This window comes from Colius striatus, chromosome 4 (assembly GCF_028858725.1).
Source record: "Colius striatus isolate bColStr4 chromosome 4, bColStr4.1.hap1, whole genome shotgun sequence".
NCBI lineage: Eukaryota > Metazoa > Chordata > Aves > Coliiformes > Coliidae > Colius > Colius striatus.
Genome location: NC_084762.1, coordinates 79019604 through 79091692, shown reverse-complemented (window position 1 = coordinate 79091692; position 72089 = coordinate 79019604). Strand labels below are relative to the sequence as shown.

Here is a 72089-nt window from a genome sequence, read left to right as displayed (position 1 = left end):
GCTGGAGGTGTTATTTACCACTTTGGAGTAAAAAGTTGTGTTTATCATTTTAGGCATCTTTTAAAGTGAGTAGTTTACGATACAGAATTCCAGAACAGAAAGTAATTACAGAATCACAGACAGTAAGGGTTGGAAGGGACCTCTAGATATCATTTAGTCCAACCCTCCTATTAAAGCAGGTCCACTTAGATCAGGTTAATTGCATGTAACATGTTCATCTAGATGAGGAATTTTGCAGTACTCGTAACTAAGGAGAGTGACATCATGCTAAGTACTAGCTGATCTCTGGCAGGGAAGCCTGCTCCTGGAACTTGGGAAACCCAGTGGTGATCCATCTCCTATGCTCTTTTACAACAATAAGAGAAAGGCTTTAACTTTTCCACATTCTTGTTATGAAATATCACACTAAAAAAACGTTTCCTGCAGCACGAACTTCACGAATAAAAATCATATTTTTCAGTGCTTCAGAATAGGAATTAGCACTACAATGACCAGAAGGAAAGTATTTGAGTATGCAAAAAAATTGTGTTTGCATAAAATACCAAGGAAAAAAGTGATTTTCAGAAATACTAAAGATTGACCTAAATATTCTCTTCTAGGAGCAAAAAGAAATGCTTTGGAGGACTTCATCAAAACTGCCTCATGGCAGGCTGGCTTTGACTGAGAAATTCTAATTCATGGAGAACAGATTCAATTCTTATTAAGCTGAACTGAGCCATAGTTTGACCTGACTGGTCTTGGGGTTCAGCTGGTCATTTGCACAATGACTTGTTGGGTTGTAGTCCTGAAAGTGGAACCCTCATTCACTCTGCACACAACAAATGTGCTCCTCAGCCTGAGGCAAGTAGTGGATAAAACTCTAAAGTATAACCATAGAAAGATGGAATCATAGAATGGTAGGGGATGGAAGGGACTTCTAAAGATCATCTAGTCCAACCCTTTCACTCAAGCAGATCTGCCCAGATCAGGTCACTCAGGAACGCGTCCAGGTTGGTTTTGAAAATAACCAGAGAAGGAGACTTCACAGCCTCCCTGGGCAGCCTGTGCCAGGACTCCCTCACCCTTACAGTGAAGAGGTTTTTCCTTAAGTTTAAGTGGAACTTTTTGTGTTCCAGCTTTTGTCCATTACCCCTTGTCCTATAACTGGACACTACAGGAAAAAAAGTGCTGCTCCATCCCCTTGACATATATCTTTCAAATTCTTGTAAGTATTAATTAGGTCCCCCCTCAGTCTCCTCCAGGCTGAACAGCCTTTCCCACAGCTTTTCCTTGTAGGAAAGATGTTCCAGTCCCCTGATCATCTTGGTGGCCCTGTGCTGGACCCTAGAAGTTCAACCATTGTGTTTGTTAGATGTTTTGCTGTCTGTGAAGACTGTAAATGACATGATATGCAACAATATAAATGTGTCTGACACCCCAGGCAGCTCTTGTTCAGACAATATCTAAGCACAATGTGGGGGTAATCTGCACCAAGGGCTTTTCCCCGTAGGATCAGCCTGGGTGATGAAAAGCGCTGAGCTACATGGGCACAACATGGCCCATGGTGCCTGCCCCATATTGTTTGATTTACAGGTGTCAGCTGAGAATGCAAGCACATTGTGGGATGGGAGTGCAATGTGCAGGGCACACTAGTGAGAGACAAAGCGTTACAGCCCCGCAATCCTCCCGCCTCTGGCCTCTGAGCCTCTTGTGAATCCAGTCCAAAGAAGATAAAATGCTCATCTCAACATTTACAAGGAAGCAGGAAAAATACCTTCCACTTTTAATACCCATCTTGTGCTTTAACTTGGCTTTGTTAGATGCACCATGCTGGCACAAGGCATGTTTGTACAAAGAAATGTTACTTTTTTAAAGAGCAATAATCCTATCCTAACTAGTCCTTTTACATTTATTAAAGCCACTTTCTGAATAAATTGCATTTTAAGCACAATAGAATGTCAGACTTCAGGGGGAAAAAGTTTAAATGAACCAAATAGCTCACAAAACTCAGTGGTGACTTTTATGACTCTGGGAATAAAAATGACTAAAATGACTTTTTTTACCCCCTGTTATAAGCCAAAGTTCAAAAATTGGAGCAAGGTCACTTTTAAACAGACACATTCCACCCTATCATCATTTAGGTGAAACAAAATGTGAAAGTCACCGCAGATTTATGCAGTAGCCACCAATGAAATTCTATTCGATATAAATCAATGAAATTGGATCTATTCAGATTGATGGGGATAGGGGTCAGGGAAGCACGCCTGTTCCTCAGCAGTCAAAGTGACAGATTGTGTAGGTTTTCTACAAATCTGACGTGGTGTCTTAATTAGAAACATAAAGGAAGCGGATATACAAATCCCACCGGTATCCGGTGGAAATGAGAGGAGAATGCCAAATGATAAACCAATATTTATAGGGGATTGTTTCCAAGAATTTATTACACTGTTTTTCCATTTAATTACCTTGAATTGGTCCTATAGAAATACTATAAAGAATATAAATGTGCTCTTCTTTTAAAGAAATAGCAAATTCCTGTTTAAAATGAGCTAATTAGTCTTACTAAATACATTTGAGATCTGCTGAGAAATCCCGAGGCTTAGTCTGCTTACAGCATAATCACCTTAGCTGACATCTCTCAGTGGAAAAGTCTAACCTTTATGGGGCACTGGGAAAGACGATCTCATATATTATTCCAACATTTACAAATCTCTAAGGCAGTTGGATCCATTTTTAGAATAAAATCATCCACATTTTATGATTTGTGGTTCATTATTTGCATTGAAAAAATTAATTGTGTGTTTGTAAAGGAAGTAAGCAGAAAGAAACCTCTTTGTCACATAAATCACCTCAACTTATATTTTTTTTTTTAGGTTACCTTTTCTAAAATAATATTTTAGGGAGAGACGAACTTTAGATATATTATTTTTTTAGCAGCATTCAAAATTAAACAGGGGCAAATACATACCCTTTCCTCTCTGTAATATGCTTGAAACAGATTCTGTTTTGATTTTAACCTAAAAAAAAAGACATCTTGGGACACTGCTGGAATCAACACTTTGAAATCAGAAATAGTACTCAGTACTCTTCCAGACCGATAAATTGTAACAGAACACGTGAAAACAGGCAAACACTGCGAGGCAGCAGCAGAGAGTGTATATTTCCTGCAGAAAGAAGTAGGGTCAAGCTTTTTTCCAAGAACTGTTATTTTTAAAAAATGCTTTATACTAGAATAACATCTAAGAACTTCATTCCTAGACCTGTCTCATTTAAAAATTATATCATCCCTCCTCCAGAAGAATTTAAAGCCACACTCACAAAAAAAACACTGAGCTTCACATGTCCTATTGTAATTCACTATCTGACAAGCTTACTCATTCTTGCAAACCTCGGCTTTTCAATCAAATCTAAACCAAAAGGCAATAGCTGGATATAGATTGTCAATGCAATATATGAGCTATCAACAGGCAGTGACACCTCATATTTGTCTAGTTTTCTACAGGCAGCAGGTTAAATGAAGGTCTGCACATGGCTATATGGAATGGGGTGTGGACAGAGGTCTTGCCCGTGCTGCAGGACAGCAAGGGAGGAAGCTTGGCTGTGTCTGAAAATTTACCAAGTAGGTAAAGGAAGCTGGAGTCAATCCCTTATACTGAATGACGGGCAGGGTACAGATAAAGTTTTGACAGATTTTAAGACCTGAGACAAGGAGCTTATTTTTTAAATGATAAAAAGGGAGCCAGGGAAGGATTACAAAGAGAAGTGTCATGGCCAAAGCATCAAGGCAGAAAGACGACACCCAGGCAGTAACACGCTCGATGGAAGCACGGGGCAAGACTGCATTTATCAAAACTGGAAAAAGTGTGTAGAGAAACCAAGATAGGAGCTGACGAAAGCAACAGGGTGAGCTTTAGCTGTGCAGTTAGACAGCAAAGACCACATTTCAGAGATGCTAGGCAGACTCCTACCCATTTTTTCTCCCCACAACATCAATCCTCTTTCCAGAGGTGAAAACTTTGAGAGACGTGGGGAGGTGATTGTCAGTTAGGTGGAGTGTCAGACACATGGTGCTGCTGTCTGCAGGAATGACAACAGAGGGGAGGGTTAGAGGCTGGGGGGCTGGTATGGCACTGCCTAGCATAAAGGGAACGAGACGTCTCAGCTACATATGGATCCTCAGTGAACAGAACTGGGTTACAACCAGAGACAATTTTTTGTCCCCTTTCACCAGATGCACATTTCCCTGTTATTGCACAAAATGTGCCGGACTTTTTTCTGGTCTGCACAGCACAGCTTGTGTCTGTGCAGCTGTATCCTGACACTCTATCCTCCAAGAAGGTGCTCTTGTCCATGCTGGCTCTTGGAACAGTCCCTTGGTCACTCTCTTCCAATCTCTTTTTGGGGATGTCCTTTCCATGGGCATCCTTCCATGGAGAAACAATAGTTGTCACAGTCCAAACCATACTAGGAAATCTGCTACCAGTTACTTCATACAACTGACTGCATGACAATGTCATGTCTTGTTTAGTTTAGTAAAAGGTACAAAAACTAGTTTACCAGACTTTGGCTGCTTTATTAGTGTCAACCTGAAAGCATCCTTATTGCTGGGAGGAGTGGAGGGTGTAGAAGGAAATGTCTAGTGGGGGGCAGTTTTCAGAATAAACCTCCTGAGAAACATCATCACTAAAAGCCTCCCCCACTGTGTATTTATTACTAGTTGGGAAAACTCTGCAAGGAGTGATCTTCTGCACTGACCTGTGGGCCTGGCTTTCCAGCCACTGCAGGTTATGGGGCTAATCAGATCCATTTTACCTGTTATATAGTACTTTATACATATTGATCAGCCACCTTAGTGCTAGGGAGACATGAGTGACCCCACCACCCATTTTACCAAGAAAATGAGGGCCAGGTTGTTTCATGAAGCCTTACGTCCATTACAAAAGTCACACTTAAATCTCTCCTCATTATTAGTATTTATTTTCTGCACCTCTATGCAGCTTATGCACCACAAGCCTCAGTGTATGAGGTGCTACGTACAAAACAGAACTGAAAGACGTTCCCATGCTCCAAGGATCTTATACCGATCCGGCTGCTTAGCAATATTGAAATATTTTGTTGAATATTAAGATTGAATATACAGACAAGGTATGTGGCTTGTACTCAAATATTTTTTAATGAAAATTTCTGACCCAAATGACCCTTGAAAGGTAGAAACTGTCACTCTGAGAAACACATAGGGGTGGGCGTCATCTTTTACGATGCAGAATCTGACACACTTGCAAAGAGCTGGCACCAAAAGTAAGAGAGACTTGGGGACAATTTTTGGCATAAACATTAAGGAAAACTGTCTGAACACTGGAAGAAACCGAAAAGTTGACACCTTTTTGAGAATTTAAACTAATCTATGGTGCTCCAGGGTATTTTCTTTTAGAGTAAGTATTCTGTCTTCTACGGTGCTTTACAGTACGTACAGCAGAGGATACTAGCTTCGAGAGAGAAAATAAGCCTCATGACACAAATCCTGCTCGCTGCACTTAAGCAAACATCCTTCATATTGAATCCAATAGGGTGACTTATGAAAAGTAGAGATGAGAATTTGGTCCATTATGTGGCTATCACATTTAAATTACACCAATAACTGAGATGCATGGGGTATCAGTGACAGGAATACCTGACCCAGAGTGTATGATTACTCAATTACTCCAATGTCTGTTGGATGCTTAAAGGCTAAAACAATTTTGGGTTCCTTCCAGTCAGCGCATATCACTGTCAGCTCTTCAGACAGTTTACCTTTCCCAAGAAGCTTTTGCTTACCTTATCACCTTCCCAGATCTGCTGCCTGCATTCTCCAATTACTGCACTTAACTGCAAGCCACGTTACATATACTTTACACTTCATTTTTATCTGTTCCATTTCGGTGATGTGATATTAGGCAAACATCTTAAACTTACAGCACTGGGCTTTAAGTCACTGACATCTTAGATTTATTTCCCCAGTTTTAGCAGGAGCTGAAATGGAGCACTGAGAAAGTGGAGCAGGGAGCCACAGCCACAAATGTGGAGGCAGTTTGGCAAATTAAAGTGTTCTTAAAATGCAAAGCAAAAAGGAGTAAGAATCTGCAACACTCTGTGGTTCTGTCTCATGAAGGAGATCACAAAACTGAAAGTGGAAAAGAAAGCTGAATCGGATGTTAATCTAAATAAGAAAGGAGAAAAGTGTGGAGCAAGGAGTCTAGTTAACCGAAGTTATAAGAAATGCATAAACCAGAATATATTACCTGCAAATATTACTGTTGTTATTTCTATTTTAAAAAATCTTAAAGGAAAACAGCTATTCAGAGTGTGCCAGAAATGTGTATTTCCTCCATTAAACAGTTTTACCCGATTTAGGTTTGCCCTGCGGTACTGCTATTTGAAATGTAATGCATCATTCAGAGGAATAACAGTCAACCCATAGATTGCTCATAAAAAGAATGCAGTTAATACTTCATATCCAAAATCAAAGTTGGTTGTTCATTCTGATCCATCACATGGGTCTTAAACTTGCTTCCGTGTGCTGATAAAATGAACCCATAACCAAGTGGCTTCTGCTTCCATTGATTACACATTTTGAGCACCAGTCATCGCTTCTTACAAACGTTCACCAATATTTTCCTTGTTTCTGCTAACACTTTTCTGCTCCTAAACTAAGGGAACAGTTCTGTAATGCAAATAAAAAAACTCATCAAAACAACCAAGAAAAATTTATCTCAGCCAATATAGGCAGAAAACTCATATACCAATAAAGGGAAAGAGTAAGAAAACCAGCAAGGGCTACAAAATCACCAAACTACTGAACTGCTTTTCTAATGTCTTTTATATTAAAATACAGTTGTAATATGAGATAATAATGAACACATTGAAAATGCTGTCTAAAGAAGGTGAGACTCTCCACAAAACTTCAGACTATTTCTAATGCTTTCAGGGTAAGGGCTCGGGCCCTACTCAAGGAGAGCTAGAAACCTAAATACCTCTCGAGCGCCAGGCTACTGTTAGAATCATGTCTCTGAAGAAGACTTTACAGACATCAAATGCAGTGATTTAAAACCACCTCTGGGTTACTGACATCTTCTTCAGAAAACCAACTAAGCATTCACTTGATCATTAGCAAATACTTAAATACTGCTGACATATAAAATGCTTTCTTGAGAAGGTACCATTGGCAGTACTGGTTGCTTAGCAGCTCTGTAAATCATGTTCTTTCTGAGGTCAACCAAATGTAAAATTAGAGGTACGAAATTTTAAAATATCAAGCCCAAGTCACCCCCAGCACCACCACCCATCTGTACCTAAATCACATAAATTCATGGAGTTCCCAGCCCAATAAGACCATACAAACACACTCCATTACTCTCAATTTAAGAAAAAAAACCCTCTCTAGGTATTTATATTAATCACTGATTGGAACTTTTCAGACTTCAGAGCTGGTAACCCAAAACCTGCCTCAAATTATGACAAAATGGATGTGGTAGTAGTTAACGTTATGGTGGAATTCTTCTGATTGAACCATATATCTGGTAGTGTTTCAGATAATTAAACTGAGCTCTGAGTAATATGAAAGGGTATAGTTATGGTCAGTTTTTATCTTTTAGCACTGCAGGGCTGTTGGGACTTGAAAATTATATGCAGGCAGGTTTGGAATGGATCCAAGGTAGACCACACCGGACTAAGTAACATCTGGTGTATAGGGCTTAGGTTTTTTAAAAGTGTGTCTGGACAGCTGTAAAATAGAAATGACATACATCTCTGACTAAAGGCTATACGTAAAGTTGGCAGCAAGTTAATTGTATGTTATTTGGAAAGGCACTGTTCTCATCTCAAAGCTGGGTACAACCATCCTGAAATACGTGCAAAGACATTCCAGTTACACCGTAAAGGATATATTTTATATCAAGTGAATGAGAAATACTTGTAAAACCTTCCTCTGTGACTAGCATTTCTCCTGCTTCTCTTTCATGTTTAACAAGATGAAAAAACCCCACAACAAAACTGTTCTAAGACCTTGATCCAGTCCCAGTACATTACCAACACAGACAACACATAGGTGACTTCAGAAACAGTTAATAGTGCTGATATATATCCATCTAGGCAGTGCTGACTTTAAACAGGTTGGGGTTTTTTTGCTCTAATTTTTCAGATAAGAGAGACTCTTCTGTAAATTATAACGTACAAGCAACATCTACCATAATTTATCTCATACTTTTCTCCATACTAGTGTTCAAATATGACAGTGCTTTCTCCTGTGAAGCCATACAATTGCCTTCCCATAGACTAGAGCAAAACTAGGGGAAGAGGGATGCCCAGCTCCTGCCCTGGGCACGAACTGTATGGTGGGGAAGGCTGTTAGTGCTGGAAGGAAGGCAGCAGAGGCTGAAGATTATCACCATCTGTTTCTGGCTAACTCCACTGTCAAAATGCATACTGCACATTTTCTAAAAAACAGAAGCAAAACAGCTCCCAAGTGATTATAATCATGGTCAGTGCCCACTTGTGTGTTTATCACTGTTCACCTGATGTCCTTTCCTCTTTCCAAATGTTTGTTGCATTTCCCTGTTGCATGCTGTCTTAAATGGAATTGCCCATAGGACTGGTCACATTCCAAGACGCACGTTCACAGGGTGCCTGAGCAATCCAGTGCCTCTGAGCTTTACTGCAGTGACACTGTGTAGGCAGCAAAAAGCAACTGACCTGGCAGAAGGAAAATTCCTTGAAAAGGCTTCTCCATTTGGAAAGAGGTGGGGAGGAGAAGAGAGATGCATCCAAGAAATTAAAGATACAATGTGTCTGAGCACAAATCAGAGCTTGTTTTCTTTAAAAAAAACCAACTAAATGAAGTTTTCTTGATTTCAACAAAAACATCAACGTCAGTTTTCTCTAATTTTAAATGCATTTTTTGTTGAGGGAAAATAAATATTTGGGCAGAAAAGTTACTGAACTCTGCCAAAACAAGTGAAAAGTAGAAAAGCAATCATGTCACTAAAATCATTGTCTAAAATAATTTAAAGCACGTTACCTATTTGGGTAATTCCAGATGTATGTATGGCCAGTTTTACCATTCCTCAAGAAGAGCTGGTTGTTCCTGGGAGTGAGCTCAAGATGTTTGCAATGGTAAGGGATAGCCTAGACCTCAGTGTTCAAAGATAGCTTCCACCTCACAGCTACATGTGCTGAAACCTCAGAACACACAACCAGCTGTTAGGATGGCGTTTTTGTAAAGTTGAAATGTCTGTTGAACAAATCTGCCTTCTCTGCACCAGAATGGGGACCCTGGCCATTTTTGAGTGAGAGATAAATAGCTGGTGGTCTCTGATGAAGGAGCTCTTGCTTCACCAAATTTCGTGGAGAGAGGGCTCTCAGGAGGTGGAGGTAGGGCAGCATGGCTCACACTGAGGACTCTGCTTCTTCATTCGAATGGAGAGGAAAAAGGAGGATTTTCTTCTTAACTAGATAGTTGACCCAAATGCACATCCAACACAGTAAGAAAAATATATTGTTATATATAAAACAAAAAAATCTGAGACAGTAACTGTTTTGTTGGGGTTTTTTTTTTCTTTTTTTATAATTCCTGTGATATGTAAAAGATTCTGTGTTACCCATCATCTGAGAGGCCCATGAGTTCCTGCTGAGAGCAAGCCTCTCCCAGCTAACCATTAGTTTGAGTGCCCAACTAAGTTCCAGTTGTGGTAATTAGGTCCAGTCAATACTTTAGTTACGTTTGGGCTGCATAGATGAAGATGCTGAGACATCTTTAGTCCTCAAGACCATAGGAGCTGAATAATTTTTCTTCTCCTTTGCATGCAATAAAATCCATTTATTTTCAAAGGAACCACTGTGTGCTGTCCCTTGCTGCAGCCACCCAGCTAGCAAGGCAGAACACCAGGCTGGGCAGGCCAGTGACACCCCAGACACTTTATGAAGGTTTGTGACCTATTGCTTTCACAAATAAGTCATGCTGTAAGAGACACCCCAGGACAAAGCACCTGCAAAATACACTTACTCCAGAAATATTTTTTTTTCCATTTAACAGCATCTGAAACCATTAAGTTAGCAAATCACAGTGTTCCTGAAAGTGGAAAAAAAAGTCAAGCCATTTTCCTTCCAAAGTCTGAAACATAATTCCTAGGCTGCAAACACCGCCAATTGCTGTCCCACAGTTACATTTTTCCTTGTTTTAAATCAAAATCTATTGCAAACTGCATAGATTTTACAGCATATCAACTCCATATTAAAAACTCAGTCACTAATTCCAGTATGACAGATTTCTTAAAATAAGCAAAATGGACCTTTAATGGCAATGAATGATTCATATTAAAAAAGGGGCTTAAAAATGGTTAAGGAACTTTACAATAGGAAAACACATTGCAAAGGTAAGGCAGGGAAAAGTTAAAATGCAAGAGCTAGAAAAACTCATGGAAAAAAAATCATGGTCATGGAAATACACCACTGCCCAGTAAAACTTTTTAAGTGGCCAGGGTAACAGATGAGCAAAAGTTTCACTCTCAAGAGCTGTGACTCGGGAAGAGGTCCAGCAGATGCTGAAATGACAGCTGAGCTGCACTGCCTTACACCCACTGTCTGGCTGAGAGATGAAGAAATGCAGAGAAGTGAAACCACCTGAAAGGTGGAAGACAGGGCACAAAAAACTTTGTGTAATGGTGTCATTTCAAACTTTCTCTTGAAAACCCTGCTTCACTTGTATGAAGCAAAGCTCCCGCTTTATGAAACAATTGCAGTCATTTTGGTGTAGACGTTAACACCACAGCCACGAGTAGGGTGTAGTGGCATGCTGAGCCACAGGTTATTCGCTGACATTATGCTCCTGCTTCACCACCTTGCACTGGGCACTTATGCTAGGTACTCTAAATTCAGTCTCAAGTCAAATTCTTCTTTAAGCTGAGACAGTTACACCCAGAGTGCCCCAGAGCTGCCCACCTCCCTGTTTCTGCAGTGCCAGTGCCGTGAGTTGCTTCCCTCCAAGCTTCCTCGGTGATGGTGTCTCACATGGGAGGCAAAATTCACCCCTGCTTTGAGCTCTCCATACACACCATCTAAAATAAAGTCATGTTTTAAAATGCTAACAGCTTATTGTTTCACTACTTTTTCACTTGTACACAGAAAATATAATCTGTAAATCCTGGTACCTTGGCTCCTCTCACTATCTTACAAAGGAAAAACCAAGAGCAGTACAAAGGAGAGTTCTTGTCATTAAAAAATTGCTCCTTCCAAAAGGACAAGAGTGGCTTTTGTTACGCCCTACAAGAAGGATTATAACATGTAGAAAGTTACACTCACATGTAACAACTTGTCACAGCCGAACCACAGCCTCCACTCCAGTGCAGACCTCCAGTCACACCATGTGCTTAACTTAAACCTGTTTTTCAGAAAGACTCCCCTTAGACCTGAAGCCTGCTATTCAATTCCTGCTAAAACAGTATTCCCAATGAAAAAGCATTGGATAGGAAGGTACTACAGCACCAGCAATAATGAAGTTTATGGTTGCGTCATAAGTGTGCAACCTTCATGAATAAGTAATGGGAGCTTATACAAGTTTTAGCCTAAAATACATTAGGCCTTCACTACAATCCTGTTGAACCCCTCCAGTTCCCAGTGAGTCCTCTGAGATGTGGGGAACCACAGGCCCAGAGAAACACCTCCGGCCCAGTGTGCGGTGTATGGGCCACCATGTCTTCCAAGCACTACGCTGGGCTCCTCTGAGGCACATCCCTGGTTGGGTTTGCATCAAATGTGGCAGAAGGCTGGCATTCAAAAACATCCTGCCTCCCTGAGCTTCACCAGTGCATGTGGGATTTGTCCCTCAGACAAAAATCTTCTGTACAGTTTGGCTCTGGGGAGAGCTCTGGCACAAGTAACAGGCACAGCAAATTCAGATATACTATACCTCATCAAGTAGATGGTTTATCAGGACTTAAACCTGACTGTACCTCATAAACATGTCCTTTCAAAGAGCCACTCATAAACTGGAAACAACACATCCTGCAAACGGGAAAGTGTGGCCTACAGTTAACTTATTTATTCCTATCTAACATACTACAGACGTCCTGATTTTTACAGCATTACATGTTTTGAACCTTTTCAGTAAAGTGGAGGTTTCTCATTTCAGCCTAACTGCTGTTAATCTGTTCCAAATGTTAACATTGCAAATAAGGTCTGGTTACCATCTCTGCCCCAAGTCGATAATAGGAACAGAGCTGATCAGCATCTGGTTTAGTTCAGAGTACAACTTGCTGCCTAATACTGCAGAATTTGGGTTAGAAGATTGTTGCATTTCATGAACACCACCAAAAAAATTAAACTAACAACACTCACATACAGTCATGTGTCATTATTTATTGCTCTATAGACTTGCTAAAGATGGAATATCGCATTACTAATTTTGGCAAATTCCAGTTCACATAAACAGGCCAAAAGCTCTTAACATAAATTATACCAGTGCTGCCTAACGATAATTAAAAAAAAAATCCAGTCACTTCCCAGATTTGTGATGGAAAAATAGTTTAAGAGAAAATTTTAAATCAGTTTCTTATTTTGTCATGCACTTTGAACACTTGCATTGTTACACTCCTCACTCATTGCAAGGTGCTGCGCAAGACAGCACTTTCAATATGTAGAAAACTATGGTTGGAAATGAAAGGGATCTAAAATTGATTTATAAAACACAAATTAGTATTTTAAGGGAATATAATCAGTGACATAAAACTCACAACACCAAGTTCACATTTAGATCAAAAATAAAACCTCCTGCTGAGTTAAATCAGAGCTGAATCCAATTCCCAGTGTACAGAGTAATTCATCTCAGGATTAGCTGTGACCTCTCTAACATTCAGAATCATTCTTTTCCTTCAAGCACCTTTTATACTTTATTCCAAAATCTTTTACTGTGCGATTACTATCATTTTGGAGCTGATCATTCAAAAATCCTGGATACAACATATTGCAATTATTTTTCTTTTGTTAATCTATACAGCAGGTTATGCTTTATAAACTAAAGGAAAACTAGAGCATCAAAAGCCCTTGACATGTATAGAAAAGAAACCACAAATAATGAATGAAAGTTTTAGGCTAGTAACACATGCTAAGATACTCATCGGCTATTCATATTGAAGGTCAGTTTGGGAAAAAATAACCACCACCTCTAATATTAAAAAATTGTTTTAAAAACCGAATGCATAGAATGCTTACAACATCTGGAGCCTGGACAAAACGTACATGAATTCTGCCAAATTTACCCTACACTTTCCTGTCACCTGAAGCACTGACTGGGGTGAGCCACATGACATATATTTCTTGTTACCTTTGAGAAACGACTGGACACAAAAATCGCTTCTTTCCTCAGACAGATGTGGCTGGTTGATCAGTCAACAAGTAATGTAATATTTATAAAGTTAAGCAGGATAAAACTGATAAGCACTGTATTAATTTCATGGTGACACCTACGAGCAGTGACAGATTCCATTGATCCTATTTTACATTTGAAAAGTCTGAAGCAGGAAAAATCCTAAATTACTGAATTGCATCATGTTGCCGAGCCAAGCCAATAACAAAACCCACACAGAGGCAGGCTGCTTCATGCCAGTCACAAAGATACACCACTACTCATATTTTAGCAATATTTCTCTCTTTGCAACAGATTGAGTAACTCTTTTATACAACAGGGGAAAAACAATTAATCAAAGATCATTTCCAGGAAACTTACCTAGTTTCTGCATATAGATTTCACCAGAGATTTTAAGCTACTTAAGGAGGCAAAAAAGGATTAACCCCACAGACTGAGTGACTCGGGAGATAAGACACTTTACTAGTAAGACAAAGATAAGCATTTACAGGTATCTTTCTGAGAAAAATCAGCATAAAAAATAAACCTATTTACTCAACTCTGCTAAAATCATGTACAAACCTTCAAACTCACTGACCTTAAGCAGGTAAGAAAAAAGCCCTCACGTTTTAAGATCTGTCTTTGCTGAAATGGCATGAGTTTTCCTTACCAGCACATCACATCATCTGTCCTCTGAGCCAAGCAATGTATTAAGTTAATTGACTGTCAAGAAGTGAAGACACATCTCTATGTCCGAAAGAAAATTCACTTTATTCAAGCTCAGTTATCACTTCAGTAGTTTGCTGATATGTGACGTTCTCTATGAAGCATCTAAGCAAGGTTTCTCCTCCTTTCAAACCGCCAAGAAAAGCAAGCTTTAACTAGGTTGGCCCATCTCTCCAGCTCCTACTGACTTGTACAGCAGCAATGACATTTCATCTCACCTCTTGCTTCCTTTATACTCCTTAGAAGTAATTTTCCATATATTGTTTACACAACACAGAACTTTAATTATCAGAAGCAACAAAATGTCTTTCTTTTCTGTGTGTTCTTCCTTAAAAAGACATCTCTGCCAGGCCAACTTACTTCCTGGCTTCCTCTCTTTTTTTCATGGCTGTTACCTGGGCTGCAGCCTGCCCCTGCAAATGTTCAGGTTTAATGACCTTCTTGGGCCACCATCGGTGGATAAAAGCTGGGCTCTGCAGATACAGAGAGGATTTCAGACATTTCCTCACTTGTTTTATCTACACTTGAGGAGCCTGGGCTGAATCTGGTCGCTGTAGGTAGCTGAGTCCATACTGCTTTTTCCCAGCTTTTCACCTGTGACACATCTTCATTCACTCTTTGGGAGAGAACCAGCTGTGTTGAGCTTCCTCTCACAATCACCACTCTCTTCTGCCCCCACATTAACTCTGAAAAAACAAGGGATGATTCCACTCATGCCTCTTCGCAACAGCGGCCACAAGTCAGGAGGTAGCTCATCCTCCAGAGAGGAAAGCAAGATGGTCAGGAGGAGCAGCTGGCTGCTGCTTTTACAGTGCGCTAGAAAGAAGGTGGGATGCTATAGGGAACAGAACTGTCCACACATGAGCCCTAACCTTCCCCTCGCTAGATTCTGCTCAACAGAAAGCTGCACACAGAGAGGGCAGACAGGCTGCTCAGAGTAAAACAGCCTACCTTTACCCTTCCAGACACACGAAAAGCTCCATAAAGTTGCCTATCCTGTGCAGCATTGCTTGCTGTCCTGAGCTGCCTCAGAGCTCAGAGAGACCATCCACATTCACACAACACAAAGTGCATTAGCAAGTGAAGAGCAGGCATAAGCACTCACAGCAGATTCCTGAAACTGTAAAGCTCCAGACTTGTTAGCTGGAAAAGGTGCAAGTTACTTGATTATTTTTAATGCGTCTGTGTACTAAATAAATGGTAAAGTCCACATCCTGCTTGGGAAAGACTGCAATCAATAGTGCAGTCATTAGGATCCATAAAAGCCAGATGCTTTCCACAGAAAGGCACGTGGAGCTTTCACTGGAGCTTTCTCAGGGTTGGGCTCATTTTAGGGAATTTTAGTGAGAGAGAAACCCAACCTACCAAAGCAAATTGGCCAATCTCTCCTATTGAGTTCTCCTATTTTTCCAAACACCCATATGCCAGAGACTGACTCAGCAACATGATAGTCACTTGCTGGGAACACAAGAAACTCAAGTTCAAAGTCTCTCTCTTAATCAGGTAGGCAACATAAGCCTCCATCTCCTACGACACAGGGAAATGACTCAGTTGTTAGGTTACTGGTAATCCAATGTGGAGTCAACCTTGTGGGTATAGCTTTTTCAGCAGTGAAAAGGTTTCTGTTTTTTTTCTAATATGAAACAAAAGCAGAAGTCAAACCTCAGTTTTATTGTAAAACAAAATTCTTGCATTCTGTCCAGTCCTCAGTAATATAACTTCTCATTTAAACAGTCGTCTTTATTCAGGGTGTTTGTGTTCCACTCCCAGCCCTATAATGACACTGAGGTGTTGGTTCCACAGCTTTCTTCAAACCACTGGGGACCTGACAGCAGATGGACATCCTCCTGACAGCTTTGATTCCTCTATTTCAGTTACCTGAAATTACCAGAAATAAGTGAACACAGCCAGTATCTCGCAGCCTTCTGGTATTTTTTTGTTCACTGCCAAAGAACATGCTCACAGTTCTTACCCACCACTGAATATGGAACAGAACAAAAGAACAGAAAAACCACCATCCTGGCATAAGCAGACTGTCATCCCTTAGTTTTCATGCGTGCCATAGTCAGCCACAGCATACAGAGAGAAACCTTGCCCCAAAGAACCACCGCAAAGGATGCAACTGCTGGGAGGATTACAAGTGAGAGCCTGCAGGAATGGCTGGAGCATGAAGAACAAGAGCCCAGCAGAGCACAGGCTCTGCTGTATCTTCTCTATTTCAAACATACTTCTTGCCTCACTAACTTCTACAATTTCCAGCCTCTGCTGCCTTTCTTGCATTAATTTTGTTTAAAATGCTATTCTTACTGAATTAGTCAGCAGTCACTTTTGTTGCTTTCTTCCTATGATCTCACCCATAGATGGCCATCTAAGAAAAGGCACTTTTCAATTGCTTACAAAAACACAATAGGGTGATTCAGACAACTATCTATTCGAGAGAGAGAGGGAGACGGGGAGAGAGAGAGAGGGAGACGGGGAAAGAGAGAGAGGGAGGCAGGGAAAGAGAGAGAGGGAGACGGGGAGAGAGAGAGAGGGAGAGGGAGACGGGGGGAGAGAGAGAGAGGGAGAGGGAGACGGGGAGAGAGAGAGAGGGAGAGGGAGATGGGGAAAGAGAGAGAGGGAGAGGGGGAAAGAGAGAGAGGGAGAGGGAGACAGGGAGAGAGAGAGAGAGGGAGATGGGGAGAGAGAGAGGGAGATGGGGAGAGAGAGAGAGGGAGACGGGGAAAGAGAGAGAGGCAGACGGGTAAGGAGAGAGAGGCAGACAGGTAAGGAGAGAGAAGGAGATGGGGCGAGAGAGAGAAGGAGACGGGGAGAGAGAGAGGGAGACGGGAAGAGAGAGAGAGGGAGATGGGGAGAGAGAGAGAAGGAGACGGGGAGAGAGAGAGAGGGAGACGGGGAGAGAGAGAGAGGGAGACGGGGAGAGAGAGAGAGGGAGACGGGGAGAGAGAGAGAGGGAGACAGGGAGAGAGAGAGAAGGAGATGGGGAGAGAGAGAGAAGGAGATGGGGAGAGAGAGAGAGAGAAGGAGACGTGTTTTGGGCCCATCGGGGAATAAAAGACCACGATTAGCCTCAAGTACCGAAGAGGCTGAGAATTGCCAAAGGGCAGGGAGAGCTTAATTGCTGCTTAAGATCCAGGACAAAACAGACCAGGCTACTCAGCTTGGGGAAGAAAACAGAAAATAATTTAATGCAACACCAACTAAAGCATAACCATAAAATGCCCAAATTTTTACCAAAATGAAACAACACAGAGTAGTACAACAATGAAGAGTCCAACCAGCCCTTTAAGGCCACCTTCTCCCCTCTTCCTGGGCTCAGAGCCCTGATCCCAGTGTTTTTACCTCCTTCTCCCCATGAACAGCCTAGGGGTGCAGGGAGTGGGGGTTTCAGTCAGTCTATTCCTGATAGCTTCTGCTGTTTGCCTCTCCTCAGGGCAGGTGTGCTCCTCACCCATCCTCCCTGCAAGTCCGTGGGGTACCTCACACATACAGCAGCCCTGCACAGGCTGCTCCTACGTGTGTTCATCCCAAAGGCTGCAGCTCCTCTCTGCCTCTCGTGTGGGGCTGCTCTGCGGCGTGCAGGCTCTCCAACACGGCCTGGGCCATGGCCGTCTCCCCACACAGGCCCTCGCCCGTCCGGGCTCACTCACATGGAGCTGCTGGTAACTCTCGGTCCTGCCATGGACCTCCATAGATTGCAGGGGTACAGCTTGTATTCTCGCCATGGCTTGCAGAGGGGTCTCTGGTCTAGTGCTCCTCCTTCCTTCCTCCTCCTCCTCCTCCGACTGTAGGGTCCACATGGTCGTCTCCATCTTGTATCACTCTTACACCTCCTACCAGCACTTCAAATTCCTGTCCCCTAAATAGTGATCGCAGAGGCGCCAGATTGGCCCAGCCGGGCCGGAGGTGGGTGTGAACCCAGGAGCCGAGGGACAGCCCAAAAACTCTACTGGGTCTTCACTGCAACCCCCTCCCCCTGTTACCAAGCAAAAGCTGCTCCTTGCTGAACCATGGCAAAGACAGAGAGAAAGAAAGAGAGAAAGAGAGAGAGAAAGAGAGAAAGAGAGAAAGAAAGAGAGAAAGAGAGAAAGAGAGAAAGAGAGAAAGAGAGAAAGAGAGAAAGAGAGAAAGAAAGAAAGAAAGAAAGAAAGAAAGAAAGAAAGAAAGAAAGAAGTTGGTGCCTAAATTTAAGAACCAAATTCATGTCTAAGCACTTAAGCTCTTAAATATGTTGTCTAATTTTCAAAATAAATTGGAATCAAAAAAGTACCAGCAAAGCCAAATGGGAGTCGATGACTTGGAGAATTCCACCCCTTATTTTGTTGCCTAAAGAGCAATTCAGGATAGAGCCCAGGAGCTCATTTTAAACAAAATACTTGTATGCTTGCTGGCTAGAGCTGAGGGGAATAAATCAGACCATTGATCCCCTCTGAACTGGCAAATCACTGGAGCTTTTCAAAAAGCACTACTCATATTATACAGGCTTTCAGAAGACTGAATATGACTGACACTGAAAAGACAGGAGAAAGGTTGTTTTTGTCCTCAAGACAGATGTTAGAGCTGGTAACAGGCCTGAGCTCCTTGGTGTGGAAGGCCCAGGTGCTCTCAGCCTGCAGAAGACACCACTCCTTGCACTAAACTCAGCCACCCATCAGCCTCTCCAGCTCATTCCCCTAAAAATAACCTTCTGTATGGAGTTGGACAGCAGGTACCAGCAAGTCTGCATGAATCTTGTTCGCAGAAGGCTTTTTCTTCAGCAAACTTTACATAAAAAATGAGGGCTAAGGAAAAACAGACACAAATCTCTTGCTATGTGATGCTGTCATCTATGGATTTGCTCTCAAGGTTGCTCCCCAATGACCAAATCTACATCTCTGCTTCACGGAGAAGGAGGTTAGCAGGTGGAAAAGCCTTGATGAACCTTGAAACTACTCTGATAATAGGTGCAGCTGGTTTTTTTCAGGCTGAAAATTACCTGACTATGAGAGCTTCCCAAGAGGAGTAAATCATCTGTATTAGCAGAGGCTCCTTTCTCACTCTGGGCGGTGCCTACACTTAACTAAATCAAAGTTTACTTAAAAGCTTATTAAAGCTTTTGGCTCCATACAGACACACATTTCTGGGAAATTTTGATCAAAAAGCTTGGCATGGCTACAACTGCAATATTGTTACAAGTCACTAAATGTTACTGATAGGTTTGAAACAAAAATGCTGTGTTCATACACAACTTACATCAATTGCAGTCATCAAGACCAAGGTATTCATAGGTTTTTCATAATTTTCATCCTCCCTTTGAAACTCTCCAACAAATCTCCAGCTTACAATAAAGCCTGCTAATAATGCTCAAGCAGCATATACAATAAAAATTCAGTAAAAAAAAAGTGAAGGAATAACAATGTTGATTAAAGAATTAAATGGATGCAGCAGCTATCGACTTTTAATGAATCTATTAATGCTTTTTTGTCGTTTTCACTCTTGATTCTAACTTAAACAGAATAAACTACAGCATCTGTCCAGGGAAAGAGATGCTACTCTACCGGGTAGTTTTCTTATGCTGCTGCCCACACCATGATCTGTCCATGTCCTCACAATTTCCAAAGTCTAAATTGAAACAAATATTCTCAGACAACCAGTGACAGCTTTGAGTGTCGTATCTGTATTTAACAGAATCAAAAACACAAACCAACTTGTCAGACACACCACTGTGTCAAGCTCAATTACCTAAATAAACAGAGGTAATGGTTAATTTTACTTGCTGCTCACTTTTTTGAAACTTCCTCAGTGTTGTTTTTTGCAGTTTCTTCCCAAGAGGATTACATCTGCCTGGTTTAAAGTTTCATTTCCAGACATCATGTCCAAAACCTACACGTTTGCTACAAAAAAAACCCCAACCCTGTATAAATTTGGGAAATGATCCTTTATTCTTTGGGGGAAGAGAGCCTTGCTCCTAAGAGGAATCTTATTTAAGCCAACCCTGTCTGTGGGACAAGTAGTGCTTCTATTGCTGATGCAAATAGGTCATGACCTGGCATGATGGAAGCCCAGCAGGAACTTTTCCCAAGTGAGCAATCACTTTAAATGTGTCTTTCTTCGCTGGTAGCCCCAAGGCAGATGGCTATATGCTAGCCAAACAGCATGAGGAACCCTAACATCAACAAGGTCACACTGAAAGCAGTTAAAATACACAGGGTTGAGGAGAAGAAAAAAAGGTCTTTGTGCTACAATTTCAAATTTTTTTTAAAACTATGGTGGGCTGACCCTGGCCTTACACCTCTCATCATTTAGTTATGCAAAAGCACAGCACACTTGGTCATCTTCTACAGGGAAGAGAACTACTGGACCTGTGCTGACTCATGCAAGCTGACAAGATGACTCTTCCTCCCTCCAGCCACCCTGCTGATGTAGGATAAAGGGCCTCCCATCTGGAAGTGTTTTCCCTATGTTACTCACTCCACACACAAGCACACACGCACAGGCGCACACACGCACAAAAGACCCAGTGACTGTGATAACTAAATTCCAGCCACCATAATAGATCTTGCTAGACCTCTGCGCTCTGTTCAGCACAGAGAAAACCCACTCTCCCACATTCTTTGCCAAGCACCCACACAGGAGCTAAACAGACTACAGAACAGGTCAGGTCTGTTGTCTAATGTCCGTTCAGTCAGAGGCAAAGGCTTACATGCTGACCTTTAGGCGTGCACAGGTAACTGAGTGCACTGAAGCTAAGAATGTTCAAAACCTTCACAGTTCCAGGATAAATCCTGCAAATGCATCCCTCTGCACCCTCACCTCCACAGCCAGCCCCAGTGAGATGGGCAGGGGACCACAGCAGTGGCATGAATCTCCTTCGGGGTTCCTGATGTGTGGGAGAAGACCAAGGGGAAAAAACAACACAGAGGACAGTCCCTTGTAGGGGCAAAAACCTGCAGGAAGGTTCATGTTAACATACAGCCTAACCAGCTGGGCAGGGGGGACTGGCATGTTGCACTGGGCCTCCAGACACACATACCTGAGCATGATGCTGTGGGCTCTGGGCTGTGCTGGTCCAGGCCCATATAGCCCTTTTCAGTTGCAGCAGTGCCTCATCACCTCTGGGATCTTCAGTGCAGATGAATGGCATTTTGTCTCCAACCAGCAACGGAAGGCCTGCTATGGCAGACGGGCTGAATGGGCCTCTGAGCTGCTCTCCAGCCTGTCTTCCTTCTAGAGAAGCATTAATAGTATTGCACTGCTTTAAACTGTGGATTTCCTCAGAACAAAATAAATTCACCTATGCAGTGCATCACTAAAGGCTTTCCATTTCACATGGAGAAACAACTTTCTCTAGTAGAGGTGGTTTTTGGGAGGGCTGAGGTCTTTTGGTTTGGGCTTATTTTTGTAGGGCCATGCTGGGGGTTTTGAAGGTGAACTTTTTTGTTGGTTTTTTTTGTCTTGGGGCTTGTTGTTTGGTATTTTTTTTTTTGTTTTGAATTTTTTTTTTTTAATAAGCTGGTATATATTTATTAACACTGTTTTCTGGGTTCAACCAAACTTCCAGCTGGTACTTATCCAAAGGACACAGATCCATGAGAGTGCAGAGCCATTCCCCATATGACTAATTTCAAGTACTTTACTTTCCACGTAGACTCAAGTATCTGGATTTTGGTGAAAGTTAATCCTAAAACTCTATTCATGCACTGAACAATGCAAGTACTGAGCAATACTTTGAGACTTACTAAGCAGTATCAATTTTTTAGATCAAACTACATCCAGGAACTGTTCAGACACTCCTCCAGCCTGACCCCCGCTCGCAGGACGGTGGGAGAACGGTCCCTTCCCTGCATGCCAGGGTACGTGCACGTTGCATAGCACTGTCTCACTGGAATCTGTATGGTTTAGATTTTAACATCGTGTTGGTTTTAGAGCTGAATATATGGAAGCTCTTGAGTTACAAGAATTATTATTGCAAACCTGACTGCAGCTATAGTTGGTGTTCTTGGAAGATGAGGGTGCAAGTAACAAGAAGCTTACAAATTCATGCCAGTAAGTCAAGTTTAATTTGCTTTCCTTTTCCCCTCCCTTCCAAAGCTGGCTGAAATACAAGTTCCACTGTAAACGCAGTGACTAGCAAACATGGATGCCATCACAAATACAGTGCTGCCAAGAGGAAGTCCTCCGTTGACTAATAACAAAGTTTCCAATAGCAACTGCAAGATATTCTGGGCACTGAATTGAAGAGATTTAGGGATATATTCTAAACAAGATGTGCTTTTTGCAGCTTCAGAATATGAATTATATAACATTCAGACAAAAGACTTTTAAGAAGTTGCCATTTACTTGTACTACAAAGGCAGAATTTAAGATTTTGTTGGCCCCTCAATGCCCTTTACATCAACAGGTAACACCAAGCCTTCCCTATCAAGCCTATTATCAAAGTATGGCTGCAAAAAATAGACATGAACAATCACTAAGCAGTTTGGCCTTGCAAAAATCTCAAGGTTTTGCTGTCAACTGAAACAACATGAAAACATAGCCTTTTATTTTGGAATGAGGAGACCTCATGCTTCATAACACTAGTTTTGTGTAACATTTGTTACTATCAGAGCACAACAGAGAACATAATCAAGTACATTTGTTAACTAAGTAACCTATTCTTTGAAAATCTATTCTTTAACGTAAGACAATGTCAGTGACATATTACAAAATCATTTACTAGAACTGGAAAATTACTTTTATAAAGATCACATTCTATGATTGAATCATAGAATTGTTTGGTTAAAAAAGACCTTTAAGATCATCAAGTCCAACCACCAACCTAATGCTGCCAAGCCCACCACTAAACCGTGTCCTTCAGCGCCTCATCTATGCATCTTTTAAACATCTCCAGGGATGGTGAATTCACCAACTCCATGGGCAGTGTCTAACAACTCTCTCAGTTAAAAAAGTTCCTTCTAATCTCCAGTCTAAACCTCTCCTGGCACAACTTGAGGCCGTTTCCTCTTGTCTTATCTCTTCTTGGAAGAAGAGACCAACTTCCATCTTAATCCATCCTTTCAGGTACTTCTAGAGAGTGATCATGTCTCCCCTCAGTTGCCTCTTTTCAAGGCTGAACACCCTCAGTTCCCTCAACCATTCCTCCTCAGATTTGTGCTGCAGACCCTTCACCAGCTCCAGTGCCTGTCTCTGGACACACTCCAGCACCTCAGTGTCTTGTAGTGAGGGGGTCAAAACTGAACACAGTATGCGACATGTGGCCTCATCAGTGCTGAGCACAGGGGCAATATCACAGCAAGGTATTTCATACAGTCACTTCCCATGCAGACATAGGATTTTTAAACAATTTTTTAAAATTTGAATATGGAAACAACACTGAATTTCTATTGGTGCAATTCAATAGTTCTATCAAAGACTGCCCATGCACTTCCGAATGAGTAATTTGTTTTATATTTCAAGTAAATAGGAATTTGTCAGAAATATTTGCTAGGTCAATTTTTAAGCTCTACCATGTGGGAATTGTGCCAAAATACAAGCACAAATTAGCATGTTAAATAGTAAATCCTAAAAGATGCTAAGCAGTAGTGAAAACCAGAAGGCTCTAAGCAGCCAAACGTGATTAAATTTGTCATCAAATCACTGAAAAGAAGAAGTAGAACAAACTTCTTTACTCATGTCTGACATTGCTATGTTAAAAGTTGCCTCGAATAAAACATTCTATACAGCACTTTGCAACAGCACAGACGTCTGTTGCACAAGAATACTTCACTGCTGGTTTTCAATACCTCGGAGGTAAAATGTTACATGCCACAAAGTAACTCCAGTCTACAGCACAGCTGTCCATTCTCAGCTTTAGAATGCAATCAACTTATTTGAGATGTAGGCAAAGTTAAGAAAAAAAAAGACTAATGAGGGTTTAAAACTCTAGATGGCACACTCATACAGTAAAAGGCTACACATCTGCACAGAAATACACAGGCTCACCTAAGGTATTTTCTTGGTTCTCCAACCAAAGGGTACATAAAGTGTACCAAAGTGTACTCTGCAAGTACTGTTCTGAGGTCAGTTTCTGAATTACTGTTGTAAAAGGATCTGCACTATTTCCCCAAGTTAGAACTGGGTGATTTAATATAATGGTGTGCAGTATTTGTAGTTTTCTACTTCAATTGCACTGAATTAAAATTCCAGATAAAATTAATTCTCATGGCATAGCACCCATCCTGTTACACTATCACATTCTCATACTCCAATCTACTTCACAGATAACTGGAGTGAGATCTTACACATGTCTTAAAGGTACAGTCTCACTTTGAACTCACAAAGGAAGCTTTTGTTGCTGCTTTGTTTTTAAGCAGGAACTCAGCTTTGTTTTATTACATCAACTCCAGGGTCATAAAAAGGACATTTTAATACACAGCCTTTAACCTACTGATCTATATCGAGTAGGCAGTAAAAAATCTGAAACTCAGATCAGCTTGGGTGGTGGCAGCACTGATGAAAATGACACTGCAGCATTTTTATTAAAATTTGTCAAGGGTATGTTGCTGCTGTTGTGCAATCTTGCTGAAGCCATACTAAATTAAATGATAGCTGTACAACTGAATTGCCACAGTACAGATCTGAGCAACATCCAGAAGGATCAGAACTACAAAATGCGTGAATTAGGGTTTTTGACTAATTATCTGAGTAAATAAACAAGAGCCTAAAGACAAATACAATACAGATATACAGTGTGCTAGATGCTTCATGCAAATGGTATAAACAGACTTTTATCCTCCAGTAAGTGCAAGGCAGCTGAACAAGCTGTCTCATCTTTACAGTGCAGCAATACTTGGTGACTGTGGAGAAGCTAATATGCCACAGCTTACACACAGTGAAGGTTACCCATATCGTACCCACAAAATTAACACGCAGCCCTGAGTTCAGATGGTTTTCAAATTCATGATGTGGAACACCTGTGCAACAAAGGACATAGAGAAGGAATAAAAAAGTGCATATGCACTTACTGATTGGAGAACTATGTGTGTATGGAAGCATTTGCCCACAAAGCCACAGAGAAGAATGTCTTTGGCCTTAAGCCAGTATAACAGCACCTCTGAAGCAAAGCACGCAAATAAGTTTTCTCCATTTCCACAATACGGGATATCAACTGATTGATAAAACAGTTAACATATTTTTTTTCTCTAACAAAGTGTATTCATAGTCACACCTTGCTGCAAGGTAAACATTTACCAGAAAGTGGGCACCCGTAGCACGCTTTTATTCTTAAATACATAAATATGACCAAAGTTTCTAAGATACGTTACTCATCTACATCTATAAACTCATAATTTCCACTGCAAATCCAATAAATCACTGGGTTTTTTTTTTAAATCATTTAACAAGTTTATTTCTACAAATTATGGCTTAAAAGCAGGTATTGTAGATACAAAAATCTGAAGAGACTGACGTGCAACGCATGTAATTTCTTATGTTGTCTGTATGAATAAGTTATTTCAGTTACAAGTCATTTCAGTGGGTATTCATCACATTTCTCATAGCAGCAATAAAGAGGCATTTTAGTTTTCAGAAAACATTATTTTAGATAGCACATTAATCAATACAAAATTAACTTTTAACAGCACTAGAGTAACATAACCCATATGTCATTACAAGTTGATCATGGAACCGGAAAATGTGATATTGTATCTCTGTGCCAACCTAAGACTGAGTGATTTGCAGGGTCTCCAACATGTCTTCCACTGCCTTCAATGAATATTTAGTTTCTTTCTTACTGCGACCTGCAAACTAAACAACAACAACAAAATTGTCACATGAGAAATTCTGTGCAAACAATGGTTATAAACACTAAGTACCAAAAATTAACTTAACTTACTACAAACCTAAAAGCGCAGCCTCCTTTTTAGTTCACTAAACCTCAGCGTTTTTATTGCAATAGAAGCTCTAGCACTCTTCCTCTAATAAGTAATGAAAAATACAGCAAAACTCCCTAATTTCACTCATTTGCTCTGAATTTGTATATTCAGCACTAATAAATATTCCACTTCCGAATGTAACGTTTATCTGAATGGCAATCTTCCTGCTGTTTTGTTTGTTCTGTAAGCTTTAATAGAAATTTTATTTCAGGCTTAATTTTTTAATGTGATCCAAATTAGATCATATTTACAACTTAAGTAGTAGGAAGATTTGGACATATTATTGACGCTAATCTTTTTTTCTGGTTTTGTTACAGTGAGACAGATAAGGGTTTATTCATCAAAATCTCCTATAAAATAATCCAATCATCAATAATTATATTTTATAATTCAAAGTAATTATAATGACCTTATATTTGACTGTAACCTACTATTACAACAGCAATTTCAGAGAACCTTTGTAATAATGTCTGTCTTGATAACAAAGAAAAATAGAGCTCAATAAATACTACTGCTGGCTTCCGATTCCCTAAGACATACGCTTCCAAGTTTGGGAAAGGAAGGGGTAAGAAAGGTAGGAGATGTGGATCACATCGCGCTGACCTCCAAATGGTTTTTCTAACTGTACCGATGATCCCCATCACCCATCAGCCATATCTAACGCACTGGATTTACCAATTAGGTTGGTTTTCAGTCAAAGCAAGCTCTCGGTGATTTTTAATACACCTGTACTAAAATGTTTTGCACTTGGGACTGTGAGGGTTGGCAAAGAAATTACAGAAGCAGTAGCTATAACTTGCTGCTAGTAAAATAGCTTGTTCTCTACCTAAATGTTAACATCTAAACACTCAATAAATTTTCGATTTAATGGGTTTTTTTATTTCAAATACCACTGGTGTCTCGCATAGTTAGTCCTTGATTTATAATGTGTCCCTTCTCTCTTGTAATTAACTTAATTTAGCAAACTCTTTGTGACCTGTTAAGAAAGATTAAGTCATCAAACCTAGGTAATATCACACCAGCAACAAGCTGCAGAACCTGTTAACCTGCTTTTGACCCCCAGGCTACAATCTAACATTGGGATTTCAAATTAGGGCTGAGTTCTTAAAAAAATAGTTTTGGCAAAGTAAATGAGATGCTGTTTCAACTGAAACACTTAGGAGAATGAAATGTTGTTACAGCGACAACACTTCATAGTTAAGAGATATACTGAAAACGTGGTACTTTCATAGTTTGTATTTCCAGAGGAGGAACTGATGCACCACGTTTTGACTCTAGTACTATCTGTAAACTCATTCTTCAGGTTGTGCAGTTTCCATAGTGACTTGTAGTAGTCAACTTCGGAGGAAAATCGAAGATTTCTTAACACTCTCACAGGTGAGAGAAGCCACTTTTGCATGGATCAGACTTAAAACCATATCCTCTTTTTGTTCACACTAAACAGGAATACTCCCAAACAGATACTTGGGGACTCTTATGAAATCCTTTCATTTAAAAAAAAAAAAAAAAGCAAACTAAAAAATAGAACTCAGAATCCATGGCCTAAAGTTTTTTCAAATTCAAAGCACTCAGAGATTTCAATTAAAAGTACAGAAGCCTGAATATACTGTGATCAAAAAGCACACTTGGCAAGACACCCAGAAAGCACGCAGGGCACAGCTTCCAAGTAAGAATTGTATTTCTTTTACTTCTCTTTGGGGACCCTGAAAGCAAAACTGACAGAAGACATCAGTTTGGAAAAATGTTACTTGCTAATTTCAAGAGCGGTTGCTTTCATGCTACTGACGTGCACTTTAAGCTGAACAAATAAAATCAAATGTTGTGTCATAACAAACAGAAGTATACTTGGAAATGTAATCACTTCAAATTTGCCCTGACGAACAATTATTTTGTCTATTCTGCCATTATACAGCAATTTGACTGATTGAGCCGGAATCCATTTCTTAAAATCATGATTTAATTTTCTGTTTCCCAAATGGTTTGTAACAAAATCACCTCTCTCCAACCATAAATAACATGTGGATTGCTAACACAGAGGAATTTTGCAATGTACCCAAGAAACATGTACCTGGAAAATTACTACGAGTAGGATCACGTTAAAGATTTTTGTGAGCATTAATCAAACTTGCCTGCTTCTGCTGAAAAGTTTCTACTACAGGACATGCTAAACCAATTACCTAATTGAAGAGCACTAGGTAGCCATATTTTGTTTTGATGTTAAAGTAACTGTGACTCATGTCCTTAGTCAAAACAGACACATATTCTTCACAGGGTCTGCACAGACAGAATAATCCAGTTTCCCAGTGATAAGGCAAAACTAAGATTACAATAATAATAAACTTAAAATAATTCTTTGAATAATGAGTAATTCTCTAACATCTGAAATAAAAGATTAAAATTAAATTTTATGTGTGTTTTTTTTCACCAGACCAATTAAATTTAAGTGGCCTAGAGAATAATGCCCTTTTTTCCCAAAGCATGTGTTAGCAGCCAGGAATTCTAGCTCCACGCAGCAGCCCTAGCTACAAAACTTTTCTGTCTTCCTTTGAAAGTTTACATTTCTCCTAGATTAGGCACAGATGAGAAGTACTAATCAGCACAGAGGGTTACATATTTAACATAAAAATAGGTACATTAACCAGATGGAGCATGAAATATCTGTGCTTTTCAGAAAGTATTTAATTCAACTACTCTTTACCACCATATTTTCCTGCAAAGAAACTGCTGTACAGTCCAAACAACACTGGTGAAAATAAGCTTTTCTTTTCATAACCAAAGATTGTTTTCTTTAAATGACAATAAACTAAAAAGTTCCTCTGAGATCATACAGGATTGCCTAGGAAAAGCAAAAATCAACTGCAACAGCAAACTGCCTGAATGAAAGAGCAAATCGAAAAAAGGGCATCAATAAAAATATTTCAAGTAAATTGCATATAAAATTAAAATTGCAACCAGCCAGTGCTGAATTCAAATAAATAAAGGTAGTTTTCCAAAATTACTCAGCAAACTGCTGGTAATTCAAGTTCAAATCCAGATTGAAAATGAGGAAAGATTTCCCTGCAAGACAATTGCTCAAAAGCAACCTTCTGAATTAATAAATTCATATATTCAAGTAACAAATTGCTATAATTTGTCTGGGCATCCAAGTCAGGATTCAAAATTCATCTTATTCTCTAGAACATGACATGAACATGGATTTAATAGTAGGAAGTCCAACTAATAAAACAAGTCAATGACAAACTGAACAAGTTCTTAAGGCTCTGATTACACTTTGCAAAGTGCTTTGGATAATGCAAAGAAAGTAGTGAGCATTTATAAAGATATTTCAAGTATCTAGCTTAAAACCTGGCTAGACAAACCTCCAGTAATGGAGGAATACTGTAAGGACTTCCACCGGCACAAGTGACCAAGGTTTCATCCTTAGGTTCAAAAGATAACAATATCCAACCACTCAACATGGTAAGAGAGCAACAATTCCATACTGGCTCACAGGGGAAACTGCCACCTACTACATCACCAAACACTCTGTGCTGTAGCAGTTGGATGTTGTAGGACTCTGACATAATTACGCTGGAGTGGCCAAATCCTTCTGCAGTCATATAACAAGCTCAGTAGGGTTGGGCTCGGGCAGTCCTGTCCAGCTGCAGTCACTAGGGCTTCTTGTGGTAATTGTGTGAAGAGCACGGTGTTCACATCATTTGCTTGCTAAATCCTGGCCTGAGCACTGACATGTTCTGTACAGCCAAATTCCCCCTGTGGTTGCAGTCAGATATGGTGTTTGTACAAAACAGCTAAAAAGTATGCAATGTATCACAAAAGCATGAAGTCATAAGGAAGTTACGATATGGGTTTTAAGTATATGTTAGTTGTATTAACATGGTGCAAGCTTCAACCAAGAATGCTTAATATAGGATCCAAAAGATCTTCACAGAAGCAGTGGAATCGTACTTTCCAGTGAACAACAAAACCAAAACACATACACCAACACACTCCCCACCAGAAAAACCCTGGCAACACCACTTCACACAGAGAGCAAAGAAAAAGGCAAGCTTAGCTAGCTAGCTGTGACTCAGGTAATTACAAACTCTCATAATTAAACTGTCATTACACTTAGAACCAAGAGATGCCTATTTCTAGGCTTTAATCTTGAAATGTCACCATTCCACTGTCAGCACTGGTGTTACATTTCCATCCTCATGCACCCTGAAAGGAGCTGTTCCACAGAAGTGCCAGCAGGCCTACTGAAAGCGCTCTACTGGTGCTTTGAACTGGAAACTTTGGTTATTTTATTTCTTAAAACGTGTTCAAATCCCTCTAATCCAAGCAGTTTGTTTTATTAAGGTGTAAAACGTGGAATAAGAGTTTTCACTCAAAATTTACACATCTTTTAAAACTTGTTTTGTTCTATCAGTGGTGAATCCACTGTGTGCTCTGTTCTTCAAGAGGATTTGGGGGGTTTTCTTTGTTTTTGTTGTTGGACTTTTTTTTTTTCGTTGGTTGGTTGTTTTTTTTACACCTTTACACCTTGCTTGAGGTTTCCATCAATGTTATGCTTAGAGGAATGTCAGACATACTGAAATCAAAAGAAGGCCTGTTTATTTATGGGAAATGACACAATGCTGGTAATTCATACACATCTTAATGTCATGAGCAGGTAAATTTCATTAATAATAATGAAAAGCAGGAAGTCATGTAAACAGCAAAACAGATAAATGAAACTTTGGGCACACAAGTGTAAAATGTTCAATTACGTCCTCAGGGATACAATATTCTAATTGTAGAGTCAAAGGCTACAAGGCCAATCAGGGGAAATGAAAAATACTTCAAAGTTGTAATATATCAAAATCAGGTCAGTCACAAGAAGCTGCACTCTTGGTAATGAACTGACATAGAGCGTATTAAGAAATCTACACTGGCCATCAAAGAAAATCCTAATTTAATTGTGTAGTAATAGAGGAAGCTGGTCAAAAAACTGTGACACAGAAATGTTACAGAAATAAAGGACCATTGACACATATATATAAAGTTTTTGCATTTAATATCAATATTTTTTCTCAGAAAAAGTTCTGGGGAGAACTGGCCAGTGTGATGTTGATGTTCAGGATTACTCATACATAAACTTTGATTGGCAGATCGTTAAAAATAGCTGCAAGGGTGTGAAATGGACATATTGAGTTTAAGACGCAGAGACAGCAAAACCCATGAGCTAAAACCTCTTCTCATTCATAGTTACAGAAAAAAATACCGAGGCTTATAATACAAAAGCAAAAATAGATGTTAATACAAAAGTTTATTAGCAACATCATTAAATATGATTTCAAAAGGTCAGAATAAACTGAAGGAAAAGAAAATTCTAGCATTTTCACTTGTTTTCTAGTAAAATAGAAGCAGATGACCAAGTTATTCTAAGAATTGAGGTATACCAAGTTTTGTTAAAATACTTTGCCATAGAACTGAGTCTTGGAGGTCAACATTACACTACTCTACATTCAGTTAATGTTAGGAGAAAAAAAGATCTGTTTAAAGCTAATAAGAAAACAATACTAATAACTGTAAAATAGCAACCTTCTATTAATAAAAGCATCCAGGAAATCAAACAGAAGTATAACTCAAAATATCCAAGTAAATGATGTTGATTTACACACCATATCTAACATCTTGAACAGCAGTTGATAAAAGTGCAGCAAAGAACCACAAAGCATGTTAAGAGTATCATAAAACAGTGATGTACTAACCTGGTATGCTCTGTTTATTTGGTTAGCTGCCCAGCTGGCATATTTCATATTATCTTTTTTCATTTTTGCACTTGCTTTTGGATTGGAAGCAATATGGCTGGCAGACTAGGATTACAAAAATAAAAAACAACATTAACTATAAAATATATGTGCATGATATAAACTGAAAGCATTCAGCACCTTTGCATTCAGAACTCCATGCACAGTGATAGCAGATAAAATAAAAAGTTACTGTCAAATAGCATCCAGTTAAGAACTAGCTAAACAAACTTTTTAAGCAATTGTTTTAACTAAAGCTAAATTAAACTTCAGTTGCGTACAGAGTTAGAAACCAAATCTGGACATGATCAGCTAATCCAATTTGCTTTTGCTAAAGTGAGAGTTATGAATTAGTTTACCCTATTCAATTTGCTACGAGAGGTGATATAAAATAAATCACTTGTGTGTCCAAATTGCCATTAAAAACACGACATTTTTCCCTGAAGCATGAGAAAACACCTTTTAGACTGCAGGTAAGTCTTTATACATAAACTATGCTCATCTTCATCTGAAAAAAAGATGACCATGTTTCCCTGAAACTACCTGCTGAAATGGGAATGTCAAAGAAGTGGCCTCCACAAACTCACAACTGCATTCAAGTCATGCTTGTATGAATTGAATGTGTCACCTAGTATAGTTACAGAATCACAGAATCTTAAGGGTTGAAAGGGACCTCAAAAGATCATCCAGTCCAACTGCCCTGAAGGATCACCTAGAATAGGTCATACAAGAACTCATCCAGGTGGGTTTTGAATGTCTCCAGAGAAGGAGACTCCACAACCCATCCGGGTGGCCTGTGCCAGTGTTCCCTCAACCTCACAGTGAAGAAATTATCCCTTGTATTTCTTTGGAACGTCTATGTTACAGCTTGTACCCATTGTCCCTTGTCCTATCATTAGACATCATTGAGAAGAACCTGGATCCATTCTCCTGACACTCACTTTTATGTATTTGTAAACATTAATGAGGTCACCTCTCAGTCTCCTCTTCTCCAAGCTAAAGAGCCCCAGCTCCCTCAACCTTTCATCATAAGGGAGACGCCCTTCATCATCTTTATGGCCCTATGCTGAACTCTCTCCAGCAGCTCCCTGTCCTTGAGCTGAGGGGCCTGGAATTGGACATAATATCTCAGATGTGGTCTCACAAGGGCAGAGTAGAGGGGGAGGAGAACCTCTCTTGACCTATTGCCCACACCTCTTCTCATACACCCCAGGATGCCATTGGCCTTCTTGGCCACGAGGGCACATTGCTGGCTCATGCTCATCCTGCTGTACACCAGGACCCCGAGGTCCCTTTCCCCTACATGATTCTCTAAGAGTTCATTCCCTAACCTGTACTGGTATATGGGCTTATTCTTTCCCAGATGCAAGACTCTACACTTGTCATTGCTGAATTTCATTTGATTTCTCCCTGCCCAACTCTCCAGCCTGTCCAGGTCTCGTTGAATGGCAGCACAGCCTTCTGGTGTGTCTGGTGTGTCAGCCACTCCCTGCAGTAGCAAACTTGCTCACAGTGCCTCTGTTCCCTCATCAAGGTCATTAATCAATATATTGAACAGTACCAGTCCCAGCACTGACCCCTGAGGGACTCTGCTATACACAGACCTCCAACTAGATCCTGCCCCATTGATCACAACTCTCTGCCTTCTTCCCTTCAACCAGTTAACAATCCACCTCACTACCTGATCATCCAGTCCACCTTTTCTCAGTTTTGCTGTGAGGATGCTGTGGGAAATGGTGTCAAATGCTTTACTGAAATCACGATAAATCACATCCACTGCACCACCATCTATCCATCTGGTTACATCTTCATAAAGGGCTATCAAGTTGGTCAAATATCACTGCCCTTTGGTAAAATCATGTTGCTATCATTCTGTCTGGTTTCCTGAATTCAGTAAAATACTGAGTGGTTTCCTCAGCAGACACAGCTGAATGCCTTTGTGGAGAATTTTTCAGGTTTTGGACATTCTGTGGGGGACTAGAAACACTGTGCATGTTTGTCAAGTACAAAAGCAGCAGCCACAGCAAAACCAGATCCTAAAGCCTGAAAACAGCATTAAAAAGCAATTAGGAGACAAAGGCAAGATACAGAAGCAGCGATGGCAAGCTGTGCTTGGAAAAAAATACATAGTGAAATGTATTTTTTCCAAGCAGCCAGATGAGAAAAATTGAAGAACTGAAAGAGAACATATACATTTCCTTCTCAGTAATAAACTTGTGCTATGCAAATCAGAGTTTACGCTTATGTCTTTCAGGCACCATCAAAATAAAAGGTTTCTCAAATGCTTGTGTCTTATTAGCTCAAGGCTGTCAATCAGATCATCATAGATACCAGGCTCTAAACCTAATAATTTACAGATTGAAAATAGCAGGCAGGATGTAAGATCTGAGAGAGGACAAGCCAGGCCTCCCAGGCCTGTTGTAGAATCAATGCACAGCTCTGTATGTATACACACTTTAAAAATCAAATTAGGCCAATAAACAGACTTGCTACAAAACTTACTGTCAAAAAGGTAAATGACCTAAGGAACAGCAAGGAGCCAATCTTCTCTTCTTGAACATAAAATCACAAGCCAAAAAATCTCTGCAGATGGGCTAAGAAGATTAGGTCCAAGTCTCGTTGAGTCATAAAGGTGATGCCTAACAAGTCCTTGAAAGGAAGCTCCTATTGCCTGGTATTTATAGGAAGCCTCAAAGTTACCCAACTGACCTGTCTCTGTAACTTGTCTGCCTCACAAAGACAAAAGCCCTATCATTCTATGATTCTATGAGAAGTGTGGCACAGAGTTTTTAACAAAAAAACATATATGAAACCTTTCTGGTTTTGCTCCTGAAAAGGTCTTTTAAAAGATATAAGATTTGAAGGAAGATCTTCAATAGAGACCTCAGTATCTTTAGATAAACCAAAGAACTGGTAACAATAGACTCAAGTCAACAATGCTGTGCAAGATGATGACTCATTTTTTAACTGAAAGTAGAAAGATCTATTTAGAAATTGGAGAAAAAGATTAAGAAAAAAAACCCCACAGGCTGGTTAAAAAGAAAACATCCCCTAGCTATCGTACTATGCTGGTGCTCTTCAGCAGCTTACCATCCTGCAGAGAGGGATATGACTTTAAATCCTCTTTCATGAAGTTACCCTCATGTGTCAATATTCATAATTCTTTGGAAAACATGGGCAAGTCTTAAGGATTAAGAGCACTTACAGTATGGAGTACTTGCTGGCATAAAATTGTCCATACTCAGTAATTTAAAACAGTGTTAATAATCTGAGCTATTAAATTAAACTGAAATTAAAGAAAAAAAAAACCCAAATGCTAAAGGACAATATACATGCACAATAAAAACACGTGCAAAATCGTAACATGGAAAATACATAATCAGGCTTACCATGTAAAGTCCAAACAAAGCTCTCATATTTCTGTTGTTAAGCTTCAGTGCTTGCGCAAAATACTTTCTTGATAGCTCAAGGTTTTCAAGCCCCCCTTGAGTGTATTTAACCTGCACAAATTATAAGCTCATGAAACTTGCACGTCATCCATACCTCAGGCATTCACTCTTGAAGAAAAAGTATTACAAAACTTCATGTCTGTTTTTCATGATATTTCAAATCAGATGAGTCCTACCAAATACTGAATCCAAGCAAAATACTGACTTGGGAGAAATCTGAGCTCTTTTCAATATACGAACTTAAAAGTGTTTAACTACAGGAGACAAAAAGGCAGCATTAATTTAATTACTTTGTTGTTACAAGAATAAAAAGATACTATTTTGCACCTACACACAGACTTACAACCTTGGGATAGTCTCTCGCAAAAAGTGGCACAAACTTTAAACCAAAAGCTAAATTATGACTCTTATAAATCTTTACTAACTCTGTATTCCTTCATCACATCATTGCGCCAGAACACAAACCAACAACGCCTTTCATTACCTATTCAATTGCAAAACAGCTCACAAAGTTTAGAAGATTACCCCACTGTTTTTCTATTCATTTTGCTGTTATTAGATCAACAAAAAGAGGGATAAACACTAGAACACATCCTTCACAGTCTTGCCACCAGAAAGCTATTCAGACTTTCAACTTTTAATGTTAACCCAATTTTATCCACATTAACTAAACAAATTAAATACATTTTGAACAGTACAGTACAATTTAAGAAAAAAAAAAAAAAAACAAAACCCCAAACATCTGAAAAAAGAGTGCAAATGGCTAAAATCCTTGAGTCCTCTCTCCCTCCAGTGCTCTTTCAGGCAGATTGTCCTATGTGGATTCCAAGATCTGGCTCCACAATAACAAGTAGTATATCATAATCTCCTAGGCAGCGTTGTTGTGGAAAAGTTTAACTTCTCATGCAATTAATTTGTAAAGTGCATAAACACTTCAACAAGAATAGCTCATTTGAAAATTAATTTTTAGCTTCAATAATTCCTGCCCTTACTCTTATATTTAGCTCAGTCACACTGAGCAAGAAAACATAGTTTTCTTAACATGTTAAGTTCTATGATATGTTAGCATTCCTTGTGTACTCTCTTAAATCTCCAAGGGAAAAATTAAAGAAACCATTTTTTATTCCATTTTCACCACTTCAGTAACATAAAACCAGAATACGTATTCAAACATAACTGATTTTTCCTGAAAATACTTACTTCAGCATATTGTTGACAATATAAGTGGTTGTGTGGATTAGTCATCATAAGCTCTTCTAAGCAGAAGGCTGCCTTTGCATAGCTGAGGAACGTAAAAAACAGTAACAAAATGAAACAGAGGTATACATTACTTTGCTTCAGGTTTTTTTGCAGCACAATAAAAGAAGTCTTGCCTTCTTTTCTGTAATTTCACGATTCACAATTAATCAAAACGTTTTCTTTTAAAATCTTGTTTGAAATCTCAAGTTAATATTTTTACATCATAGTGCAAAAAATACCAAAATTAAGTTTAGATATATATGGAACAGCTCATGGAACACATTTAACATACTAATTTCTTACAATAACTGCTATTTCTTATCAGTAAGACTGAAAAGTAGGCACAGGCATTCAGTACTATAAGAAGTTTAACTCAGACTACAAAATGCTTCATTTTTTCTATGAGAAAATTCAGCTATTTCAGGACTCACAAATGAAGTTACAGTTCACAGCACTTACACTGTCAGTTAACTTTATTTGCTCATAGTCAACCACAGAAGAGAGACTGAAAAATCACACTAAGAAGAGTTCTAAAAATCAAACAGTTCAAATCTATACTTGAACACAATATAACAGTCCAAATGGGCAAAAACTTATCATTGCAAAAGAAAAGGCTAGTACTCCCTTTTGAAATGAAAGCTTTCAGAAAGAATTAAGAAGTCAAGCTCAAAATGTACATTTATTTAATTTATAAAAAATTCTAGCTCCATAATCTTTCAAGTAATAGGGTTTCCTGCAGAATTTGCATCTTCCACAGACATGTGATAGTACTGCAGTGTGGTGTTTATATGACAGGATTCCAAAATTCAGAGACACGATGTTTATAATGGCAGTGTGGGTAGATATTTAATATCAGAGTAAGAGCAATTTGGCAATTATGAGAGAATATTAAACCATATAACCTGCCACCTGATCAGGAAGTCAATGAGGCCTTCTACAGACAGCTGAGAGCAGCCTAATGATCACTGGCCTTGGTTCTCCTGGGGGACTTCAACCACCTTGATATCTGGCTGGCAATGTCACACAGCTAAGTACGCACAGTTCAGGAGGTTCCTTCAGTACCTTAATGACAACTTCCTGACACAGCAAGGAGGGGTGTGCTGCAGGACCTTATGCTAATAAATAAAGAAGATCTTTTGAGGATGTGAAGGTTGGAGGCAGCCTTTGGCTCCAGTGACCATGAAATGGTGGAGTTCAAGATCCTCTGTGGAAGAAGCAGGGCACAAAGCAGGACTGCGATCCAGGACTTCAGGAGAGCTAACTTTGGCCTCTTCAAAGACTTGCTTGGAGGAATTTCATAGGCTTGGGGTGCCCAGGAAAGCCATTTAATCTTCAAGTGCCACTTCCTCCAAGCCCAAGATCAGTGTATCCTCACAAGTGAAAGATCAGTTAAAACAGGTAAGAGGCCTGTGTGAATGAATGGGAAGCTTCTGAAACAACTCAAATGGAAGAAGAAAGCATACAGAATGTGGAAGAAGGGCCTGGTCTATACTTGCGAAGAGTACAGAAATGTCATCAAGAGTAAGCAGGGATGCAACAAGGAAGGCTAAAGCCCTCATGGAATTAAATCTGGCAAAGGATGTAAAGAAGAACAAGAAAGGCTTCTTCAAGTACATCCACAGCACACGGAAGACTTGGGAGAATGTGAATCCTCTGCTGAACGACATCGTGAAGAAGATGCAGAAAAGGTGGAGCTACTAAACACCTTTGACTCAGTCTTTACTTCTAAGACCAGCCCTCGATAAGTATAGTCCCTGGAGGATAGAAAGAAAATCTAGTTGAAGAGATTTGAGTTAGGGATCTACTAGGCAAGCTGGACATCCACAAATCCATGGGTCCCGATGGGATGCACCCATGAGTGCTGAGGGAGCTGGCAGATGTTACTACTAAGCTGCTCTCCATCATTTTTTAACAATCGTGGAGCTAAGGTGAGGTGTCTGAGGACTGGAGGAAGGGCAATGTCACTCCAGCAAGAAGGAGAGTGCAGGAAACTACAGGCCAATCAGCCTCATCTCCATCCCTGGAAAGGTGATGGAGCAACTCATACTGGGTGTCATTTCTAAACATGAAGGAAAAAATACTCATAAATGAGAGTCAACATGAATTCACCAAGGGGAAATCCTGCTTGACCAACCTGATACCTTCTATGAGGGCATAACTGGTTGGCTAGATGAGAGGAGAGCACTGGATGTCATCTACCTTGACTTTAGATGCTATTTACCTTTGACTCTATCTCTCCTAATATATTCATAGGAAAGCTCAGGAAGTATGAGTTGGATGAGTGAACAGTGAGGTGAATTAAGAACAGCCTGAACTACAGAATCCAGACAGTGGTGAATTAATGGTGCCTAGATGGAGGCCTGTGGCCAGGGGGATTCCTCAGGGATCGGTTCTGAGGCCAGTCTTGTTCAACATCTTTATAAGCAACCTGGATGAGAGGACAGAGTTGTACCCTCAGCAAATTGGTTGATGACACCAAACTGGGAGGACTAGCTGATTCCCCAGAAGGCTGTGCTACCATTCAGCAGGATCTCGACTGGCTTGAGAGTCGGGCAGAGAGGAACCTCATGAGGTTCAACAAGGACAAGTTCAGAGTCCTGCATCTGGGAAGGAACAACCCCATGCACCAGCAAGGGTGGGGGCGACTTACTGGAGAGGAGCTCGGCAGATACAGGGCTGGGATTTCTGGTGGGCAGTAACATGAACCTGCAATGTGCACTTGTGGCCAAGAAGGCCAATGGTACCCTGAGGTGCATTCAGAAGTGTGGCCAGTATGTTGAGCGAAGTTATCCTTCCCTTCTACTCTGCCCTGGTAAGGCCACATCTGGAGTCCTGTGTCCAGTTCTGGGCTCCCCAGTTAAAGAGAGACAGGAAGGTTCTGGAGAGTCCAGTGCAGGGCCACCAAGATGATGAGGTCACTTGAGCATCTCTCTTAACAAGAAAAAGCTGTGGGACTCAGGGCTGTTGAGCCTGGAGCAGAGAATGGGGGATCTTATCAAAGTTTATAAATACCTAAAGGGCAAGCTGTAGAGATGTTGGGGCCAGTCTTTTTTCTGTAAAGCTCAGTAACAAGACTAGGGGTAATGGACACAAGCTAGAACACAAGATGTTCCACTTGAACATGAGGAGAAACTTCTTTTCTGTGAGGGTGATGGAGCCCTGGCAGAGGCTGCCCAGAGAGACTGTGGAGTCTCCTTCCCTGGATGTTTTCAAAATCCTCCTGGGTACATTTCTGACCAACTTTCTCAGGTAATCCTGCTTTATCAGAGGGGCTGGATTAGGTGATCGCTGTAGCTCCCTTCCTACCACTACCATTCCGTGATCTATAATTTCTTAAAATGAATACATTGTGGTTTTTTGCTGTGCACATTATGATAGTTGTGTATGCATTTCAAGCATTAATTTGAAGAGAAAAAGATAGCCAGCTCATTCTCCAAAAGCAGAAGCCACAGTCCTTGTAACAGAACACAACATAGATCTAAGAACTACATAAACCTTGTACATCTAAGTGTGTTTATGAACAATGGTAACAGCATGGTAATTTCACAAGCAAGACTAAATTTGTGACAATGATAAAACAAATAATCTGCTAAAAAAGAAAATCTTTTAGTTGCTTTTTAGTTAAGGTTCCAATTTTTCCCCATTTAATCATCAAAGTAATAATAATGCTCATAAAAGTACAATGATCATAGATAATTTTTTCCACAAAGTGGAGAAAGTTCTACATTATTTTTTACTGGCATCACAGACTAAGAATAATACAAGGAAATGCAATTTCTTTCTCAGGTTTTATCACATAATTTTGTAATAAAGATTATAGCAAGTCCCTCTCCCAAAAACCAGTAATGGAATTGGCACGTTTGTACCACTCATTTGCTTTTGTATAGATAGATTTGACAAATTTAAATATCTTTCTAGCCATTAAAAAAAGCTTTTTTCTTCCAAAGGTAGCTGCTGAATTTCTGAAAACAATTGGAAAGCTGGCTATAAAAATTCTAGATTATTCCTTAAGTCAGCATTTGAAAGGGTTTAATAATTCTTTTCTTGGAGAGTAGGGTGTAAGGAAAGGTAATGAGGGGACATTTTTTTCATTACAGTGAGAATGGCTATTTCTTCCAGGAGAATTTGATTCTTTTACAACTCTCCAGAAAGGAAGGAAGGAAGGAAACAATGCGATATAATTCAGGCTGGGCTGAAGAACTAAAGAAGTGGGAAAAAAGAAAAGATACGCCTTTGGGTGGAGGTTAGAATTAATGCTGTGATATTAGAAAACTTGCACTAAGGCTCTGAGCTAATCCTTTCACACTGGGATTTCCTCCTGTCACTACAGCAATAAAAAAAAAGCTAACAAAAACATTAAATATCCAATAAGCAAGTTACTACAACATTCAGCATTCTTGATTGCCCTGGGTTTTGTACCCAGGCGACCAGATGCCTGTAACTCTGGATCCTTGCTTTGGATTGGGTGTTTTTAAAGGTTACTAAAAGTTCTTGCAGAGGTAGGCTAAAAGAAAATCAGACTACCAGTTCCTGTGATCAATTGATTTTAAAAGTAAAGAATTTAAAATCTGTAAGTTGTAAAAACATTACCTGAATTAAAAAATATGGGAAATGAGTGCTGTTCTCTGCTACACTCAAGCTACTATTAAAATAAGTTTTTTAAAATGACTAAAACATACAGGTAACTAAAGTAAACTGTTTATGTTTGAAAAACAACTGTCTTCTTATAATCCTTTGGTAGGCAAATAAGGTTGGTAGCTATTTCCCATCGATGCCTGTTATACTGGAAATAAGACAGCATACTTTCTATCACTAGCCCTTAAAAAAAATCACTGAGGTCTTTGATTTACACAGAGTAGGTTTCAATTTGACACATTTTCTGTGGACTTTGCAAACAACTTACTCATGTTCATTGATGTAAAGTTCTGCAAGTTCATGCCAAGCTTCCTGGTCTCCAACAAATCTGCACAGAGAAAACAAGAAAAGGCAAAAGGAAAAAAAAGAAAGAATGTGCAAGGGATTCCGTAAATGACCAGCATGGAAGCAAAAGCGTAAATCAAATGCAAATTCCATTTTAATTAAAAAGATTTATGAGAATGGCAAAACACAGTCTGTATTCTCGTAAGACACTCACTGTTCCAGATACTCATTCAGCTCTCGGATGGCCTCGAGATTTTTCCCCTGGGCTTTTCGAATGGCAATCTTACGCTTTCTTGCTGCCTACGGGTTGACATTAATAAAGGATTAGAGTCTCATAATTCCCGGGGTTTTTGTAAAGAAAGTAATTTGACTGTGCAAATTATTTTCTCAATATCAGCGGAATTCCACTGCAGAGCAACTGCTAGATTGAAGTTTATAAACATACCCTATGACATCCCACTGAGAGACTGAAAACCTCTTCTTACAATCACATTATGTATGCTTTTCTTTGGAGGCACAAACTGTATGCATTATTTCATTCAAATAAATGACTGTTCAGATCCTGATAATTACAAAACAGCAGGGGATGCTAATCTTCAGCCATTCCAAAGACCCCCACCTTGTCATTCACAAGATCCGTGACTATCGAGGAGAGATGGTGGCTGAGTCTTAGAGAATCCCACAGATGCATCTTGGTTGCCACTGTATAAATATGGCTTTCAGCCATGTTTAAACATTCTTGTTGGAGTGGTATGCCATCTTTAATTAATGTTGAATACATACCAATTTCACAAACAAGTCTCTCATCATTCTTGGAGCACCAAAGTAGAGGGAATACAAAACAGCCATTTCAATGGCAAGACTGAGCGGTACTTCGATATATGGGTGGAAAATGTATTTCAACATAAACAATATAAAAACAAGTTACATGAATTATAATGTATTTACATTTTGAACTCCATAAAAGTTGTTACAGACCACCAGGAGAAACATGCCTCTTGCCTTGTCTACAACCTCTGCTCTCTTGGATGATCATAAACACTCTAGTCGTAGAATCACAGAATGCTCGGAGTTGGAAGGGACCAGTAGAGATCACCTCATCCAACTCCCCTGCCCAAGAAGGTCTACCTAGATCAGGTCACACAGGAATGCATCCAGGCGGGTTTTGAAAACCTCCAAGGAAGGAGACTCCACATCCTCCCTGGGCAGCCTGTGCCAGGGCTCCATCACCCTCACAGTGAAATAGTTTTTTCTTATGTTTAATTGGAACTTTTTGTGTTCCAGTTTCTTTCCATTACCTCTTGTGCTGTCACTGAATACAACAGAAAAAAGTGATTCCCCAACCTCCTGACATCCACCATTTAGATATTTGTAAATATTAATGAGATCCCCCCTCAGTCTCCTCTTCTCTAGACTAAACAGATCTAGTTCTTGCAGCCTTTCCCTGTAAGGAAGATGCTCCAGTCCCCTGATGATCTTGGTGGTCAGACACAAGAAGACGAACGGTCTGAAACATGTAATGTCTCTCCATGTCATGTCATTGACACTTACATGTCATTTCTCTGTGAAATAATACTGATGAATAAAAAAAAACACCATATTTTTCAGGTAGCAAAGTTCTACTGCTCATTCACTTCGTAAACCCCATTCTCATTTCATATATTATAAAAAGACTCTATAGTTGGGTATTACCTTACAGAAGCTTTGAAAGTACAAGAACAGACAACTTTTCAACAAAACCTGATACGATTTTAATCTTTGCAGATAGCTCTGAAATTAGTTTCTTCATGATGCACCTTCCTAAGATCACAGTCACATATACCCTCTTGTATCTTTACAGTATTTTAAATTAACCATTATATTTAAAAAGTTCTCATCATTTGACCATCATTTGAACAAATTAATTGCTTCTGGAAGAAGAGTGCAGCATTTAAGTAAACTAGTTTAAGCTACTCAAACAGCACAGGTAGAAGTACTTTTAATACTAACTGTAGGTTTACTCTTTCCTTTCGTCACCCACAAACACATATTCAATGAAAATTCAGTGACATTTTCCCAGGTGAGGAAAAAATATTTCAATCTTCTGCTTAAATGCAAGGCACAGGCAGAGAGAAAAATCATCAGAAAAAAATGGAGTCAAATTAGGACACAGGCAGAGTGCTGGCTTTACCCACAGTCATTCTGCTTTCTGCTGCTTCTACCTGTGAAGTTATCTTATCATTCTACTTTTAGTGGGAAACATTTGGCTAGAAGTCATATAACTGACTCTGGAAATTTTAACTGCTTGTATCAGTTTTATCATTTATCACTATAACAGTAACATACTGTTTATTTTTGAGTTTTTAAAAATAAAGGTAACAACATAATTAAACTTATTTTGTAAAATATAAAAAGAATCCCACATTTATGGTCTTGCTACTATTTACTAAACAAAACAAAGCAAAAAATTAAACCCATTGTTCTTTAAGCACTTCATAAAGCAGGTCAGCAACCTTGCTATGGTGTTAAACTCAGTATCCATGGCTGATATTATACTCAGCCCAGAGAGCTGCCCTCTGACTCCAAAGCATGAAAGTGGGGATAACAGTGTGCACAAAGAAGAGTATCATGTATCTGCAAGACAGACTGTTTCTTGCACGTAACAGATAATCTACTTTAAAATGTAGCTTTTGGATTAAAAATTCTGTTGTTATTTTCAAAATGTAAAGTAAAAACAATCAAGAGACTGAACAAAACTAAACTGCTTAAGCCCTGAAATTACCTGTTTAAATACAAAATCAATCAATTAATTTGACAACTTAATTTGCAATGACAAACAGGAACTGCCTATGAAAGCCACCCTCCCATTTCTAGTGTAACTCCTTCAATTGTATGCAAGTTAGTTCTCCAAAGAGGCCAGAAACATATTTTCTCCATGGTGGCTTTATTTCTTAATCACAGCACATTCCAGTAACATAAATCACTGGAACCTCAAGACATTAATTTATTAAAAGCTGCAATTATTTCTAGTCAGAAACATAGACTGATATTTACCTATAACAAGCATGTCATCTAATGCAATGAAAGGATTACGGTAGCACTTAGGAGTTAAATGGATTACATATACATTTGACAGAATTTATTTGTTTCTAAATTGTAACAAATCCCATAATATTTCTTAAAAATGACACTTTTTTGATATTTGTTGAAAAATAGTAATTTGAACTCTCTTATCTACCTTATTATCAAAAATAAAGCACCATCTGCACTTGAAATCTACACTCTTCATCCTCAAATAAACATTCAAAAATGCTCTTTATTTACATAGAACTCTTAGTTTACAAAAAAAGAACAAAATGTTGTATAGGAGCATAGAATTTCTGTAGGTGTCTTTAAAATTGCTGAGAAGATGCCTACAAGGATGTAAGGGATTTTTGAAACAATTACTAGCATTTGTCCACCACATAAATAACACAAATATTCTGAATGCCTTGCCAAGAAACATACACATAGTTGTTCAGTAGATCTGAAGTATTCAGAGCTCTGATTCCTAGGTGTGGTAAGACAGGCTAAAAATAGTCATGAAAACAAAGTACTACTGCTTTTGTCTGTATTCACAACTATTGTTCCATCTGCCTTTCTAGTTTTAATTTGAATCACAAAGACTATCTTTTTAAAAAAAAATAAAAACTGAAATTCAATGACTCCAGTAGTCATTGGTCTGGCCCCAAGACAAGGGCCATCTTGTGTGCTGTAAACTTCTAATGCTGACTGATGTGTCCCTAAGCCTCTATCTAGCTCCCTGTGGGTGCCTGTTTCTCCCTCAGTGACCTTGGGCTCATGCTCAGTATGCTTACTGAGCATTCTGAAGAAAGAGGCATAACTAATGACAATTTACATGCATAACAATTTTTCTTTCTTTCCATCAAATTGAACAAAATGTTTTACTATGCAGAACCACTGCCAACACTAATAACCATTTTACCAGACAAAAAAACAAGTTATTTGATAAGGAAAGTCAGATTCCCACCAATTCTACGGAAGACTTACCTAGCATATATTTAATTTAACTGCTTTATTATCTGCCTTAGTATCAGCTGATAAAAGAAAACAAGGCAATAACAAATATGTTTTGTCGTGCTTCAATCTATCTTTAATAAAAATCTGCCATTTCAAAATATCATTTTTAGGGCACCTATTGCAAGATAGTAAAAGACTGTAATACACATAGTACACTAAGAATGTTCATTAGCAACTTATTTTTAACAACAAGATTTGAGATTATTTTGAAATCTACAAAGCATCAAAAAAGTTGCCAAAATTACATTTAAAGAGAAAAAATAACGCTCAAGAGTTAAATTTTGCTTCTTCATATCACAGAGTAAGATTTTTAAGAACAAGTCTGATAAAATAATTCAATCTCCTTTCTCCTTAAATGAAAAGGGAAATCTTTCAGCGTTGCAACAAGATCTGCAGTGTTTGACCAAGCAGAACTTATGACATGGAATTCCCATTATCAATTTTCCAGACTTTAAAACAAAATGCTAGAATGATTATTGGCTTATTCTCTAAATCCAGTGATCTTAATCGAAAAATATATGCCAACTTAAAGAAACATTTATACCATAATCAGTATCACATGGAGTAAGGTACTTTAGTACGTCATTTATTTGTTAAACAGTGAACCTTTCTCAGCTAATTCTTTTAAAGACTAATAAACCTCAATCTGGCACACATAACTAATCCTCCATTTGTCATTCTTTTTAATTAGCATAAAGTAGGCTCCAAGTGAAGTGAGGAGCTGAACATTTATCAACTTCTGCATTCGATTAGTAAAGCATACCAAGAGAGAGTCGAAGACTATTCTAAATGTCATAGTTGCATAGAAAGTGTTAGAAAGAGGGTTTTCGGGGACTGGTATCTCTAAGAAACAAACAATTTCAGACCTGTGTAACTACTGCAGCTTTAAAAAAGCTATTTTCTGCATCTTAAAAATAAATGTTCCAATTCTTTAAAATTAGTTTTTATCGGGGGTAACGGATACAAGCTGGAACATAAGAGGTTCCAAAGAAACTTAAGTAAAAGCTTCACTGTGAGGCTGACGAGCACTGGAACAGGTTGCCCAGGTGTGACCTACTCTAGGTGGTTCTGGTCTGGTAGGAGGGGGTGGACTAGATAATCTTTCAAGGTCCCTTCCGAGCCTTAAGTTTCTATGATTTTAGAAAAAGCGGATTTGGCCTAAGAGCTTGATACATCACAATAATTTCCTTCAACTTGCAATATGTAAATGAAAACAGAAGCATAAACAAGTGGAATAAAGGAAAATAATTCCACAGATGTAAAAAAATACCAGAATCTGAATAATACCACAATTACAAATGTACTCTTACTTGACTGAGAATTTTTCAGTTAACCATGGAACACAGTTAAATCAGGCCAAATGGATCTATGCAGGCACTGAGCTGCTGAGTTGAAGCAGCTTCTTTAGAGGTCATGACAAAGCTTAAGTAGTAAAGGTGAACGTTCTCCAGGATTCTTGTAAGAATCCAATAAACAATAGCCCATGAAGTCCAACAACAGCACATAAAACAGTCTCTGAAATTTAATCTAGATAAGGGGTTGCACAGAGCATAAAACAATACTAATTTAACACACATAGAAAAGCTGTCTGCATTTACCCAGTTAGGAAGCAGATACTGGAGTTGCAATAAACAGTTCTATAAAACATCAATTCAATGTTCAGAAGAGGTTTTTAAAAAACAAACAAAAGAAACATTCCCAAAACTAAACTCCACAGTTCTGTGATACTGGAATTATCAGAAAAGAATACAGAAGGCAATCAGAAAAGAATACAGAAGGCAATGGAACAGTGGCATCATTCTGTCATTGTATTACTCCATAATGTTCTTGCACTTTTAATAGACTGCAGTTCTGACCTCTCCTTCATCCAAATATAGAAAAAAACAAACCAGAAAGGACACTTAGAACAGCAGCAGGGTCTCAAGGCACAGAACTGCAATAAGAATTGCTCGTCAGATTAAGACTGCTCAGCTGAGAAGGAAGAAAAATATAAAAGATCCTTAAAATCATGAGCATGAATAAAGTGAAAACAACTGTTGACCATAACAGATGAATTAGGAGATTCAAATAAAATTGTTAGATTGAAGGTTTGAAAGAAACTCAGGAGAGATTTCCCAATCCATGACTGAACAACAAAATTGAACTTTTCAGTAATGTTGCAGCCACGTGCCCACCATGTGTGAACTTACACAAGTTCAAAAAGCAGTTACAAAAATTCACAAATCAATGCAGAAATTTCACGAAGAGCTATTGTTATGACTTCTGGTACAGGAAAAATATAACATGAAGGTGAAGAAACTGGTAGAACAAACCACAGCATACTGCAATTGACCCACTCTTTAGACACTTCTCCTGTATCTGCTATTGGTCACTGTCAAAAACAGGAAAAGTCAGATGGACCTTTGGCATGACTCCAGTGTAGCTGGTTTTATGTTTTCAAACTTAATTTCAAGGGTAAAAATCTCCATCACCGCTTAAAAGCGCTACACTTAAACAAGTAAAACACAGGGAAAATACCAGAATGTCACTCTGCTCTCTCACTTCAACAATCATGACTGAACAAAAAAAATCCAAACCTCTCACAAAGGTAAATCACTCTCTCTGTTAAAAGAAGAAAACATTTCTTTAAGATCCACATAGTGCATCCCCAGCTTAATCATCAGTTCCTGGGAACTATCGGTGAGCAACTTTCCTGTTTGCAACTTGAAGAGTCCTACAGATAATTGTACAAAGCTGCAAGAACTTCACAGGAGATCTGTGTTCAAAATGAATGCACAGCTACTGCAGGAGTTTTAAACAACTATCATTGTTTGGATGAAAGATATCCAGTGCTCATTATTCTCATCTTACTTAGCACAGACAAGGAACTAGGGAAAAAAGTTACCTATACAGTCAAGATGGTAGTAACACACAAGGACAGAGGGAGGTGCTGGAAAGAAGGAACTTGGATATTTGATATATAATTGCTGTCTATTTACTAAGATTTTTATCTCAATCTTTCTAGCATCTGGACTACCACACATCTTCAAACACCTCCTGTGCTTTTTCTGAAACAAGTCCAGCTTTGCTAGAAAAAGAAGCCCAAAATAAAAAAGGAAAGCATAACTTAATGTGACCATGTGCATATACTGGTTCCTGCCCACTCCTATAAACAGAGTTGTTAGTGAAGCATTTTACAAATCCTGAAAGACAAGAGCTTCACCAGAACACTATCATGTTCTAAAAATTCAGCTTTTTAATTCTTCATTCACACAATTATATTACTAGATCCATGAAGTTAATAAGTTTATCCACATGCCCTAAGCTAAGCAAGCGTATACACTTTCTTGTATTAAAAGCTTAGTTGAAAAAAAAGACAAGAAAAACAGACGCAGAATTATCCCAATAAAGACATCAGATTTTCTGTGGATTACCATTAAGGCAGAACTTTGTATGTTATCTCACTTTCCCTTGGTGTTGACCAAGTGCTCTGCAATCTTCTTGATGGCTGAATTGAAAGAATCAGAAGCAACTGTAGTTGCACAATGATGATAATGGAGTGTGTTACACACCAAGTTAAGTCTTGAACACATTAACAAAACTTCTTTTCTCATCACCCATCTCTGCATTCCTGAGTTGGCCATCTCAAGAAGGGTCTGATTAACAAAAATTATTAGGTAACTAATTAAAATAGAGTCTATATTCAAATTTCTTCCCAAAAGCAGAATCTTTGCCAGTATAAAATAATGCAAAAAGGCATACAACTTAATCCTATACAGACATACACACATAGTTTAAAAATTCCTCATTTAATATTCATTACAGAATTGAAATCAACAGCAAAATCAGATAGCTATCTGTTTGCTTAGGAACTGAGTCCTGAATAATTTTGCAGAACTGGGCTTTCATCTGCTCTCCGTATGTAACATATCAGTACTATTTCATCTTACACGGCTGCTGTGGGACAAATGTGAGGAAAAAGACATTCAAGATACTATTTCCATTTGTAAGGTTCTCATGTACGAGCTCCATTCCCAGAATGAAGGACTTACGTATCAAATAGAAAATACAGATACTTCAATTCCATGCAAATTTCCTACTGATTTTACACAAGGAATCTATCCAAAATAAAAACCTTAATGTAGTATCCAGACCACCAACAACACTGTGAAGATCAACTTGTGATTTAAAAATGCCTAGAGTTTGAATGTGGCATTACACTTCAGATTCTAATAAATATTGTATCAAAGTTTAGACACTGTATTATGTGAATTTATAAAGGATACAGCTAACCAGTAACTACTTACTTCAAAAGACCAGGCATTTTAAGAGCAAGCAGATTCTGGCATTTTTTTTAAGTAGCATAGTTGAGTATTTCACCTTATCTCCAGAAGGTATGAAGTGTAGTTGGGTTTTCTGTAGTGAAAGAACAGAAAATCCACCTCGCAGAATCACAAGTTTGGTTACTTGCAGCATACAAATGCTACATGACTTCAACTATTAGAGCTAAAGCAGTCACTGACAGAACTAATGCACACCAGGTACTACAGGGAATAAGAGACATTTCACCAGTAGGTCTCAAAGCTATTTACTGACAGCAGAAAATACAGTGCCTCAGGGCAAAATGTGATTTTTCAATTATTTTTCAGGGAAGAAAAAAAACAACCCAACACCCAAGACTTAAATGTTAATACAAATCCCTCTGCTCTGACCCACCTTCAAGCCATCTGTTCCCCTATATCTGACCTGACCTCTCCTGTTAACCAACCACCTAATCTTCCATTACTAGTCCCTCTCTCTTTTGGTCCTCACAGTTTTGCTTCTTCTCTTCAGTCTGTTCTGGATGGGATTTTTCCATTCTGCTTATCACTTGTGTGCACTTGGGAGATTCCTGACTTTCTGCCCCTTTCCCACAGCCATACCGCCATGAGGAGCAACTGCAATGAAGTCCTGCTTAGTCTCTGTAGCCTGGGATAGATCATGCTCCATACACACAGGATTTTAAGAAGATGCATTTAACAAAAATTCCAGCAGTCTCTATTGAGAACACGAAGCACAGATTTTCAAATGTGTACAACTTAGCCAGTTTGGAAGGTTTTCTCATAGTATGATAAAAGCTTCATTTCTAAACCAAGAGCTTTTTTCCTGTTGGTATCCAAGGTCTCTCACCAAAGCAAAGCAGGACCAGGATTTCTCAATGAAAGACATTAACAACAAAAACAAACAAAAAAATTCTTTCTACCAACCACACCAAAATGACAATGTCCCCCTTATTTTGTTCTGAGAAACAGACTAAGCGCTTTATCTGAATGTCTACGAACTACTCAGCCACAGTTCAGCACCAGTATAAAGATTTTCAAATGGATCCTATATTAAATTACAATTAATAGAAATGTTCCTACAATGGAAAAGGGTACAGAGCCTTAATAACAGAGTAATCTGCCAGCTACAGCTCTAATGAACCTTCATTTCAACCAAAATGGATAAGAATGAGTAAGACTGGCATTCTTATCCTATTAAAATACACACAAGTTGTGCATTGAGTCACATTTCATTCACCAAACTCTTTAAACAAGGGACAGACTCTTACTCAATGCTTACATGCTTTGAAAAATGAAACACAACCTCTGAAGTGACAACATTAACAAATGAGTCATCCTTTTCAGCAAGTTAGCTCATAGTGACATAAAATATAGAGATGATCACTTTTTATAAACAAAGAGTACTTTGAATTCTACCCTAAGAAATAAAATAATTACTGCTAATTTGATGTCAGTTTTGCATGTAACAAAACCTCAACTGAAAGTGTAAATGTTCATTATATAATTGGAGTTCAAAGTTCACTTTTCACAATAGAGAAGTCTGCTACGTGTATAAAATGAGTAATTTTTTCAAAAAACTTTTTCCATGCTTCTATTTGAATCTGTCTCTCGATGCAAAGTTTGATTATTACATGATTCATGTGAACAAACGTCTGTGTACCACTTAGAGCACTTGCCAAAACATTTAAAGTATATAAGCAACTCCATGTGTCAGCAAACTAGAGGAAACTGCTGTAAGGTAAAGTGAATGCCAAGACAAACTCAGCAACAGTTTCTTTTTTAAAACCTTGAAATACTTATTTTTCGTAAGGCAGCCACATGTATGCATGGAAATAATTAACAGGTAAGAAACATAAAGAAACTTGCACATAACAATTTATCAAAACTTTCTATTTAGCTTTCACTCCTCACACGCATGACTTAGCCAACTGACTCTATAGCTGCATAGCAAGGAACCTTTCCTTTGCATTTAGCACTCCACTTCTCAGATCTTAAGAAATCCAAATGATCATGCAGCTGTTCCAATATTTACATCTTATGCTTCTAAGTATTGCCATTTTATTGATCCTTATAATTTTGTTCAGGAGGAAATCCAAATTATAAAATAGCCATGCATATTAAGGTATATCATTTTGTTCTGTCCAGCAAATCACTCAGGTGACGTTAGCCATGCTGAGACAGCTGAAGAGCATAACTGCCAAAAATGTGTATTTCAAAGATCTGTGGTTCACTGGCTTCAGCAAAAGGTCATAAAATATCCACCTAAGTGACTCATTTTTGTGGCTTCACTGAAAATGGATTCCATCTCATTTTAACATGAGTCTGAAGACTTAATGGCTCTGAAATTCTTCGGGCCATACACTAAAATTCATCAACATTTACTGCAGACAGCTATGGACCTTGAGCTCAAACTTTTACTCAAAACCACTACAGATTTCCAAGGGACAACTTCAGATCACCTACATTTGTCTCATAGAATACAGTTCAAGGAGGACCACTCTAGTGAGACCAAAAAATGAGTGAAGAACTGAAAGAGTTCTTTTTTACCCTGCACAGAAGCTGTATGTTCCATCACTGCTAAAAGGCACCTACCACTGCTGTCCAAGTGCTTGGTATTAACATTTTCAGATGTGTCACCTTAAAAGTAACTGGATTGGTGTTTTTAGATAGTAATTTGGTTGTTGAGTTGTTGGTTTTCAATTTTTCTGGGTGGTTTTTAATGGTTTACTTCGTTGAAGTGACGGCACTTTATCTATATCCAGCTTTGATATACCCTAATTAGCCCCAGTTATCTGTCCTTCTGTGGGTTTTCCCCTCTTTAACAGATCGTATCAAACAAGCTGACTGAAAAAAGGCAGAGATTCAAAATACATCAAAGAACATTTACATGAGGCTGCCGAAACATCTGTAATAGCCTAAGTACTCCATTTACACTGAAGTTTACCCAGTAAAGAGAATGAGTTCCTAAAAACCAGGTAACAAAGATAAACATATACCCTAAAACTGACAATAATTAATAACAATTAATTGACTTTGCAACACTTGATATCAAAATTTAGAACTCCATAGTTTCTTTGTGTTTCTCATTTAATCTTTGTGGAAAGAAATGCATGGAAATGTACTGCTACAAGTTTCCCTAGACTTTGATTTTGCCATCTAATAGCTCAAAGTGGTTTATACAACAAGTATTCAAAAAATGCTTATAAGTACAGTACAGTCTGTCTCAGATATTGTTTTATACAATTGGCAAGCTTTATAGAATTTTGACTCAAAAGCTAGTAAAATGTCCCAGATAATAAATCAAAACAACTGCTATTCAAGCACTACCTGAGTGTATTCATACTTAATCTTTAAGTAAGATTAAGTATTAGGAAGACAGAAGACACATGGCATACTACATTGGTCTTTTAGATACCAAATATCCAGGACAAATGGAAAAGCAGAATGTCCCTGTCTAAACCCTTCTAAGAATGCTGGAAAGGTTGCTAGTTATAATCCTGTCATCTAAATTAATTGTTTAAGCAGTTATTACATCATACCTTCTCACCACGAAATGAATCTCATTTGTTCTAATGAAGGTAACACAGGTTATTACACCAGGAAATCGAAGGAACAAAGATAGACATACATTTTTCCATAGTGAAATCAACAAAGTTTTATCACAATTTCAAACCACAAACCACTGCAGTTCAGAAAAAATCTTTTAAACTTACCGTGTTAGTAGAATCCTCTTGTAAAATTCTATCATATAACTGAATAGCATCATCATACCTGTTCAAAGAAATGATTCACACTTATTTCTAAGACAGAACTACTGACTTTTTGACTGTTCTTGCAACAGTTAATAACCCTTCTGCACTTTTTACCCTGAATATATTTAAGCAAACTGTATTCATACAAAACTCCTGTGAGTGCTAAATATGAATGGCAGTACTTTTATGTTACTGAGATAAAAACTGCTTCATAGACTACTGTTTCAGTAGCACCTTAAATATTTTACGCTCAAGTTCTTACTCTCCTGTCTTTTTCTGTACCCAACAAGTACAACCATCACAACCCTATTCTCCTTTTCATTTCTCCAAAGAAACAGAAACCTCAAAATTTCAAAAGCCATTCAAAATTATCTTTCACTTCATTAATGTAATTTCAAACTTCATGTGAGTTTCTTATGATTTTATAAAATATAAGCAGCCGCACACAGCAAACTGGGGGGATTCACACAACAGTCCATTCTTGGACTATACCATAAATCTTGAAAGAAAATGTTTTCCACCATCACTACATAGACTTTATTAATTATTTCTGCTATTTGAAGTATGCTTGAAACAGGTTACTTCAGCTGACATAAATGCTGTAAATCTTCTGGGAAACAGATCTGTTTGTTCAGACAGTCCTGCATATGATCCAAACTGGACAAATGAAGAAAAAATGTGAAAGGAAGCACAAAGTCAGAAGCAAGTAGAAGATGATTGCTACACACTTCAGCAGATGTGCCGTAAAACTCCGTATATGTGTTCCCTGTTAGTGACTACTTTATCCAATGTATTTTGTAAGACTGAACATGATGGTTGTAGTCTCAGGTTTATAGGATGAAGTTCCACGATACTAATCTTTTGATTAGCAAGTGTCTACAAGGATGTCTCAGTCTACAAGGATGCTCTTCCCTGTTTCCTCTTCCTGCTGATGAAGGTGGGATCTTAACTCCTAGAACAGCTAAGAATCTCAATCGATCAATGCAAAGTGTGATGATCCCTCCAGCCTAAATCTCCCTAGGCTTCCTTTATACAGTGGTGAGAGACAGGCTTCTCCAGGGTTCCTAGTAGAGACAAACTAGAGCTGAAGTCTCTTTTTTATGTGATTTCTGGAGCAAATCTTTGAATATAATTTGTTATTATCAGCTTTTGTTAATGTCTCTGCTCCTCTGATATTTCTATCTCAATCAATTCTGCCAGACACACTTTGTGGAGAATTTTTATGAGCACTATTGGAAAACTGGTTTAGTTTCACTTCACTGCTGAAATAATACATAATGGTTCTGCAGTAGTCGCCTCCAACAAAGATCTGTTCCAATGCTGTAACATCTTCAACGCAGTCATTTAGGCCTAAAGAGAACTACGATCTTTTGCACTTGAATAGCTTTTGGGAAAGGAGAAAATCTGCTGCCATTCTCTTCACTGTCTTCCTATGCTACATCAAATCAAGACAGAAAGAAGGTAAAATTAATGAAATTGTTCATAAATGTGTATTAACTATAAAGTGAATGTGAAATGTGGAACATTTAGTTGCCCAAAGACTTCTCCTGCTAGCTATTCACTCTTTTTGACCCAAGCAAGGGACATTCACTGGTGTCTCATATCAAGTAACATTCGAAAGTTCTTTTGCAGGGATGTAATGGATGAACACCTGTTAATTTTTTTATTTTATTTTTTTAAAGGCACTTAGGGTTTACTTCTGAGCTCCTATTCCTTCCTATTAAGATGGCCCAGAAGCTACAACTTTCACCAATTCTGTCTGCAAAATGCAGCATGGAACAGACTTGCTACCATTCAAAGGCCTCGAAGCTGGAAGTCCCTCTCAACACCCAAGACAAGAGCTTTAGAATAGAATGTTGATACCAAAGATGTATCCAAAAGAGAAAGGTGGACAATAACGATGACTCTCAAACCCTGAGGTCCTTCCTTTTGAAAGACTGCAAAGTTCTGTTCATTATTTTACTGATCCCTGTGAAACTCAGTATGCTGTAACCCTTCTATAGGTCATTTCAAAAAGGTCGGTCTGAATGCAGGTTCTGCTATTCTATTCCATATGATTTTTTAAGTTGTTTCTATAACTAACTTTACAGATTTACTCCATATTAAGCTCTACTCATCCACAATCAGAAAACAAGGAGAAAGAGATACTTCCTGTAGCAGTTAGGAGCATAAGAGAACAATGAAGGCAAAAAAATGCTGGCATTCATTTTTGTGCGCTACTCTGGCTCTGTGAGATGAACTCTATGGCTCTCAGCCTTTGTTAAAGAATTGATTGGTGTTTGGCTAACTTACATCGTCGAGTAAGAGATCTTTTAATCTACGAAGTCTGATGGGAAGATTGCAAAAATTTAACACTGCATGGTACACACAAAAATGCAATAAAACTGCCAATATGATCATGAAATATGGCATTGCTTTGTCATGTTTTTATAGTACCTGGAATCCTTTTTAAGAAATAGTAAGCACCCTTCTAGACAGAAAGTATTTTTTTTTTAATTCAGGTTTTACCTTTCCATAGCTTCAAATCTCATCCCAGTTAATCGTTTAACTCTGTGGCTCCCAGGAAACTGACGTCTTAGCTCCTGAAGACAAAACTATACACATAAAACCAAAAATACCACTGTGAATATAATGATCTACATGGAAGATAGAAAGAAAAAACATTACACAATTTCTTAGCTGATGAATCCAACAACCTGAAATAGCACTTCTAAGTAAAGTAAATACCAACTTTTGAAATAAGCAATAAAATGTATTGATAAAGAGAACCTCAGAAACTGAAACTTCTTTCTGTTAGAAGGCTAATTCTGAGAAGTATTTTCCATACAGGTCATTAGATCATCAGAACTTCTTGGAAATAGTTATTTGTCTAGAAAACTAAACTCACTTACTAAAACAATTCTGATACTATTAAAACTTCAAGTCTACTTAGTTGTCTCATAATAACAGAAGACAGTAAAAAAAAGATGGTAAGAGCTTATGTGATGCTTCTTTAATAAATGGATACCTTACAATGGAACATGCTAATACTATGCTGTGTGTTTATTTTTAAAACAAAAATTGAAATCCAAAGAAAATGTTTGTCACTGGCTTGGGTTGAGCCTGCTGGCAGAGAGGCATAGCTTCTAACTTTTGAAATCAATCAGACACCTGGGCTGGATAAAAGAAATTCATCACAGACAGATTTCTCTGGATTAGCAAAAAAAGATGTTCGGTTGAGGGACTGAGTCACAGCTTCCCAGAGCAAACTAACTCTAACCATATCATCAGTGTGGCTAAATAGCAGTGCAAAGTTTTGAGCTGACTCACTGCAGTGGGAGGCAGGGCAGTCCCCAGGCTCTCAAAAAGACCAGTGGTTTGAATCACATTAAAAGCTTCACATACAACCCTCCTTTTCCAGGCATTTTATTTACACAACTCAGCTTATAAACTTGTTCAGACTTAAGGTTCTAACAGAGGCCTATCCACATAACCTTTTCGATCTCGTCACATCCACTGGTCAAAGGAAAAATACAGAAATAAATCAGTAAAAATGAGTAGATTCCCTATCTGTTTCTGTAGATAAGCAAGTTGCTAGAACACAGTAAAGAGAAACCTTCACATCTCTCCACACGCAAAAAGTAAAGGAGAGAAAGAAAACAGTAATCAAATAAGTTAATGCTTAGCCTCAAGTAAGCATAGAATATTTTAATCATGATCATAGGATCACAGAATGGTAGGGGTTGGAAGGGACCTTTAGAGATCATCTAGTCCAACCCCCTGCAGAAGCAGGGTCACCTAGATCAGGTCATGATCATCTTAGTTTACAACAAACCATGATCTTAACAACACAGTTTCACACAGTAAGATGCAGGTTTAGTACAGAAACAGTTTACTGGCACTCACCTAGTTTACTAGGTGAACTGCTGCTGCTCTGGACAAGAAACGGTCACAAAAAACTACGTGTACTTGGCAGCACGTTACCTGACATCTGAACTAATTTGTGAATGGTCTTAAAAGACAGGAAAACTTACAGAAAACTCCTGAAGAGTAATTTCACTCCAGCTTTTACAGTACAAACAATCTTCCATATTTTATAAACAATTTTCAGACAACAAATCTGCCCTGTGGCCTAGTGATCTGAGAATCCCAAAGGCCAGTGATTTTCAGTATAAAAACATGCACTACTTTTCATCAATAAAATTTTTAAATGTCCAAAATGGTAACATTTGTAATAATATTAAACTCCATAATCTGTGGATAGACTTATACATCTAGAAAAACCCACTCAACAATATAAGATGAAGTAGCACTCCAATGCAGGAGTACGTCAAGACCGGAATTGTTCACATTAGATCTAACTGCACAATCACTATTCAACTGAATACAGCAACCACAAGGCCGAAATAAACTCCTGTAGAGTAAGAGGAGACACAATAAAGTGACAGGAAAAGCTGTGAGACAGTCACAAACAACTCGCTGTGACACTTTAGAAAACAAAAGTGCATGAATAAACCATACTAGTTGAATCTTCAAAGTATGCTGCTGGACTCAGCAGCACCGAATGTCCTCTTTTTGAATTTAACTTATAATCCCCATAATCATTTATGTTACCTAAGACTGGTTCTGCACTGCATCAATAATCGACTTTTGAGTTTCACTCAGCAGCTACAAAAGCAAATCTAATTTGTATGTAAAACTTAAATTTGCAGTTATTTTGTTTTCTGATATTTTTAATCCCATCTGGTTTTCATTGTAAAAGTCTGAAAAAGGAAAGTAAATATAAACCTGGACTTTAGCGTGTAAAATACTAGTAGTGCAAGTGCCTGCCAACAGTAGGTGATTTCACTAAAGCATGCACGTGAAAGGACTGGCTGGCTGCAGATGATGCATTACACGGTCATTTTGTGCAGGACAGAGAAGTCAACAGTAATAAAAGAAAAATAAAAAACTAAAGTCAGATAAATTACTCTGAAAAACATCCCAGTCTCTTCATTTGGAGCAGATGAGCCCTATCCCCCTAAGCAAAATGCTTCACAGCTGTCAAAAGCTCACTGCTAAAAAACAGAAGTTCCAAAGCTGTTTGTCTACTTTGGGGCTGCAGCTGTAGCAAAAAGCCACATATGATGTTGACTTGTTTGAATTAATTACTTCTTTATTATAAATCAATTACCAAAAAAAAAAAATTAAAACCCAACTAAATGTCTCTCTAAGCTTTTAACCTCTTTTCTGAGCTGCATATAAAATGTTGCACTCCTCCATTTCAAACAATACTCCTATGAAGGTACAGAAATTTAAATTTAAAATCCTTGCCAGAGTTAGTAAAAATAGTGTTTCACAAAGGATCTTTCAACACTGCCTCCCTCTACAATTTCATGAAAGTCTTCCTAAAACAATCCTGAAAATAAAGACCAAAACTGTTTTAGATATAAATCAGAACACAGAAATATAATTATTTAAACAGTATGTCTATTTGGTTTTGTTTAAACAGACAGCTATACTACAACAGTATTCTCTTATGAGGAAGAAAAGAAAGGGACGTTCAGTGGGTTCACGACAAGTTCAGTGTGTTGTGCTGTATTTTCCAGTGTACTCTATTTTTACCTTGTACATACGGGATGTGAAATAAACTTGCCTAGTTCTGCCTGCTTTCAAATTGTCCTTTTTCCATCTACATCCTCTAGTCTGAACCCTTGTATATAACAGACGATTAAGTTTTAGTCAGACGACATCAGAAAAAGCTCAGACTTTATGGGGCATTTCACCATATGACACAGAACAAGACACTGGAAGAGTAACCCCCAGTTCCCCATATAAGACCAAGACTCCTAAAAACACCTTTGCTTTTCCTTAGAATAAGCTTAAGCTTGCTGGCTTTCAGGGCATAAGACAAGCTTGCAGGTTTTCCTCAGTTTTGTGATGGAGGAATGAAAACATTATTAAAATTTGCCTGCAAAACATTTGTCTTTTTCAATTGCTGCCTTCAAAAGGATTAGCTAAGATTGGTTGGGGTTTTTGTTCGTCTTAGTACTTTTTCATTTTTAATCCAGTGATCAGGTGTTACAGTTCTAAATAAACTCATTTTATCTAAACCGTTATTTACATAATTGAAATAATTTTCCATATAAATTGGCTAAACCCAAATATTAATTAGCAATATTTTTATTGAGAATCAGTGAATAATTGGGATTGAAAGAGACCTTTGGAGGTCACCTACTTCAAATATCGAACCAAAACAGAGCTAGCTTCCAAGTGAATGCAAGGGCATAGATCAATCCAATTCCAAGCATCTCCAAAGGAGATGCCTCTTGTCTCAAAATGTCCACTAACCCCATTGACTGGAATTTCCTCTGTTGCAGCTTACATCTTTCACATTTGGTTTTCCTGCATATCTACAATAATCTTTCTCCACCTTCTTTATACCCTCTCATTCAAAGACAGCAAAAAAATTCCTACTTAGCTTTCTCAAGATTTAACAATCCTAGATCTATCAGCCTTTCCTTATACATTATGCAGTCCAGTTCCTTATTCATCTTGAAGACTTGCTTCAATATGTCAATGACTTTCTTTGATGAGAGCCAACACGATATATAATATGAAATGCGTAACAGGACATTTTACCTCAAAACATTCAAAAACCCAATATAATTTGAGAGGTTTTCAATAAACAAACACTCTCTGTACAATATGGCAACTTCAATATTATTCTTGATATTTAGCCCACACCAGAGTAGCTGTAAATATTTTCATGGCTATTGGAAAAGACATGATCTATCTAAACAAAAGTTACACGTTAGGGAAGGTGGGTGGAGGCACTTTCTTCCCAGCAGTGTATTTCTCGATAGATATTCTACAAGTCCAAGCTATGGAGTTCAGAATATCCTAAAACTGTCCAAAGAACTATCTGGAAGAGATATCCATGAAGAAAACTTAAGGTTTGAGGGAAAAGTCAACTTGAACACTTACCAATGCCAAATCATCTCTACTGCAGTCCAGGGCAGCAATCATCACTTGTTCATATATTATCCAAACTGGACACAAAACAGATATTAAATGCAGATAATTTATTTTGTAAGATAATGGGAAACACTTACAACATAAATAAGATTAATGAATTTTGTCTGTATAGTTTTCCCCTTCTATTCCTGTGGATCACTACTGAAGTAGGGACATTTTAAGAAACTACTGGAATTAATTAAAAACACGTTTAAGCCATTTTATTGCTTTTAGTAACAAAGTACCTCTTGACATCTTGAAAGGCAAAAAAGTTCTAATTCTCTGCTTTTCCTAATGTAGCTGCAGTCTTCTAAGCAGATCCCCATTAGGACCTGGAGAACAGCCACTTGGGATAGAAAGAAAACAAATTTCCCTTAACTCTTTCATTGCTGAAAGTCCTACAAACATTGTCGTCTTCTTGGAGTTGAATAACTTCTCTAAATCAATGACAGATGACATTACTTCTGTTCAAGGCCTATCAAGTTCTTGAAAGTAAAGAACTTAACAGTATAGCTACACTAGTGGCAGAAAAGAGAGGTTATGGTTGAGTGAAGTATGTAATGCGAGTACTAGAATATTACTTGTTTTGAAGTCATGTAAATAAAATCAAGTGCACTCAATATTTCATAGAACTGAAACAGAAGCAAATGTCTTCCAAAATAAAAGACACAAAGTAAAATAAAATACAAAATAAAAATAACAAAGGCCCTCTCTTTTCCAAAAAATAGTTTCTATGAGAAGAAGTTCCAATATTTTTAAAATAAAATATTACTTCTTCCTAAGTATAAAAAAGCAGAGAAACAAATACTAATTTGCCCATAATCAGTTTTCTCCACTGGAACTATTGTCAACATCTATATTCTACTTTAACTATATAACATATACATTTTTTCCATGAATGTAAAAACATAATCACAATACAGATATAATATATCCATGATATAAATTATATATTATGCTTTTTAACAAATCTAACCATAAGAATACAATATTTTCACATTTTATGAAACAGCGCTCTCAGTTCAATCAAATTGCTACTTTGATGCTTTACATATACAACTCATTCACCTTTTGTGGATACTCAAGAAAGAATTCTAGCTCTACTATAGGTGTTTGGGGGGTTTTTTGGTGGTTAATTTTGTTTGTTTGTTTGTTTTAAAAAAATTGTATACAGTTGCCATTATGATACAATGAAAAAATAATTAATTAATGTCATTAACTGAAATTGGCTAAGAACCTCAGGAGCACTGCAGTTAATTTGTCCAATGAATTCTGAATGTCAAGTTTATGAAAGAATAAAACACATGTACCTTGAAAAGAAGGAAAACTCAACACTAGACAAGAAAGGAATGTCTCAGCCTGTATTACTGAGAAGGGTGTTGCAGAAACATCTGAGAGGACTATAAAGCTCCTCAACGATTTCTCACTAAAACACAACTCTCATCAATTACTAGCAATGTGGTAAGAGAAAGTAAAATCAGCTTTGGTTTTCAAAGTTCTTCTAAAGCAGAGTATAGCTTCCACCACTCACTTGCAAGTCAGTGTATCGAGCCTGCTCATGGAGTCTAAAACCAAGCACGTTGCTCACAGTAACAGTGCAAGGCCCTCACACAGTGCAGCATCTTCTTTAGGCACTGAATCCCCGAACAGACTTTAGGACTCACTGCTATGCAAAAAGGTGTCTTCAATGGACTTTGGGTACATTATCTATGTATTTATATTCAAAATTATTTATAACATCTGCAGTGGCAAAGCTCCTTACAACAGAAAGAATTCTAAACCAGAATTATAGTTCAGAAGGTACAAGACATTATACAATCTGAATTATAAAAAAGGGAAAAAGAAGAAAGAAGAATAAGAATTAAAATAACAAACCTAGGTAAAGGTAAACCTATACCCTCTTGATACACCTTGTTATAACTTATTTTATGCTTATAATAAGGAATGCTTATAATAAGGAGTAGTATGTTTCTAAACAATCCTCTTTTAGTAAGAAACATTATAGGTAAGCTTCTATCTACAGAAATTAGTGTAAGGTAGTTAAAATCCCCTGAAAATACTAATTTTATGAATAATGGAAACTCAGACTTACTTTCAACTACAATGTCACAAATGTAATGTTATAATAAAAACAGTCCTGCAGTATTAACTCCTGCAGTATGTATGACGATTAAAAAATACCTTTCTCTGTTACAAAAGATGCTTTTCGGTTTTTTGCCACAGTGCTGAAGAACACTACTCAGTCAAATGACAGCTAGATAACAGTTTCACATTAAGTCTTCACATAATGGACTACCTACTAATATAACAAAGTAACATTTTTCATTGTTAATTTTTCCATTTGTTTTCATCACAGCCTATATTTCGGGGAAAAAAATATCTAGGAATTCTCCCAGCTGATAAGGTTAAGAAAGTAACATATTTCATCAACGTCAGCAGATATGGAAAGGCAACATAGACATACAAAACAAAGGCTGAAAAAGGAAACAAAATCAGACAATGAAAGTTTTTTTAAAATAACAATGTTTTACTTACTGTCATCTCCAAGTTTAGATGCATATTCATTGATTAACTCTTCTCCAACGTCTACTATCTGTTCACTGTTCCTGCAGTTCTCTTCCCTCCATTTCCTCATTTTATCACGCATATCTGGGGACAAAGGGGGGAATAAAAAAATATATTGAGTATCAAGATTTATGGATAGTAATGAATTTGAATTTTCTTTCTGGAAAATCAACAGGTTCAGAGAGCAAGGGAGCTGAAAAAGTGGCTTCTACTAATACTAGAAAACTACTAGGGAACAGATAGGTGTACCATACCTCTGAAACAGTATCACATAAACCACTCTCATGTTTTAATGTAACTGACTCAAATTCTAAGCTTGCACTCTCAGGTTAGTAACGTATGGAGTGAAAAAACCTCATACCTAGTTGTCCCATAAATAATACCATTTAATGGACACTACCTACTGTTAGGAAACATAGGGTATGAGAGATTTCCCCCAAGTAGTTTTACACTTATACTTACAAACAATACTAAATTTGCACTTCTGCTCCAGGCGAATACATTTGCAAATGAAATATTAGAAAAATTATGAGAACTGAATTACAGTTCAGGTTTATCATTGTAAGCAAAATGCTGTGAACTTCCACTTTAAAAAGAATCTGTGTGCTCCTATGGACAGGAGCTTCACGAAAGGAAGACATGGAAGTGAAGGCTTCCTGCATCAGGGAAGTGCCCTAAGGTATAAAAACTGTTGCTGTCTATGTAAGACAGAAAAGATGTTTTATTTTAGCATTAGGATTTTTGTTTCAAGACTACACGTACTATGTGTCAGCTACAGACAGCAGGCACATTCGTGAAGTCAGCTAGAGAGCACTACCTAGCCAAGGTTTTACTTATCCCCTAGACCAGGAAATTGCTAAGAGTGTGTTCGTATACATGCATATATTTTTATATTCCCAGAGATGTTCCATTTACAAGAACAAATTTTGAAGAAATTTTAGGAAAATATTTTTTTATTAATAGACAGTGGCTTTACTAATCCAAAGGTACCGGGACAGCTGTTGCAACTATTTTTTTAAACCTTTACAACAGCTGGAAAAACAAACACAAGTATAGATCTAAACTCTGTCGAAATACACCACTAACATAACTGACTGTTACAAACTAAGCACTCAACTTTCTTCCATCTACCTGAAGTGATCTCGGTTGCTCATAAAACTGTTATTGTGTCACATTTTTTATTTTGAAAATCAAGCAAAACCACTGCAGGGTTACATTTCATATCTATGTGTAAAGTTAAATGGCTCTAGACACATGATGGTTCTTGGAAATTCAAAGTTAAACAGCAAGAATGTGAGAGAACATAAACATTCACAAAAGCTGACAAGTTAAACCGTAAAAATAAATAAGCTGTCTGATTTCTACCCACTCATTTACTCAGAAATTATCAATGCCTCCATTTCAGTGCAATTCCAAATGGATTAGTGCCTGAATTTTTTATTAACAGAACTTACATCTACCATTCATCACCCAAGTGCAGCATTTACAGCAACAGAAAAAAAGGACAGAGGACAATGTTACCAGCTGATGATCAAAAAACAAAGTAAAAAAAACACCCCAATTTGTTCTCATTAACACAAATCTATTGAGAGGCTGCTCAGTTTTAGAAATACTCAATTTTAAAGAAAATAAAGATGAAAGAAAATGTTACAAACTGCAAAAAAAATACACAAAGCTTTTTACAAGGTTGTCAAACTTAATGAATTTTTTACTAAGAAAGCTAGCAAAAGAGTCGGTCAATAAGAATTTAAGCCCTGGAGTCAAATCTACATACAAGGCTGGGCAGTAGCAACTGGGGATTTTTTTATTAAGGAAATATCTAGCTTTAATTAGTGCTGGCTGATGTGGTTGCTAAGCTGCTCTCCATCATTTTCAAACAATTCTAGAGGACAGGCAATGTGCCTGAGGACTGGAGAAAGGTCAATGTTTTCAAAAAGGGCAGGAAGGACAGTCCAGGAAACCACAGACAATTAGTCTCATCTCCATCCCTGGAAAGGTGATGGAACAACTTATCCTGAATGCCATCACTAAACATATGAAGGAAAAGATGGTTATCAGGGAGAGTCAACATGGCTTCACCAAGAAGAAATCCTGTTTGACTAACCTGATATCCTTCTATGAGAGTATAGCTGGCGGGCTAGATGAGGGGAGAGCAGCAAATGTCATCTACCTTGACTTCAGCAAGGCTTTTGACACTGTCTCCCACAACATCCTCATCAGAAAGCTCAGGCAGTGTGGCTTGGATGAGTGGACAGTGAAGTCGATCAAGAGCTGGCTGAATGATAGAGCCCAGAGGGTGGTGATCAATGGCACAGAATCGAGTTGGAGGTCTGTGGCCAGTGGAGTTCCACAGGGATTGGTTCTGGGGCCAGTCTTGTTCAACATCTTCATCAACGACTCAGATGAGGGACAGAGTGTACCTTCAGCAAGTTCACTGATGACACAAAACTGGGAGGACTGGCTGATTCCCCAGAAGGCTGTGCTGCAGTTCAGCAGGATCTCGACTGGCTTGAGAGTTTGGCAGAGAGGAACCTCATGAGGTTCAGTAAGGACAAGTGCAGAGTCCTGCATCGGGGAAGGAACAACCCCATGCATCAGTACAGGCAGGGGATTGACCTGCTGGACAGCAGCTCTGCAGAGAGACCTGGGAGTCCTTGTTGCCAACAAACTGAACGTGAGCCAGCAATGTGCCCTCATGGCCAAGAAGGTCAATGGCCAATGCATCAAGAAGAGTGTGGCCAGCAGGTCAAGGGAGGTTCTTCTCCTCCTCTACTCTGCCCTGGTCAGGCCTCATCTGGAGTCCTGTGTCCAGTTCTGGGCTCCTCAGCTCAAGAGGGACAGGGAACTTCTGGAGAGAGTCCAGCACAGATCCACCAAGAAGATCAGGGGACTGAAGCATCATCCTTATGAAGAAAGGCTACGGGAACTGAAGCTGTTTAGTCTAGAGAAGAGAAGACTGGAGAGGGGGAGTCTCATTGATATTTACAAGTAATATTTATAAATGGTGGATGTCAAGAGGTTGAGGCATTCATTTTTTCTATAGTGGCTAGCAACAGGTAATGGGATGAAGCTGAAATATAAAAAGTTTCACTTAAACGTAAGAAAAAATTATTTCACTGTGAGGGTGATGAAGCACTGGCACAGGCTGCCCAGGAAGGGTGTGGAGTCTCCTTGCTTGGAAGTCTACAAGAATCGTCTAGATGTGTTTCTGTGTGACCTGATCTAGGTGGACCTGCTTCTGCAGGGGGGTTGGACTAGATGATCTCTAAAGGTCGCTTCCAACCCTACCACTCTGTGATTCTGTGACATATATATAAGCTAGTCTTGAGCAATTGATATGTTTGATTTAGTCTTAGGTTCTCTTAAATTAGCAAGTTCTGTACATAAAATAAAAACATTACAAGTTCAAAGGAGCAAACATACTTGCCACAATATTTGCTGCCACCTCAAACATAAGAAACCATCTGCAGCAAGTCAAAATAACCTGTGTGTTATTTTTGTGTCTAAGGCATCAGTTAGTTTGGCCTGAGTAGCCAAGAAGTAATTATCTTATAATTATTTACTCTTTGATTGTTCAGTTGAATCAGAGTTTTCAAGTCCTCAATGTCTAAAAGCCCTTGATGAAATGAAGGAAGTTACTCTTAACATTGGATACCTCAAAATGTTACCTTGATATATAACCACTACCACCAGAAGTCACTAAGGGATCCCATAACCATCATATTTCTAAGAGCTCATTTATATATTGTTCTTCTGTCACAGACACCACACCTCACATCCATCCACTCTCATTTTACAAATCAGAAACCTCACAAAACCACCAATTCAACCAGTTTACCTAAGTGTACAGGGTGCGCAACAGCCTGCTGACTGCACCTGTGAGTATCAGGCACCCAGGACTTTGTGGGTGCTGCAGAGGCAAAGGCAGCTCAGCTGGACACTGTGGATGCTGTCTGTAACCAGAACAACTCAGCCCTCAAAGTGGCCTCAACTAAGATCTCAGCATCTAACCTTTGCCTGCTGTAATCCTATAAATTCATTTATAAAGTCTAGAGTAAACTGATCTGTCCCTTTGATAACAACTGAAAATTAGGAATACCTAAAAGCTGGCAAACACAGCAGAGCATCAGCAGAACACAACCAAAACATCTCACCAACACTTAAGTGCACAGATTAGGGTAGATACAATGTTAGACTGATTTCGATTTCTATTTCTTTGTATCTTTCCATACAAACTGTGAATTCAGTTTCTAAGACATTGGAAGTAAGCCATCTTGTCATCTAAAGTGGACTCTAATGACTAGAGACAATCCTATAAGATAGAAGTGTTCAGTTTTTAAATGTTTAGGATTCTCTCTTCCAATGTATTTTTCCTCAATACACACATTTGCAAGAAAATAGCCTCACATATACAGATGGTTAGATCTCACCTTACAAAGCATTTTATGATATTTTCAAAAACTACAAAGAATTCCTTGAAAAAAGTCTCATTTGAAAAGGTAACAAAAATCCTTTGTATGCCACTACTTAAGAAGCATCACTTTTACTACAGAAAATAGTTAATACTAATTTAATAATGCAGAAAACTTAAGTAACTTAAGCAACAATCATCATGAGCTATTAAAAATCTTCAAAATTATTATTTTCATTTGGTTTAAATTTATATTAAAAGAAATCTAGTTTAGAGAATATGCCATCTCTGTATCTTTTTGTTTTTGATATCCAGTGAAAAATTATTGACTGAAACAAGAGTTGCCACTACAACATTCAAAGATCCCCAGAAAGCCCATCTATCACTAGACAAAAGTCATTGCTTCATTTTAGCTGGGTTTGAGATGTTAATGCTATTATGCTTCTGTGCATGGAAGAGAAAGAAAAAAGAAAATCGGGTGAGTTCACTGCAAATGCCAGTTTTTGTTTTATTAGTTCTTGACTTGCTCCTAAAATGAAATTTTATAGATGGAGTTCTTTTCTTTTTTTTAAATATATGTCCACTAATGGGCCAAATTCTCCTTTAACATGTCACTGAAGCCACAGTAAATATTTACAAACAATCTCCATGAAGTTCTACGTATCTTAGGAGACTCCTATAAGAGGCTGTACATCAAGGGTTTGACATGCCAATCTAGTACATTAAGCTTCTTTGCCAGATCTGCAACTCTTGGCTCCCTGTCACTCCACGTAGTTTTCAATTCTCACACACGAAGTATGAAATATAATGCCATTTTCTACAGGATAATTACCAATAGTGACCAAAAAACAAACAAAAAAAAAAGCAGGAAGATACCTTTGTCTCAAATAAATAACCTGTAAACTTTATGATGCATATCCGCACATAAGCACTTCTTTTAATGTCACAGCACCCTGAGGCTGTATTTGAATCATCTGAATCAATTAAGATCCTTAAGTTAAATGAGAGGTCTTCCTCCTCCACAGATTTCAAAATACATGATAAATATTAAGGCACAGAAGCAGATAGAGAGAAAATTAAAGGCAACAGTTCCAACAGTGGAAAACACAGTTTTCAGTTATCTTTCCTACTCAACACAAAATTTAATCATGGATAAACTCTCACCTTTATAACAAAGAATCAGAGTGAAAAGTGAAGTAAGGTATAAACTGCATTTCATTGTCTTGTGTTAATTCTTCTCTAAACTCCAATCCCAGTTTCATCTTTAAGCAATATGTAAGTGTAAACTATCTTGTTTAGAAAGGATTGAGAATGTAAAGGACATTTTCCGAATTAATCCAATCATACACCTAATTTTATAGAAATTAAGCATTTTAGATGAATTCAAGAGACGCTACATTAAATTCTTAGAACTACATTCAAGTTCTTTGCTAGGGTGTAGATCACAGTGCTGCTGGGATCCACCCATGAAATGCTTTACTGCATCACGGATCTGTTAAAAGGAGGAGAGGAGGGGAGGGGAGGGGAGGGGAGGGGAGGGGAGGGGAGGGGAGGGGAGGAGAGGAGAGGAGAGGAGAGGAGAGGAGAGGAGAGGAGAGGAGAGGAGAGGAGAGGAGAGGAGAGGAGAGGAGAGAAGAGGAGAGAAGAGGAGAGGAGAGAAGAGAAGAGAAGAGAAGAGAAGAGAAGAGAAGAGAAGAGAAGAGAAGAGAAGAGAAGAGAAGAGAAGAGAAGAGAAGAGAAGAGAAGAGAGCCTTCTCTGAGAAGAGCCTTTGCACAGTCTGTTGCGGGACTCCATTTTCACTTGACTTTGCATCTCTTAAAATAGAGGAAAAAATACATAACTTTTCAAATGTGTGTTTATAATGCAGAGATATCCCCTTGTACCAACACAGATCTTTGCCTATACTGCAACCCTTTCCTCTGGACATAAACTGGAAGACACCAACTGAGAAACTGATGCAATAAATCTCCCCAGCTACTCCCTCAATACACCTATATGCAAAACCATGCACCTGGCTCAATGCCCATATGTCAATCAAAACTCTTGTAAATAGAACATGGAGATTATTTCTCAGAGCTGGATGCTCAGTATGAATTATCCAAGTTCATTATCCTTTGCATTAGAGTATAAAGAGAGCAGCTCTGCAGTGCTCCCAGCCAAAACAATCTAGGGCGAAGCGTATAGAAACATACCCACAGTGTACTCTGCCATTGTGTAAAAAATCTTACTTCTCTTTCTAATGACTGAGACTTGAGGAGGAAGAAAACCCTAAATCTCTGGCATTTGCAGTAATGTCTGTTGAAACAAAAAAAAACTGAGGAAAGTCTTCACACAACTGTTTAAGAACAACTTCTGGGAAAGCCTAAAACATCACCAGTACTACTTCATACAACTCTCCCTCTTGTACAGTGGCTGGCCTGCTTTCTATCCAAGCTGAGCTTCACAACTGCTATACCTTGGTCACAAGGGTTATAAAAGAACAGACAACCACGGTTTTCTCAAAGTGCTAAATTAGTCTAATGACATCATGGTGATGCAACCAAATATCACAGCAAAACCAACCATACTAACCAACCACCATATATGCTGCCAAGAAAGGCCCTCTTCTTCATTTTCAGTCATTCAGTTACAGTACTATTTTCTTCAATACCAGTTAAAATATTTTTTTAGATTAACGTAATTTGAGATGAAAACTGAGTATTTCAAATTCCATTTTGTTTTACTTCCAGCTCCTATAGAAAAAGGTTCAGCACAGGCACTATTTGATAGGCAAACTACCAGTATCTGCTAAAATACATCCTGTGCTGTGCTTCTCCTCTTGTTGCCATACTACAAAATCAAGTTAATCAATGATCCATGCTCAGAGAATTATTCTATGGCTCAATTATTTCTTCATAGATTAGCAGTAAAGAACTATGAAAATGAAGATTACATAGCTTCTCTATCCATTCTTTTCTCCACTGTACGATGTTTGCAATGTACGGGACCACCTAGCTACCTTTATGGTAAAAATTACAGAGAAAAACTAAGTTATTCCAGACAGAAAACTGTAAATAGGCTCGAGTGCTGAATGAACTCACATTTCAACACATACTGCTTACAAGAACCCCTGGGAATGTCAGGTAAACCTTAAAAAGTATTGCTATATGAAAAATAACCAAAAAATCACTGTGAACAAACAGATACGAAAGCTACAAAGACCCAGGGGGCAGAATTTTCAAAACCTGTTCTGTTCCTTCAGGGCTTCTGGGAGTTCCTCCACAAACGCTTACCATCAAGTTTTCGGAAAACACCAGGTAATTCTCACAGGTCAACTATAACACAGACCGTTGATCCAATCAAGAGGCCACTGCTTCTGGTAAGCGCTGCATTAGTATTTTGGGGGGTGGGCGTGCAGCAGGGATGGGAGGAACGGCCTGCCGCCATCCCCTTTGACACGGGGGTCGGTCCCGCGCAGCCCCGCGGGACGCTCACCCGGCCGCACACTGGGGACTGGGCTCTCTCTGCCACCTGGGCGACCTGCGCTCAACGACTCGGGGACCCGTGGGCTCCGAGGGGCTGAGCGCAGGTCGCGCACTCTGCGCCTCCGGCAAGGCCGCCCCGCTGGCCCCGGCGGGCCTCTCCCAGCCCAAGGCGCTCGGCAGCTGCCAGAGCCGCCAGCCCCTCACCCTATCCTCATGTGCCGCCTGCCTGCCGGGGTAGGATCACCGCCCGGCACCGGCTGCTGGGGTGCAAGCACCGTCCTGCCCCGGGCCGGGCCCGCTGCGCCGCGGGCTGCGAGACACCGCCCCCGGGGGGGGGGGGGAGGGGGGCACCGGCGCCCCCGCCCTGCGCCCGGGGATCGGTCGGCGCGGTGTGGCCCCGGCTGCGGCCCCGGCTGGCAGGCGGCCCTCTGGCCGCGACGTTACCTTCCCAGGTCACGTCGTACATCTCCGACACCTTCGCCATCTTGGCGGCCGCCCGCGTGACGCGCCGCCGTGACGGCCCCGGCCGTCATTGGCGGGCAGGGCGGGCGGCGCCCGCGGCGGGCACGGTCGGACACCCGGTCCGCCTGACGCCCGGGACGACCGACACCCGGCCCGCCTGTACCGGCCCGCCTGACGCCCACCCACCCTGTGCCAGCCTGTCGGGGCCGCTGCGGAATTCCCGCCCACCGCTGCCTCACGGCGGGACCGGCAGCAGACGGGATGAGCGCGCTCGATGCCGGTCCCCCAGGAGCCGAAGCGCGGGGGGGCGGAGAGTGAAGCCGGCACTTGTCCCGGCGTGGGCTGGGGGGTTTGCGTAGTCCGCGTTCACTGCGACAGCGCAGTGACCAGGGCAGACGTGCTGTTTTTTCTCCCGTGGCACTCGGTGCTCGGCCCGTCCGCGGCCAGAGGCCTGGCTTAGCTCAGTGGAAACCGGAGATGGCACGGTGAGCTGCAGGTTAATTCCTCTTTGTTTAAACTGCGCAGGAAGGGTGTAGAGTCTCCTCCGGAGGTTTTCAGAACCCACCTGCACGTGTTCCTCAGTGACCTGATCTAGGTAGACCTGCATGAGCGGGGGCGTGGACTAGATGATCTTTAGTGGTCCCTTCCAACTCCTACCATTCTATGATTCTGTGATAATCCACGTGAACTTTCCATGTTCAATTTGCATGGTGCAAGGTTTGATACCTTGAATACACACTGCATGAGAA

General features: G+C 39.0%; 1 protein-coding gene across 3 annotated transcripts; it reads right to left on the bottom strand.

The window, feature by feature from the left end:
* Positions 1–24788: 24788 nt before the first annotated feature.
* Positions 24789–71615, bottom strand: EMC2 (ER membrane protein complex subunit 2). Of its 3 annotated transcripts, none has more exons than XM_061994949.1 (11): positions 71527–71615; positions 62973–63086; positions 60408–60472; positions 55971–56056; positions 53424–53481; positions 41565–41650; positions 41334–41393; positions 36392–36473; positions 35132–35242; positions 31704–31808; positions 24789–25840 (listed from the first exon to the last, which is right to left on the bottom strand). In XM_061994949.1, the coding sequence occupies exons 2-11, from the start codon at positions 63082–63084 to the stop codon at positions 25754–25756; spliced, it is 852 nt and encodes a 283-aa protein (XP_061850933.1). In that variant the 5' UTR covers positions 63085–63086; positions 71527–71615; the 3' UTR covers positions 24789–25753. The 3 variants fall into 3 exon arrangements, with proteins under 3 accessions (XP_061850933.1, XP_061850932.1, XP_061850934.1); XM_061994948.1 differs by lacking the exon at positions 71527–71615 and adding an exon at positions 71323–71403; XM_061994950.1 differs by lacking the exon at positions 71527–71615 and adding an exon at positions 70687–70954.
* Between the last annotated feature and the right edge of the window lie 474 nt (positions 71616–72089).

Coding starts and splice junctions, on each gene's coding strand:
- EMC2 (XM_061994948.1), bottom strand. CDS start 71,362: ATGGCGAAGGTGTCGGAGATGTACGACGTGACCTGGGAAG. Junction 31,809..35,131: donor CTTTGTTTGGACTTTACATG/GTAAGCCTGATT, acceptor TTGTAATCCTAG/TCTGCCAGCCATATTGCTTC. Junction 25,841..31,703: donor AAATAAACAGAGCATACCAG/GTTAGTACATCA, acceptor GTTGTTGTTTAG/TTTGCAGGTCGCAGTAAGAA.